This window comes from Silene latifolia, chromosome 4, assembly GCF_048544455.1.
Source record: "Silene latifolia isolate original U9 population chromosome 4, ASM4854445v1, whole genome shotgun sequence".
NCBI lineage: Eukaryota > Viridiplantae > Streptophyta > Magnoliopsida > Caryophyllales > Caryophyllaceae > Silene > Silene latifolia.
Genome location: NC_133529.1, coordinates 110,196,365 through 110,268,453, shown reverse-complemented (window position 1 = coordinate 110,268,453; position 72,089 = coordinate 110,196,365). Strand labels below are relative to the sequence as shown.

At 37.5% G+C, this 72,089-nt stretch overlaps 4 protein-coding genes and 1 non-coding gene across 6 annotated transcripts in view; 2 read left to right on the top strand and 3 right to left on the bottom strand.

Moving 5' to 3' along the window:
- Nucleotides 1–18,109: 18,109 nt before the first annotated feature.
- LOC141651917 (uncharacterized) lies at nt 18,110–18,637 on the bottom strand. Its single transcript, XM_074459608.1, has one exon. The coding sequence runs from the start codon at nt 18,635–18,637 to the stop codon at nt 18,110–18,112; it is 528 nt and encodes a 175-aa protein (XP_074315709.1).
- A 7,297-nt stretch (nt 18,638–25,934) lies between these two features.
- LOC141653810 (SNARE-interacting protein KEULE) lies at nt 25,935–43,073 on the top strand. Of its 2 annotated transcripts, none has more exons than XM_074461670.1 (21): nt 25,935–26,280; nt 28,715–28,773; nt 30,363–30,444; nt 32,163–32,241; nt 35,847–35,897; nt 36,010–36,106; nt 36,193–36,225; nt 36,387–36,512; nt 36,586–36,777; nt 36,850–36,933; nt 37,041–37,139; nt 37,215–37,291; nt 38,373–38,469; nt 39,133–39,258; nt 39,344–39,436; nt 40,374–40,484; nt 40,564–40,641; nt 41,708–41,895; nt 42,415–42,505; nt 42,648–42,737; nt 42,822–43,073. In XM_074461670.1, exons 1-21 carry the CDS (start codon nt 26,208–26,210, stop codon nt 42,873–42,875), a joined length of 1,980 nt encoding a protein of 659 aa, XP_074317771.1. In that variant the 5' UTR covers nt 25,935–26,207; the 3' UTR covers nt 42,876–43,073. The 2 variants fall into 2 exon arrangements, with proteins under 2 accessions (XP_074317771.1, XP_074317770.1); XM_074461669.1 differs by having other exon boundaries at nt 39,341–39,436.
- A 552-nt stretch (nt 43,074–43,625) lies between these two features.
- On the bottom strand, nt 43,626–48,097 carry LOC141653812 (deoxyribodipyrimidine photo-lyase). The gene is made up of 9 exons (XM_074461671.1): nt 47,707–48,097; nt 46,097–46,437; nt 45,429–45,669; nt 44,970–45,127; nt 44,843–44,879; nt 44,665–44,723; nt 44,448–44,529; nt 44,289–44,360; nt 43,626–44,131 (listed from the first exon to the last, which is right to left on the bottom strand). Exons 1-9 carry the CDS (start codon nt 48,019–48,021, stop codon nt 43,937–43,939), a joined length of 1,500 nt encoding a protein of 499 aa, XP_074317772.1. The 5' UTR covers nt 48,022–48,097; the 3' UTR covers nt 43,626–43,936.
- A 14,823-nt stretch (nt 48,098–62,920) lies between these two features.
- Nucleotides 62,921–63,027, top strand: LOC141654514 (small nucleolar RNA R71). Its single transcript, XR_012548072.1, has one exon. It is a non-coding gene; the product is annotated as a small nucleolar RNA R71 (small nucleolar RNA).
- Nucleotides 63,028–71,843: 8,816 nt separating this feature from the next.
- LOC141653809 (uncharacterized protein At4g22758) overlaps nt 71,844–72,089 on the bottom strand; it is a 1,753-nt gene continuing 1,507 nt past the window's right edge. The window contains exon 3 of the mRNA XM_074461668.1: nt 71,844–72,089. This exon is cut by the window's right edge and continues 357 nt beyond it. The gene's annotated coding sequence lies outside the window, so the exon portion shown is untranslated.

Sequence of the window (72,089 nt, the reverse complement as noted above, 5' to 3'; positions counted from 1 at the left end):
GGTCAAATTAGGTCAAGTTCGCTAATTAATTTAACTCATCGAGTGTTAATAAGAAGGTGCTAATCACGCACTCTTATACTAGCGAGAAATTAGGCGAAAAGAAAGATGTATTCAATTAGGTTATAGAATTGTTAATCGATTTTTAAAGCTATGTCGATGCCACCTAACATGTCTAATTAGGTTGTTAAATTAATCTAATGTCGTCTAAATATGTCATATGTTAACAATCAGAGGTTAAACTAACATACAACGGATCCTAAGGTGGGTCGAATTGGCCGAAATAACAAAGGGGTCAAAAGCGACGAGCGAAGTTAGAAACTCGTTTTATTTATGCCCTACCTTGAACACGAGGATATGTAAATGAGACGCGGGTGTACGACCGACTGAAGTAGCGGTTTATTTTCCCATCTCAAGTCAACGCGGGTGTTCATGGTGGTACTTTAACTCATACTCGGACTAAACTAGTTTCATAGTTAATTAAACGATAAACAAAGCGATAAACGAAATAAAACGAGACAATAAAAAACAAACATAAAACAAACGAAATAAAAGGGAAAAGAGGAGGATTTGATGCACCCTCAACCTACATGTATCGTTGACACCGTTTTGGGTCGTAATCGATGGTAGATTTTATCTCGAGAGGCCGTCGTCGACGAAGAAATAAAGCAACACGCGTTTTTTGACAAATCTGGACAGCAACTTTCAAACGATGATATCTCCCTCGTTTCACGACGAAAATTCGATTTAAAAGATGTTTTGAAAACTAGAAAGAGAGGAGAACAGGGATCTTAAAGCAACCCCTGCTCGTTTTGAGTTATTGGGCACGAAAAACGAGCACAAACAGAATCGACAGACAAGAATAAATCACAAAACAGAGTGTATAACACTCTTTTTCGAGGGATTTCGTGTACTCTCAAGGGCAATTTGGCTCGTAAATCTTTGTCTAATGTGTAGATGGATGTTATGTAGTTAATTAGGAACAAGAAAATCGAGTTTTGATGGAGGTTTGATGGAGGAACGAGTTGCTTTTCGAGGAGGACACACAAACAGTTCAGTTTGTGTGTCGGTTTTGTTTAGGGTTTTGGGAGGCAATTAGGGTTTGTTTCTGAGGTTTAAAGCTTGTGGGTGATGGTAGGATGTATGGAGAACTTAGAGGAATGAATGTATGGTGAAGGGGTGGTATTTATAAGGAGTTAAAGTAGGTTAAAAGAGAGGGAGAGGCAATCGGGCTTCATCCCGTATGGCTGCTGTCCAGCAGCTTTTGTGAGGGTTTGAGGGGGGTTTTCTTGGTGATTAAGCTAGGATAATATGGGTAGGATACTAGGGTATGGGTTAGGGTTAATGGGTACGGGTCTTGGTAGTGTTTGGAGCGGGTTTTGGGCTTGGGAATTGGCACGCAAAACAGGGGGCTGCATTGGTTATGCGCGGGCATTTGGGGGTGTTTGGGGATGGAATTTGGGCCGTGGATAGGGGGTTCGAACAAGGGTGGATGGGTAGAGGCTTAGGTTGGTTAGTGTACTCGAGATTCGTGCCAATTCGTAAAGAAAACGGGCTCAAAAACCGAGCTAAAATCGAGCTCAAAAACATGTTTAAAAACGAGTTTTCTTCGCTTTTAAAATCGATTTTTCAAATCAAATAACCCATTAAAATAAATGACTTTTCAAATCAAATATACTCATAAAATGATTTTTCAAATCAATTATTTATTTTATTTTCAATAAAATAAACTTGGGAAAATAAATTCAAAATAAAATAAAATAAATTGAATTTACCTAAAAAACCATAATTTAAATATCATTTAAATTAACAAAATGAACTCACTTAAAAAAACATTAATTTAAAAAATCATTTAAATTAATAAAATGAACTCACTAAAAAAACATTAATTTAAATTAATAAAATACTTCATCGACGACGCCCATTCTACATCGTAAAACGAACCCAAATAAATGACAGTGACAACTAAAGAATACATGTGTCCTATCATCATCGGGTGTTTGTCGGGTTCTCTATAAATTCCAATATCGACGGATACGGGTATCTACAGAGCCCCTACTTTGACTGAGGCTTGGACAAGGCAAAAGTCAAAGTATACCCCAGGTCCCTCTCGACCTGAGGATTCTTCGGGTCGTTTATAGTCCATTAGACTTGCGTATATAAGCTCGCCAGCCATAAGAAGAGATCATACCTGAAACTTCGTTGGGGATTGACTCTTGCTTCTGTTGCGTCGAATTATCATCGTTAGTCATCGACCCATAAATTGCATATATGGTGGATTGAGCCTTATCCTTAGGCGCCTACGTATCCGTTTCTGACGGAATCAAACCCGCGTCGTAGTTCGGCAAGAATCCGACACATGCCCAAAGTTTATCATCTGCTGGCATTTGTCCGAAATTCATCATCTGTTGACACTTGCCCAAAGCTTATCATCTGCTGGCAGGTGCCCAAATGGGACGGGACTTTCCGAGGAGGTTGCCGCCGCTTTCATCATTTGCTTTCAGCCACGGAATTCTTCCATTTTATACTCTTGTATCGAATTGGATACTTGGTGGATGTCATCCTTTACATCTTGATAATGGTCTCTGAAGCCAACGGCTTCAGAGCCCCCAGTTTGCGATGGCTCTAAAGTCGAAGACTTTAGAGCCCCCAGTTGAAGCATATCCTGCTATATTTGAAACATAGAAAATGTACTAGCAATAATCATCACATAAGCACATTTGGATCATCGATCCTAAAATTAGATCATTTGAAAGATTGGGTCATCGACCCGAAAATTGAATTTGAAAATTTTGAATAATTGGGCCATCGACCCGAAGTTTAAATTTGACATCACTTGGTATGTTAGGCCATCGACCCTTCAAAAATTGAATTTGAAATTTTTGAATGATTGGGCCATCGACCCGCAAAGATTCTATTACTTGGATCATCTATCCGCAATTCGCAAAAGGTTTTTGAAATTTTGAAATTTTTGAAATTTTTGAAATCGAACCTTGACGGGTGAGCATGAAATACGACATAGACACTCTGTATGACTCGTGAACAACGTGGGCGTAGCCCGCTACCGTAAAATAAAAAAGTAAAATAAAACCGTAAGTGTGCACGGGTTTTAAATTCAATTATTGACTTGTTGGTGGTTAGAAATGTAAATTGGCCGTTCCGGCGCCAAAGATGGCAAATGGGAATCACAAGGTCGTCGAACTTGGGACAGAGATATCGTATGGCATGGTCGTGCTCCCGAGGGCACATGGGAATCAAGATCACTTGGCATTGACAGGGTGGATTAAACTCACGGAGCAACAACGTTAGCTTCGCCTAGACACTAAACACAGACTGATTTTATGAGAACAGTTGGACATCACACATCACTTTTGTTGGGAACATTCTGCCACTCTTCTCCTCGCCTCCTTTCTTTTCAGCGAGTATTCATTATTTCTTGCCACCGCCTTCTTTCTTTTCAGCGGGCTTTTACTATTTTTCTTCCGCGCCTTATTTCTTTTCAGCGAGTTTTTCATATTTTGTGTTCCCAACACAAACCTACATCTATATGACTCGGCATCTTTGCCTAAACTGTTCGATAAAGCTCATTCTGAGACTTGATACTATTCATCCGAACCTAAATCCTTATCCTAGCCTACATCGAGTGCTAAGACCGACTCAAACAAAGGTGGCTTCATTTGGACTTGGTTAAGACCCGTAAGAAACCGACAAGATGACAACTTGGTTGATGAGTGGATTGAATCCCTTATTCTGAAGGACTGCCTACGTATTCGCGTGGAGCGAAATCAAATCCGACGTAGTTCGATCAAAGTGCATAAACATGGCATTTTGATTGTGTGTACACACTCGAAGGTTTCACCTAAGGTATCATGTCGTATCCCATTCTAGCCTGTAAGGTACCGTTAAATCCCATGTTTGGGGTTAGGTGTAAAAGGCTTGGATCTTTTGGGATGTGGAGCTTGGTAATAACAAGTTGGAATGGTTAACCATCATTCTGAAGGTTTGTTTTGTGGTGCTAAGGCCAAGGGCTATGGCTGCTGATGTGGTTGGAATGGGTGTCTCGGGTTTGATGAACCACGAGTGCAAATGGGTTGAAAAATGATGTGGGTTCAAATTTCCATGTCTGGACCCTAAAGGCTGGGTGTACCAACACAAGCGGAATAATTCTCAAAATTCCCGACTATCCCTTTGTAACTGTCTCAGGAAGGACTTAGGGGTAAAGAGGTTACTACTTAAGCTTTTGGGCTTCGCCCATTGAACCTCAACTATGGGTACTTGACTTGACTTCTGGCTTCCGTAACTTCGACACTCAACCAAAAAGCATTCCGCAATAACTTCAACATCTTTTTTTCTTTTTTTCTTTTTTTTTCATTTTTTTTTTCTTTTTTCTTTCATTTTTCTTTTTTTTTTTCATTTTTTTTTCATTTTTCTAATTTTTTTCATCTTTTTTCTCTCTTTGAAAATGATCTTCTATTCATTCTCTTAGTCATAAATGGATACACCTGAAAACTGGGCTTCGCCAACTAATTTGGGTAGGAACTAACAATTCCTTGTTAGAACGGGTTGATATCTTCTCTCTTCGAGATGGGATGATTTTGTTGGGGAAAAGGCTTGCCTTCCATCATCGATAGGGGAAACAAGGAGCTAGTCCGGGTTTGTCATAGAATCATCTAAAAGCTTGTCACAAACATTGGTTCAGATGGGGGTTTTCTACCACCAGACATGGAATAGGTAAAGGAATCAAACACGGGATCCTAGTGTACCTTACATTTTGAAACGGGACATATTTCTACCCCAGGATGCCTTTGAGTGTGTTGTGCATTTTATCATGTTTCGGAATGATTGAGGATTGGAAACAAGACATATTTAGAAACAAAACTGCAACTTTTTTATTGGAATGACAAATGCTTAACAGACTCGAAGGAACGATTCCTAGGGCACATCCTAGGTCATCGCAGAACAAACGAATCAAATTCAAGAAAAGAAAGTCTTAGACTCGACTCGACTAAGATAAGAAAACAGATCCCGACTCATAATTTTCAAATCTGGTCTTGAGCTTTCTCTTGTTCAGCTGTCAGCTTAGATGCCCGGCTCTGGTCCTTGATCCCTTTGATGGTCGGCCTCCATCCCGAGGTAGTCCTCTGAGGATCTACGACAGTGATGAAGGTTGGTGAATCGAATTGTCTCTTATTAACTTCGTTAACGAGAGGAGTACATTCTAGAGCAAGACTCCCGACTTGAATTTCATTCTTCGGATTTGGCAAGAATTCAGAGCAATCCAAAAATATCTTCCCGATAAACACCCCTTTCAAGTGACATGGGCGGATAAGATGGGAATAATCGACATTGTCTTCGACAGAAACAAAGTTGGCGTGATCGCCAAATGGATTGGTGATGTTATTGGGTTTAACAGTTGGGATTGGGAGTGTTCCATTCTCAATCATGTCTTGGATTTCGTGCTTCAGTCGATAGCACCTTTCAGTATCATGGCCTTTCCCTTGATGAAAGGCACAATAGGCATTTGGTTTATACCATTTACCTTGTTGCTCAGCGGGTGGGTCCGGAGTTGGACCAATAGGCTTCAGCTTCCCTTGGGCTATGAGCCTTTGGAGAGCGTATGTATAAGTGCATCCGATATCGGTGAATGCCCTAGGTGTTTGGCGCTGCGGCTTCTTCGATTGCCCTTCTAAGAGATTGATGCCTTCATCTAAATGGGTCGTTGCTGGGGCCTTGCCCTTAGACGATGACGCCCCTTGGTACCCTTTCGGCCTTTTTCACCTCGCCCTTATGACATCATCTTCTACCTTTATCCCGATTCTTATCAATTCTTTGAAAGAGCCAAAATTCTGGTATTTCAGAGCATTGCGGTAAATAGGTCGTAAATTCTTCACGAACTTATCTACCATTTCAACTTCATCAGGCTTCTTGGCTAACTTCACGCTTTCAGCGCGCCATCTTGCAAGGAATTCAGTAAAGCCTTCTTTGTCTTTCTGTGTCATCACCTCCAATGTTCTTATGTTGGTTTGAATCTCGACATTATCAGCATAGTGCTTGCAGAACTCCACCGTAATATCTTCGAAAGTGGGCAAGTTCTTGAGGTCAAGATTATAGAACCACGCCTTCGGGTGTTCATCCAGAGATTGGGCAAAAATTTCAGAGAGCAAGTCAGCAGGTACTCCCTTTAGTGCTAAGTACCCCTTATAGGCCTTAACATGGTGGACTGGATCTTCTGTGCCCTTAAACTTTGGGATATCAGTGAGTACCATGTTTGTGGGCAACTTATCCTGAACTGGGGCATAGGCCCTAGCATTCTCATAGTGAATGTTCTTCCCCTGGGAGAGTTTCAAGCGGTCTTCGATGAACTTGAACCGTTTCTCCAGATCAGTCAGAGGTGGAGGGGAATCTTCACCCAGCTTAGATTCGATTGCATCCATTCGGGTCATCATGAGGTTCACGGCCTCATTAAGCTTGTTAACAGCATCTTCCATTGCTTGACGTCGGGTTTTTGGCGGCCTTTCTACAAGAAAACCCCGTACTGCGTCAATATTTAAAGTAAGAGCCCCTGCACACTTAAGGACACGACCCCAACTTGACTCAAACAAAGACTCGACTTGAGACTGACTAACCAAAGGTTCGACTCACGGTTGGATTTAGACCTCGATTCATTTTAGACTCGACAAGACGACATGACTCAAGTTGTCATAGCTCGATTCTAAACTGGACTCGGTGTGACTAAACCCGTGATTGGACTAACATAGCCCATAGGTTTAACGTGAAACGCCCTAAAGGGCCTAGCTTGGACGTTTCTGTGGACTAATCCTAGACCAAATGGTCGACCAACATGACTCAAAGCCCAAGAGGTGAGCTTGGGTGACCCAACAAGGTCGTGTTCTAGACTCTTAGAACGAAACACACCCGGCCTAATACGGCCATGACCCGGACACGACTTGACGCATTTCATGCTTGGTTAAGGTTCGAGAAATATTTTGGATTGAATTTGAAAAAAACGAAGGATCGATTTGAAAATGAGATTTGAAATGGGCAGCATGCCGGCTATAAAAGCTTATTTTGGCCGAAAATTCTAGTCCTATTTGGGCAGCATTCCGCGTTTTTAAAACCATGCTATTTTGAAAGTAAGTTGTTCAAAAGTTCGGTTTTGAAATTGACATGGAAAACTTTGAAAAGACTCGGGAAAACACCTTGCACATTGTCATTCTCATGTTATAAGGATATATGCTCCTAGACATCTCTAAGTCTCAGCAAGTCTTCTACAAGAAGGTCTATGCCCTCCATCCTTTTGCGGCCTTATAGAGCAAGGTGTCTTAAGGTAGAGTACCTAGAAGATCGTCCCCACCATCAAGAACCACGCGAGGCGAAGTGGAAGCGAGCAATGTGCAGCTTCCTAGCATAGTGGGACGTCGCCCCCCACGCATCACGAAGAAACGCTGGGACGGCCCGGGCAAGTCCTTAAGGGTTTATGCATGAATCGTAGCACTATGAGTAATGTTTTACTTTCCAACACTTTCTTTTCAAGTTTCACCTCGGAGGAAAAGACCCTAGAAACAAAGTGTAACTAGTCCTCTTTTCCCCCAGTGGAGTCGCCAAATCGTGGACAAGGCCCTCGGAATCTGCGTCCCGCGGGATCCACACCAGGCATAATCGACTCGAGGTTCTTTCGAATCGAATTAAGACATATTAGAGTCGCCACCAAGTTTTTTGGGAACTTGGAACCGTTCAAGTCAACTTTACACCTTTCATCGAAAAGCATAAAGCCAATCGACTACGAGTGATTAAAGATAAAGACTTGTACCCTATATCACTCGATTTGAATGACTCTCGTAATCCAATGGTATTTAGACGGATCCACAAACCATAGATCTTGAGTAAGGGGTGAGGGTACGTGTTGGGAAGCCCATAAGGACACCCAACCCCGCCCGTCGATAACGGCCTCTACTAAGTCAAGTGTCGGATTTCAAACAAGGTCATAGCTACTACGATGTATGATATGCAAACGTTGTTTTAACCCTATCATGTGACAACAATTTCTATGTCGTTTTAGATGCAACTAAACTAACTTTGTCAAAGTTGTAATTTAGCATGTGGGTTGATTGATCTAACAACATACAAAACAAAGCAAACAAGGCTTAAGGGGGAATGGGGAGCCGTTGGGATCTACCTATTACAAACCAGGCATTTCATGCCGACACGACAACAAATTAAAGATACAACTCGATCTAAATACAAAGCTATACACACGACGCAATACACGGCCGTTTGGCCTAGAAAACCGTGCACAAGAGGGGTGACTCACGGCCTACATGACACACGGCCTTGGGTCACTCCTCGTGATGTGTGCTTTCGCTCAATCTCATCGAATTAGACATAGGGCCACGCGCCAAAAGCATGCATTAGCATAAACCGGGCCATGTTGCTTTAAACAACATGCGGTTTACTACGCTCCTACAAGCATTGGGGAACAACCGTCTAACCAAACAAGACTAAGGTTTTAAGAAATCATTTGACTCGATAAAAGAAAACTAATTACAAACAAATTACAAAACGCGACTCAAAGAAACATAAATTAATTACAAGTGACAAGACAAATAAAGAACGAACGATGCAAAAACAAACGCAATAGGAAAGGCCAAAGGCCACGGCCAAATCACGGCCCAAACCAAACAAAGCTACCCTAAGTCCTAGGTTAGGTTCATTAGTTAGATCGAATGATTGCGAAACGGATTAGAAAATGAATTAGAAAACAAGTTATAAACGACGTTGATCGATTGAAAAGAGGTCCTGCAATTGTGTATTCTACACGGCTCAAAAGGGGTCAAATTAGGTCAAGTTCGCTAATTAATTTAACTTATCGAGTGTTAATAAGAAGGTGCTAATCACGCACTCTTATACTAGCGAGAAATTAGGCGAAAAGAAAGATGTATTCAATTAGGTTATAGAATTGTTAATCGATTTTTAAAGCTATGTCGATGCCACCTAACATGTCTAATTAGGTTGTTAAATTAATCTAATGTCGTCTAAATATGTCATATGTTAACAATCAGAGGTTAAACTAACATACAACGGATCCTAAGGTGGGTCGAATTGGCCGAAATAACAAAGGGGTCAAAAGCGACGAGCGAAGTTAGAAACTCGTTTTATTTATGCCCTACCTTGAACACGAGGATATGTAAATGAGACGGGGGTGTACGACCGATCAAGTAGCGGTTTATTTTCCCATCTCAAGTCAACGCGGGTGTTCATGGTGGTACTTTAACTCATACTCGGACTAAACTAGTTTCATAGTTAATTAAACGATAAACAAAGCGATAAACGAAATAAAACGAGACAATAAAAAACAAACATAAAACAAACGAAATAAAAGGGAAAAGAGGAGGATTTGATGCACCCTCAACCTACATGTATCGTTGACACCGTCTTGGGTCATAATCGATGGTAGATTTTATCTCGAGAGGCCGTCGTCGACGAAGAAATAAAGCAACACGCGTTTTTTGACAAATCTGGACAGCAACTTTCAAACGATGATATCTCCCTCGTTTCACGACGAAAATTCGATTTAAAAGATGTTTTGAAAACTAGAAAGAGATGAGAACAGGGATCTTAAAGCAACCCCTGCTCGTTTTGAGTTATTGGGCACGAAAAACGAGCACAAACAGAACTGGACAGACAAGAATAAATCATAAAACAGAGTGTATAACACTCTTTTTTCGAGGGATTTCGTGTACTCTCAAGGGCAATTTGGCTCGTAAATCTTTGTCTAATGTGTAGATGGATGTTATGTGGTTAATTAAGAACAAGAAAATCGAGCTTTGATGGAGGTTTGATGGAGGAACGAGTTGCTTTTCGAGGAGGACACACAAACAGTTCAGTTTGTGTGTCGGTTTTGTTTAGGGTTTTTGGGAGGCAATTAGGGTTTGTTTCTGAGGTTTAAAGCTTGTGGGTGATGGTAGGATGTATGGAGAACTTAGAGGAATAAATGTATGGTGAAGGGGTGGTATTTATAAGGAGTTAAAGTAGGTTAAAAGAGAGGGAGAGGCAATCGGGCTTCATCCCGTATGGCTGATGTCCAGCAGCTTTTGTGAGGGTTTGAGGGGGGTTTTCTTGGTGATTAAGCTAGGATAATATGGGTAGGATACTAGGGTATGGGTTAGGGTTAATGGGTACGGGTCTTGGTAGTGTTTGGAGCGGGTTTTGGGCTTGGGAATTGGCACGCAAAAAGGGGGCTGCATTGGTTATGCGCGGGCATTGGGGGGTGTGTTTGGGGATGGAATTTGGGCCGTGGATAAGGGGTTCGAACAAGGGTGGATGGGTAGAGGCTTAGGTTGGTTAGTGTACTCGAGATTCGTGCCAATTCGTAAAGAAAACGGGCTCAAAAACCGAGCTAAAATCGAGCTCAAAAACATGTTTAAAAACGAGTTTTCTTCGCTTTTAAAATCGATTTTTCAAATCAAATAACCCATTAAAATAAATGACTTTTCAAATCAAATATACTCATAAAATGATTTTTCAAATCAATTATTTATTTTATTTTCAATAAAATAAACTTGGGAAAATAAATTCAAAATAAAATAAAATAAATTGAATTTACCTAAAAAACCATAATTTAAATATCATTTAAATTAACAAAATGAACTCACTTAAAAAAACATTAATTTAAAAAATCATTTAAATTAATAAAATGAACTCACTAAAAAAACATTAATTTAAATATCATTTAAATTAATAAAATACTTCATCGACGACGCCCATTCTACATCGTAAAACGAACCCAAATAAATGACAATGACAACTAAAGAATACATGTGTCCTATCATCATCGGGTGTTTGTCGGGTTCTCTATAAATTCCAATATCGACGGATACGGGTATCTACAGAATTAAAACATTTGGATATCCTATCTGATCCGAAACTATAGTTTTCTAGTATAATTTCGAGAAAATAAAATTTTATTTGATACAACAACTTAATTAATGTTTAAAATATTAGAGAAATATCTAGGTGTTACTTAAATTTTATGTCGAGAACATTGGAATAAGAACACTAAAAAAATAATCATGTAAGACTATGAATATAATCGTATTTCAAACTTAATTTTAAAGTAAATTCTAAAGTATGGATATCCGATGGATATCCGCATCCGATCCGATTATTTTGGATACCCGAACATTGGATATCCGAAACATTTGGTTTGGATATTGGATATCTAATTTCAGGATTTTTAATATGGATATCCGATCCGAACAAGCACTTTGGATCAAATACCCGATCCGTACTCTGCCCTAATTGTGGGTGATACTTTGGAGGTGGGGAAGGTTTTGGACTTGATTAGGTTGGAGGGCCCCCGTTTTGGTTTACACCTAAATGTCTCCAAGACGGAGGTCTTTTGGCCTGTTGAGGACCCACGGAGCCGGCTTCCGGGGTTTTTCCCCACTTCTATTTCTCGGCCATTGCGCGGTGTTACAGTTTTGGGAGGACCTGTCAGTACTTGTCCTGGTTTTAGCAGTGAGATTGTGGCAACGAGAGTAACTAAGACCATTGAGATGGACTTGGTTGCGAGGATTGAGGACCCGCAATGTGAGTTGCTTCTTCTTCGAGCTTGTACTGGTATTTCTAAGCTCTACTTCTCCCTTCGTACTTGCTCCCCTAGTGCTTTTGGGTCTGTCCATCTTCCTTTTGATGCCGCTCTGCGTTCTAGCTTGGAACGTATTATCACCGCGTCAGGGCCGGGTTTTAGGGATTGGCAGTGGCGCCTTGCTACATTCCTTTTTCATCTTGGTGGCCTTGGTGTCTATGCGGCGGGAGATGTTTTATTTTATGCTTTTATTGCGTCCCCGCTTGCGGTCTGGGTTTTGCGAGCTAAGCTCCTCGGCCCTTCCGGTGTTGTAGCTGCTGGCCTGCTTTTGATGATGTCGCACGGTGTTTCTGCGACTACGGTTCGATATATTAGGTCACCCTAGTGAAATTGCTGCCCCCAAACTTATGAAGAAATTGGCAGACATTTATTTCACGACGGTTGTTGCTGCCTCAGAGTCTGTTTTTTCTTTGACACCACGCCAGATCGCTTTATGGCAGTCTCAGCAGGGGTCTCACTCCTCTGGTTGGTTACGTGCGGTTCCTATCTCAGGGTTGGGGCAGACTATGAACGGGAGGACTTACCGTAGTGTGTTGGGGTATCGTCTGGGTGTTCCGTTATTCACGGTATCTAGGCCCTGTCCTGCTTGCTCTCGGGTTTTTGCTGAGGATGTTTTTGGGGACCATGTTGTTTCTTGTACTGGTACTGTGGGCGTTAAACATCAGCATAACCTTGTCCGGGACACTCTTTACGACATCTGCTATAGATCGGGTATTACTGTGGAGAAGGAGGTTGATATCGGTTTGGTTGATGGGCATGGTGGCTCTCTTCGTCCTGCGGATTTATTGCTTTATTCTTGGGACAGGGGGCGTGATGTGTGTGTCGACCTGACAGGTTCTTCACCTTTGACTCAGACTGGTTTGGCAGATTTTGTGCCGGGTCGGGTTGTCGTTGATGCTGCTCAGCGAAAGTGTGCTAAGTATGGGGATTTGTGCGCGGTAGCAGGTTATGGTTTCCTACCTTTCTCTTTCTCTTCGCTTGGGAAGCTGGGTTCAGATGTTGTTGCCTTGCTCAAGCGGATCCAGAAATTCTCGGTATCTCAGGATGCGGGGGCTCGGGTAGCCGCTTACATTTTTACTAGACTTAGCTTTGCTATTGCTAAGGGTGTGGGAGCCCAGATTGTCTCTCGGCTCCCCACCAATTTCATGTAGACCTTTTATTTTTATTTTAATGAAAGCTGCGCGCATCTTCATAAAAAAAAAAAAAAAAAAAAAAAAAATAATAATAATAATAATAATAATAACAATAATAATAATAATAGTAATAAGGTAGTTACATAGTTTCCTAATTGCTCTCGTATAGATATAAACCTAACCTATAAATAGAGATAAAATACCTTGCCCGTTTATGATGTGTAAACTGAAAATTTGAGAGAAGAGGAGGTGACGTAGAAGGAATAAAGACGGAGTTCCAAGGTCGCTAATTAACTCGAGGTGACGGAATTGTTGAGACGGTTTGAAACGGAATATTTCTAAATATCTTATTGGATTGATATTTGGGAGTATTTTGCTGAAAAGGTAGGATAACGATTCTACTGGACCTATTAATTGCGTATCTTCTTATTTAATTGGATGTTGTGTTAATTGAATTGAACTGTTTGGATAATTGGATTATGCATATCTTGTATATTGTGATTGGAAGGGGTTGTATTGGATATTCTTGAGACAATGTGGTAGGTAGCCATTGTTGTTGCTACAGTTGGTTTGATAATGAGTTGGATATCAGGTTTAGCCTGGCTGAGGTAGACATCATGGTAAGAGCCTTCGGGTGATGTTATATAAACTTACTTTGGTGAGGTAGACATCATGGTAAGAGCCTTCGGGTGATGTATTATAAACTTACTGGCAGACACCATTTAATACCTTCGTGGTGGTGTATTGGGAGAATAGTTGATTTGGCATTTGTATTTGAATCTTTGTACTATTTATATTATCTGTCTTGAGATTGTTATCCTACTCAACCTCGTGGTTGAAAGTGTATTCGTGAACACCTGTGATGAACCATAATGGAGAGCAGATTTGATAGGTACTAAAGATTAGCTGACTTGGGAGCATTGGGACGTGAGCTCGACTTGGACCATAGTTGCTGTCTAGATCACTTAGTTGACTTATACAACTTTATTTATGTAATTACCGTTGCGTAGTATATTGTAATGTTACGGTTTAAATTTAATCGGTTGGCAATGTAATAAAACCATTATTTCAGCTAAAGTTATTAAAGTAATTTGGTTTGTTTTAATTTGTATCATTTACCTCGGGAAACCGAGATGGTAAGAGTCCTATTTATTGGGAATGTCTTGCTAAAGGCTCCTAAATAGATGGGGGTGTTACATAATTAATACTTGATTAAGGAATGATTAAGGATTTAATTAAGGGTTTGCATAAGATTAGGTAAGTAATTTCAGATCTAGGGTTATGTGTACAAATGATTAAGGGAGGGGGTATTTATAGGTTACACAACAATTAGGGTGGAAATTACAAATAGGGTATAAATGCGGAAGAGGGGCTCCCAGCCGGCCGGCCGGCTGCTGGTACCTTGCCCGGCTGGGAGTTCCTTATAAAACTCAAGCTGGAAATAAGTCATCAGGTGCCTCTGGCCGGTGGACCGGCTGCCGTGGTCCACCGGCTGGGATCTCGCTGGAACTTCTTCACTTCCTTCCTTCTTCTTATTCTCCCAGTCGGGTGGCCGGCTGCCGGTGGCCTGACCTGCTGGGAGTTCTCTGTAACTCCTTCCCAAGAATTGATAATGCCAAGTGTTGGGGGAGTCCCAGCCGACTGACCGGCTGCCGGCCTACCGGCTGGGAGCTCCTCTCAGCACTTCTTCCTCCTATCTTCATGCTAAGTCTACCAAACCGTCTCACTTGCTCCGATTCCTCCGTTTCCCCTCCAAAACCTGCAAGACGGACATAATATCATAGACTAGGGAATCGGGGTACAAAATGCAATGCAAGACATAGAAAACCGGCTCGAATTGAGTCGGAATGCATGAAAATAGGGAGGAAGTTGGTGTAAATGAATCCTATATTAGTATCGGGACACGCCCAGACATACCAACAACCACAAATAGGTACCGCGACACGCCCAAACGTACTGGATCCGGAAGCCAACCGGATCCCCTGCCAGACACCGTGTCTCAATCACACGATTCCCTCCGTAAATCAAGCCATTAATGTGCACATCTTTCTTGGTGTGGAAAGCTCCAAGAGGCGACTTAAGCGTAAGACGGTCTCCACAATAACCAAGTAACACCACCAATGATCTCCAACACAACATAACACAGACCATACATGGGAAATGCAATAAAACACCAATTATATGACTCATCATGAACTCATTCCCAAAATATCATGGATAAAACTTCCTCAAATACGAATATGATATCCAATCGACTCATACTCGAAATGATGATGAAAGACACATGACATGGTTGTTGCAACCCTATCAAAAATAAATCAACCGGCTCTAACTAATATAGCAAAGAGAAGTCGGGTATAGTACTCCACAGGGAGGCGGTCACTATCTACTTGTTGTTCAGTCTGTCTATGGTCACAAAATTTGGGGGGGGGGGGGGGGGGGGGGGGGGGGGGGGGGGGGGCCGAGTTGTTTCGACTAAACTAATGAACTGAATGAAAACAATAAAGGAAACATCAAGCAAAATTAATAAGAATGAAATAAGATGTGATCAAATAAAGAGAAAGATGCCAGGATGTCGGTTCACCATGATATTACACAAATCAGCGTAAGGTAAGGTCAGTCGGTCTGATGTGAGAATGGTAGTGGAAAGGTCCTTCTGGTCCGCTATCCGCCCTAAATTCTTCCTAAATAGCTTCCGCTCTAATTAGGGTAGTCTATTGTTCATAACAGGTCTATTCATTCCAATCTTCCGATCTAGGTCTGAATTTAACCGGGTTAATTAATCGGTTGCGTGCACTCAACCTAATAATTACAATTATATTGCTATAAAATAATTCTCACAACAAAAATCTCCTAAACTAATTAAAGCATCATTGTTTTACTATCATGGCTCCCCTAATCCTAACATTAAGGAATTTAGCTACGCATGACGATAAATAAAAAAATAACGATTAATAAAGCAATAGTAAACATGATATAGACATGAATAAAGTGAAATAGCATAAACTAAATAACAATACTAATAATTAACAGCAATTAAAGGACAAGAATTAAAGTGTACAAAAGAGAATTAAATTAAATGAGAAAGTGTAAAAAGATTACACAAGTTGAGATCCGGAAAATGAAAGGCAGCGTCGAACAAGAATGATTAAAGAGTTCAGGAATTAATGACAGATTAAAGATTAAAAGATTTGATAACCTAAACCTAATTAAGTCTTTCCTTTATATAGGAAAGATATTTATTCCCTAAACACGTAACTTAAGATATTAAATAAACAAGTTCACACAAGAGAAATCCCGCGTCAGGTAGCAAAGTGTTCGATCGAGCACTTTCAGGCCCCTCGATCGAACAACTCTCAGCCAAAACCTCTCGATCGAGGAACACCAATATGACACATCTCGATCGAATACAACAAGGATTCGATCGAGGACTTCTCAACTCCACAAAGTACTCGATCGAGGAACTAAGCCAGCAAAACCCCTCGATCGAGTCAACTGCCACTGAACCACAGCCATATGATGTATGATCTAGCTTCCGAGATGACTTCACGCATTCCAAGGCAGTAGTATTTCCGCTCCAATTCTTCTATCTCCTAAATGCAAGCTAAAGGGACATTAAAAGGCTCAATTATGCTTCTTTCAGGTCCATTCCTGCAATTAAAGTCAAACGAACCAAAGTAGACTATTTGGGACATTTCGTAGCCTAAAACTACGGGAATTGCATGGAAATGCGTGCAAATAAGACTTAAAAAGATTATATAAAATGCACGCATCAACACACCAATATGCACATAAAAATATTGAAACCGAGTAGGATAAACCTACCTTTTAGCATTCTTCACGAGCTACTTGAATCCCCTACAATTCCATCTCGCAAGACCGTCATAATCCTATATAAATCATGTAATACCATCACAAATACATCCTACACTATTATAAACTATAAAACCCCTTATTAATACCCACTAATTACCCATATTACATATACTAACTACTAATTAATTACCCAACACACAATCCCCAAAAGTTAGGGTTTAAACTAATTAAACAAGGATAGATCTTAACTTACAAATGTTGAGGGAGAAAGGAAAGAGGATGAACAATCCATGAAAGTAAGCTTGAGTCCCATGTAAGAGTGTTTGTGAGGGTTTTAGAGAGAGGGGAAAGCATATGGAGTGAGAAGGAAGGAGATAGAATGAATGAGGATAAGGGGATAAAATTTCCTTATCCCGTGTTCTGATTCAGCCGAGTGGCGAGTCTACTTGGTCGAGTGTCACTCACTCGATCGATTTCCGATTCCACTCGGTCGAGCGATTTCCGAGTCCACTCGGTCGAGTGAACCTCACTCGGTCGAGTGCGACACAGTTCTCAACAATGACCAGTTTTCATAAAACAGTCATATCTCTCTCGTTTCTTGGTCATTTTGGGTGTGTGACCTACCGTTGGAATCTTAAGAGAACAAGCTATCACCTCCAATTAGAATCACATCAATATCATGTCTAGATCTCAAGTAATGACAGTTTTAATACGACTCTTCTATAAGCGGACATTATAACAAGTCCACTAAGTCTAGTATAGGTTATACTCGGTCCCCTTTATAGTCATACCTCACTCCCGAGTCACCTCTACTCTAGTATAAGGTCCCCTCACGCATCCCAGGGTTCCTTTCTGGGTCCCATAATATCTGGGTATTATAGTGACACCCGAAAAGTGGATCCATATGGTTTAGCTTCGTAATTGCCATGTGTTAAATACTCCCTCCTATTCTAGATAAGTGTCCCATTATGGGGGATGACACGAGAATTAAGGAAAGGAATTAAATAATGTAAATTATTGTGGTGGGGTGAGGTAATTAGAGAGAGAAAAGGTATTGTGGGGTATTATTGTGAGTGAAGTGATTAAGATAAGTATTTTTTTGGGTTGAGGTGGGGTATTGTTGTGGGGTTGAAGTGACTAAAATAAGTATAAAAGTTTACCAAAAATAGACAATGGGACATTATTGTGAATAGACGGAAATGGACAATGGGACACTTATGTAGAATATGAGGGAGTATATTAGGAATATTTCTGTAAATTCGCATTCGTAAATATTGCCAATTTTCGTTTTATTATATATATATATATATATATATATATATATATATATATATATATATATATATATATATATATATATATATATATATATATATATATATATATATATATATATTTTTTTGGTCGAATGTTAGTAATATTATAAGCACCGTTCAAATGGACAACCATTACATCAATTGCTGATTAGCAAGTTTGTGACTTCAAGAAATTCAAGGCTAAAAAGAGGATACAAACATTAACCATTTAGGCCTAAAGCATTACACCAATGACAATCTACAGACTTCATGATCCCTTGATAAACACCCAGCAATCTACGTTTGCAGTCCATCTGGACCTGTTGCAGCAACTTTTCAGGGAGCTGTACATAACCATCAATCCTGCAATGATTTCTGTTCCGCCAAATTCCATATATTACCCCTGCCTCTGCAGCTTGAATAACTTTCTTGCTCAGGAGAGAAATGCTTCGCACTTTCAGTAACAAAGTCAGATCACTGAGGTTTCCAACTGGAAGATGCAACCAGTCTACAAGGAGTTGGAAACATCTAGTTGCATAAGCACATTCAACAAACAGATGAATGTGAGTCTCAGGTTCCAAACCACACATAAAACAAATATTCTGATTAGTGATACCTATTTTCTGTAGCCTATCAAGAGTGAGTAACCTCTGATGATGCTTGAGCCACAAAATAAAGCACCATTTGGGAAGATTATACCTATTCCAAACCAGAGGATACCAGTTAACTTTCTGATCAGTCCCCTGCATCAACTAATGGTAGCCATCTGAGATAGTATAAGATTCATCTAGGCCTCTCCATTTCCCATTCACATACCCCACTTTGAACGTGTCTATAGTCAGTAGGTTTTATTATATTTTCCATATAATTGTACGTACCTTATTTCTTTGGTTCGTTTTACGGTAAATATTAGTTGATAGTTTTCTTGTTCTCCAATGCATTGTAATCCTATATAAGGTCCTCTTGTATTCATTGTAATTATGCAATAAAAATTCAACCTTTCATAATCCTTACATGGTATCAATAGTCCATCGATCCTAAACCTCACAAAACCCTTAATAATGTTGAGCAACACCATCAAAAACCCTCATGAACCGAGCGTTCCGCTCTACCTTGTCAACCTATCCATGGTTGATAAACTACAACCCTTAACCTTTATGCAGTGGCAAGACCAAGTAGCATCGTTTCTCATTGGTTACGACCTTCTCAAGTACCTCGATGGTACTTATCCCCTCGCCCGCCGCCACCCTAGACGCCTCCACCGACACTAACAAAACCAAGACCACACCCAACCCGGCTTTCCAAACTCGGACCCGACAAGACCAACTCATTAAAGGTGCTCTTTTGGGCACCTTAACCCCTGAAATCCAAGCTCTAGTCATGCGTGCTCCCACCTCACACGCCGTTTGGACCATCCTTTCAAACACATATGCCAAATCAACCCGCGGTCACATACTCCAAGTCAAGGACCGCCTTGAATCTCTTTTCAAAGACTCTACCCAAACCGTCACTGACTACATGAATACTATTAAATCTTTCACCGACAAACTCACCATCCTTGGCAAACCTATGGATTCTGACGACATAATCGCCAAGGTCATTCGTGGCCTTGACTATGAATCCTACAAACCAATCATCGATGCTATCAATGCTCGCGATGATCCCATATCCTTTAATGCCTTACACGAAAAACTTATCAATTTCGACCTCACTCAAAAACAACACACCAAACCCGCACCTTTCCCTTCCTCGGCCCACCTTGCTCAAGCCAATCGAGCCACCACCCGGCCCTACACTCCAAACACCAACCGTGCCTCCACCTCCACTGCCCCCACCACCCTCGGCCGAAGCTTATACACCTGCCCCCTTCAAAGGTAAGTGTCAATGCTGTCGAGCGATAGGTCATGTTATCTCGAATTGTTTCAAATTCAAAAGAGACTATCCGGATGTAGTGTTTTCACCCTCGCATGCTTTCACACCCGCTCGTCAGCCTCGCTCACAACCCCAAGCTCACACCGCTACCACCAATACTCCTTCCCCCACAGCCTCGGCTCATCGATCGTGGCTTTTGACAGTGGTGCCACCCACCACATCACCAACGATCTCGATACCCTTGCCTTACACGCTCCCTATGATGGTAGTGATGAACTCGTGATAGGTGACGGCTCCTCCTTACCCATCTCGCAAATAGGTTCGTTCCATGTCTCAATTACCTCTAATTCTACTCTTGCTTTTAAAAACGTTTTATTCGTTCCCGCAATTTCTTGCAACATATTGTCTGTTTCTCGTTTTTGCCAAAATAATAATGCCTATTTTGAATTTTCACAAAACTCTTTTCATTTAAAGGAACTTCAAACGCATTAGATTCTCTTAAGCGGAATGTCTAATGGTGGAGTCTATGAATGACACCCTCCTCAACCAACCGCGTACACTAGCCGAATTTCCAAGGAGTGTGGATGGCATCATCGCCTTGGACACCCTTCAGCTAAAATATTACGTTTTTTAATATCTAAACTATCTATTACTATTCCTAGCTCGTTAATTGATTTTTGTAACTCTTGTCATGTTCACAAGAGCAGTAAACTAGATTTTTCTACTTCTACTTTAGTATCTAAGGCCCCTTTAGATTTGCTTTTCACCGATGTATGGTCATCTCCTATTATTTCTTATGATAATTTCAAGTATTACATTATCTTTGTTGATCACTTTACCAAGTATATTTGGTTATATCCTCTTAAAAAGAAATCTGATGCTACCACAATTTTTATTCGGTTTCAAAAACTCGTTGAAAAATATTTCAAACGACCTATTTTGCAAATTTTCATAGACAATGGCGGTGAGTATATCAAAATGGCACATACTCTTAATGACCAAGGAATTGGTCATCTCACCACCCCACCTCATACCCCCGAATTAAACGGGTTTCTCGAACACCGTCACCGTCACATTGTAGAAACCGGTATGTCCCTCCTCACACACTCTCGGCTTCCACCCACCTTTTGGCCTCATGCGTTCTCCACTGCCACTTATCTCATCAACCGCCTACCCACGGCTACGTTAAACAATTCGACTCCATAATTCAATTTATTCGGTCATCACCCTAAGTATGCCAATCTACGTAGCTTCGGATGCTTATGTTATTCGTGGCTTCGTCCTTACACATCTCATAAATTAGAAATCGCTCAAAACCACGTGTGTTTGTCGGATATTCACCCACACAAAGTGCCTTTTATTGTCTCGATCCCACAACCAACAAGATTTTTGTGTCTCGTCACGTCAAATTTATCGAAAACTGCTTCCCTTACCATGACCTTGCACAACAAATCGACCCCATCTCCACCGTGTCCCTCACCACCTCCTCCTGGTTCCATGAACAACTCCACGAGGCCTCCGCTGCCAACCAACCCCCATAACCTGAATCCACACCTCCATCCAACCCCACCTCTCCTCGACACCAGACACCATCACCACCCGCATCTCCTCCCTCTATTTCATCTCCTCCCGCTACCTCCCCTACCACGCCCTCGACAGCCTCGACCCCTGTCCATACCACCCCTGCCACACCTCAAACGACCCTACCCCTCCACCACCACTACCACCACCACCACCACCACCACCTCCTCCTCCTCCGCGAGTTGTCAATCGCCTAGCTGACAATATCCGGAAACCCAATCCAAAGTATGCAAAACTCGCCACCATGCTTCCCCCATCCCGTTTACCTAATACCACCAAGCAAGCCTTGGCCGATCCTTTGTGGCGCGATGCTATGATTGCGGAATACAATGCCTTGCAAACCAACAAAACATGGACACTTGTCCCAACTCACCCATCCTACAATACTATTGGTTGTAAATGGATTTATCGTATCAAGTACAAACCCGATAACTCCATTGATAAATACAAAGCTCGCTTAGTTGCGAAAGGTTTTTTGCAGCGTCCCGGCGTTGATTACTCAGAAACATTTAGTCCCGTTATAAAACCCGCCATGGTACGCACTTTACTGGCCATTGCTCTTACAAAGGGTTGGTGTTTACGCCAACTCGACATTAATAATGCTTTTCTACAAGGTGCTCTTTCTGATAATGTTTACATGTCACAACCACCGGGTTTTATAAATCCGAACACCCCACCTACGTATGTAAGCTCACTAAAGCTATATACGGTCTTAAACAGGCCCTACGAGCCTAGTACGCGACACTTAGACAACACTTGCTGGGTCTCGGGTTCACGGCGTCTCTCGCTGACCAATCTTTATTTATATACACGACACAGTTGCACACCATTTACCTTCTTGTGTATGTCGATGACATTATTGTCACTGGTTCCAACCTGACACATGTGTTGTCCTTCATTGAGTCTCTCGCTACACGGTTTTCACTCAAAGATTTGGGCACCTTGTCGTATTTTTTAGGCGTCAAAGTCACCCCCAACCCCGCTGGTCTCCTTCTGATACAATCAAAATATATACACGACTTATTGCACGCTCACAATATGCTTGAGTTAAAGCCGACTTCTACACCACTAGCCGTACACCCTCCCCTTCACCACGATGGGAGTCCCGCACTTTTTGATGTTACTAAATACCAAGCTCTATTAGGTAGTCTTCAAAGATATCTCTCATTCACTCGTCCCGATATTGCTTTCTCTGTTAATAAGCTCGCACAATTTATGCAACGACCAACCGAGCACCATTGGGGTTCTTTGAAACGCTTACTTTGCTACTTGAATGGCATGTCTCATGTTGGCCTTCAACTATACCGCTCCTCTCCTCCTCGTCTTCATGCTTACTGTGATGCCGATTGGGCTGGGGACCGTGACTCGTTTGTCTCTACTACCAGCTATGTTACTTATCTAGGCCGCAATGTCATTTCGTGGGCCTCGAAGAAGCAACGTGCCTTGGCTTGCTCCTCCACTGAAGCGGAATTTCGAGCTGTTACTATCACCTCCGCTGAATTTATGTGGCTTCGCTCTCTTCTCACTGAACTTCGGGTTTCACTTACTACTCCACCGGTTATCTACTGTGACAACCTTAGTACTACTCATTATTCTGCTAATCCTGTATTTCATTCTCGGATGAAACACTTGGCTCTTGCGTTTCACTTTGTTCGTGAACAGGTCCAACAAGGTCAGCTTCGCGTCCAACATATCTCCGGTGATGATCAACTCGTTAATGCTTTCACTAAACCTCTTCCAAAACCGCGCTTTGCTTCTTTGCTGTCCAAGATCGGTCTCGCCTTTGGGTCGTCCGTCTTGCGGGAGCCAATTAGGAATATTTCCTTAAATTCGCATTCGTAAATATTGCCAATTTTCGTTTTATTATATTTTCCATATAATTGTACTTACCTTATTTCTTTGGTTAGTTTTAGGGTAAATATTAGTTGATAGTTTTCTTGTTCTCCAATGCATTGTAATCCTATATAAGGTCCTCTTGTATTCATTGTAATTATGCAATAAAAATTCAACCTTTCATAATCCTTACAGAGTATATGTTATAGACTTAGCTTAATTATATTTAGGGATATTTTACGGTGTACCCTCGAGTTTTTCAATTTTCTATGTTGTACCCCTATATTTTTGAAATTCTATGGTATACCCCTTATATTTATTTTACCAAAACAAATGTAAATCTATGAAATAGTTGCAATTTATTAAATCGTATAAACATGGTTAGTAAAGCACACACTAGTATAAGAAACTCAGTGGACAACATAATTTTACTTAAATTCACCATCATTGTGTATGTTTTTGTTGTGTCCCTTGTTGAAGTCGAAATTGCTCGTTCCTAAAAGAAAACACAATATTTATGAGTCATTTTAAACAAACAATTTTTAAATTGTTAAAAATTCTTCATTACTCGATGTCATACCTTGCGTGCATTTTTTATAGCATCTCACTTGGATATTGGTCTAGGATCATCACATAAATTGATCACACCATATGAATTTGATTTTTGCTCAATGTTAAACACCTGATTAACCCTTATTTTTGCCACAAATGTCCTTTCTAGTAAAGGCCTAAAATCTGGTGGAGGAACGACGTTGTAAATCTGAAATGAGACGTAAACTTTAGTTATCAACATTATCATTTGATTTTATATTGGTGCATTTTTTTTTTCATTAAGTTCATATTTACCTCACTTCATCAAGGATTGGTTGTGTTGTTTTCCCGAACAATTCATTCATGACATCATCCCAAATTATAAATTCAAGCAAATCGAGATCTTCATATTAGAACTTAACTTGAAACCTGCCACACATAAACAACTTGTTTAATTTGTATCCAATTTTGTATTCATTTCAAGAAATATTGAACCAAGTATTATTTATTATATTACCTTGGAATTGGTGATGACATTCTTATACTTTTCATTGTGCAAGGGTTGTTAACTTTTTCTTTTTCACAATACCACAACCATCTTCACCTTGCTTAACTTTTGATCTACATTCTTTGCATCAGGGGCGGACCTAGGGGTGCGCACAACACCCCACGTGCGCACCCCTTGGTTGGTGAAATATTTTATTCGTAAAAAGCAACGAAAGTGATATATATAATTCGTGCGTTTTAATGATCATTAGAGATAAAGTAACTCAGCGGATAGAACTACTCTTTTGAAGTAAGAGGTCGCGAGTTCGACGCTCCTTAAACATATTTGTTGTTTTTATTTTATTTTATATCTAGCTTCCATAATACTGCAATTATGCATCTAGTTTCTTCCATTTCTTTCTTTTTTATTTTTTTCAAAATCATGTTGTTAATTTGAAATTCTATTTGATATATTACTTATATGAATTAGGTTGTTAATTTGAAATTCTCTTTGTTGAATTATTTATATGAATGTTTTGTACTTTTATTTTGAATGTTTGTTGTCTATTTATAACTTTTTTGTTGTGAATTTTGATTACCTGCTTTTTACTAGTTGCTAATTCAACAATTAGTCTTGCTGAAGACGGGTCGGAGCAAGTGACGGGTAATGCCACTCACAAAATGGATAGGGGGGACAAGGTGGGGGCACCCCCATGTGCTTCCCTCTCTCCTCTATTTAGGTCATTTGTGAGATGAAATGATATCCGTCACTCCAAAGTGACGGATACGTGCCGTCTTCAATGAGATTTTGTGCTAATTCAATTGATATCCGTAATTGTTGATTTATAGAACCTACTATGCTTAATTTGAATATTTCAATTAAAATTCTAAACTACTAATTTGAGACTTATTTGGAATGATTTATTAGAAAATATTTATATTTTATCGTCAAATGGTGACACTTATTAGTCCGTCTTAATTTCGACGAAAATAGTTAAATCTAAAACAAGGATTAGCCTTTTATTGACAGAACGAAGCGTTTTCAAAATATGAGATCTCGTCGGGTTAGTATATGAAATTTCTTTTAGTATTTGTACATTTTTTTGGACGTGTTCTTTAATATTGAATCATTTGTTATATTATTCGATTTTTTTTTTTCAGTTGTGCACTCCCATTCTTAAAGCTCTAGGTCCGCCACTGCTTTGCATGAGTAGTAAAACCAACTACTACCAGTTGTATCTAACTCAAGAAACTTTGCCATTATGACATATGCCCCTCCTTTGGTTAGATTTGTTATCTCACTTAACGTTTTGATATTTTCACTTGCGAGGATGAGAGGATGGTATGTAGCGTTCCTGAGCCCCAAAGACGTTCTCATCACCTTCAAAAAATTGGTAAGGGAAATATCGCAATTAAGTGAAGGTAAAATTTAACGGGAAAGTCACAGAAAATCGGAAAGGACTATGTATTTGTAATGTGGACCGTTATTTTCTGGACTGTTATTTTTTACTTTGTTTTTTGTTTCCGTGATTACGTCAATTTGCATTTAGTTTTGCTAATGAGTTACCATGAAATTTAAAAGTGAGCTAAAAAGAGTTGTTTTTTACGAACTTGACATTAAACAAAAAAAAGCAACATAAAATGTCGTTATTAACGGAGTAAATTGACGAATTTATCATTAATGGTTATGTTCGAGATTAATGACCGGAGCGGTATAAATGTCAATTTCAAAATACCGAGGGTACAAATAAAAAAAATCGAATACTTGAGGGGTACTAATGAGAAAAATCCTTTAATAAAACACAAATAAGAATGAAGAGGAGGATGGCGAATTTGTGTGTAAAAATGGAAGAAAGAGCCTTTCCTCCGCGTTTGAAAAGTAGGCGGAAGAAATAGTATCAAGTCATCAACGTCGTCTTACTACAAATCTCTCGCTGGGTCTCTTCATTTGATTACCGGAATATTGAGTCTGCCCTCTTCGATTGGAAATCGCAAACCCTAAATTGATCCCGAATCATGTCTTTCTCAGATTCCGACTCATCCTCTCACTCCGTCGATTACAAGTATTTCCGCCATATCACTCGTGATCGTATGTCTTTCTTCTTCAATCTTCTTTACTAGCTAATAATAATAATAATGCTGTGAGCTTAGCCTAGTATACTTCGTAACTATTTCTTTATTTATTTACTTATTTGGAACATTCATGTTATTTGTCCTTAATTTAGTAGTTTGGAACATTCATGGTATTTCTAAGAAGGGTATGTTAGACATATAGTATGAGGGTATCGCTTATGATTCAGTTGCTTCCAGTCTGTCCCCCTTTTTTTCAGTAGCCTAAGCTTTTGGGGAAGAAATGGGTGAAAGTAGAATAACAGATTTTAAGTATGCTCATCCGGTGATATACAATCCTAATTTAGAATTTGGCAAAACCATCATACTGTCAGTCGCTTCCGACGATGTTGTATATCTTTCTGTATCCTTGTAGATCTAGATTTTAATGTCATGTTTGGAGGGAAGTTGGTTAAACGAGGGTGATACAGAGGATGGAAGGACCTTTTCTGGCCACAAAAGCTTGTTGTGGTGGGAAGAGAGGTTGCCAGCAAAGGAGCTTCGTTCGTCTTTTGGGAATGCCGGATGTGATGGGCTGTGTTAAGAGGGAGAACAAGCAGGCGGTCAAGGGGTAATCGGTCATGGGAAGTTGATCATATGGTGGTGAATGGAGGGAGCGAGGAGGGCGGTTAATGAGACTCAGAGGGGAGGTGGGGAAGGAGGGAGGTTATTAGGCATCTTGGGTTACTTGTGTTAGGTTAACGTAAGTATGGTTTGTCAGGATAAAACTAGAAATTAGAACAAGAAATTAACTACCCATATGTGAGATGTTTTGTATGTGTGTAGGTATTTGGATAAATTTGTGTAGGGAATTAGGATTATAAAGTCATTTTTATTAGAAAGTTTGCCATTTTATGAAAGACTCCATATCATAGATTAAAATCTCGATTTCGGTCGCGATCGCGGTAACGGTGTCGCGGAATCGTCATCAACTTAGTTGTCGATCTCCGAGCTGCGGTTATCGCAACGATATTTTTTTACAAGCTTTTGCTACATCATTGACTGTTACATATAAATTTAAGATTAATTCTATTTAGAATAATTAATTTGACCAATGCTATAAAATTTTTAAGAACTTTTCATTACAAAATTTGGTCGGTGCAAGCTATAACTCGTTCATTTTGGTTTCAGCGCCAGTCATATCGGGCCGAGTTGGTCGATACAAGTTATAAATCGATTGTCTTGAATGATAATTTTCCTATTTTTAATTTACCCGATACATCTCGGGATATCTCGTATGATCTTGCCTTCAATATTGATACATCTCGTCTTGGCCAAGATTTTAAACCATGCTGCAAATAGAAGAAACAAACACATATGTCCAAAAAAAAAAAACAATATGGGAGGAACATTGTTGATTGGAGGGACTAGTAAAGAGAAAAGACGCAACAATGAATTTTTGACTTAACCTTTTCTGAGGCAGCACGTATTTGGCCGAAATATGTCACATGTATTCACTAGACTTGTACTTCCTCCCTGCTCCATCTTTAGACGTTTATAGGTCAACTCCATGCTTTTAAAGTCTAATTATATCATTGTTTAGTATTTGTAATGGTATTTGTTTATAAGAAAATCATAGTAGTTACCCGATACATCTCGGGAGTCGGGATATCTCGTTTGAGCTGCTTGCAACATCGATACATCTCGTCTTGGCCGAGATTTTAGACCATGCTGCAAATAGATGAAACAAACAGATATGTCAAAGGAAAAAACAATATGGGAGGAACATTATTGATTCGAGGGACTAGTGAAGAGAAAAAGGCGCAACAATGAATTTTTGACTTAACCTTTTTGAGGCAGCGCGTATTTGGCCGAAATATGTAACATGTATTGACTAGACTTGTATTTCCTCCCGTCTCAAGCTTTAGACGGTTCATAGGTCTACTCCATGCTTTTAAAATCTAATTAAGTCCTTGTTTAGTATTTGTAATGGTATTTGTTTTTAAGAGAATCATAGTAGGTTTACGTTTAGAATGAGAACAACATATCTTAAAGATGGAGAAATTATTCAATACATAGTACACGATTTAATTTCGGAAATTGAAGGTGAAAAAATCAAAACAAAGAAGTAATTAAAATAAAATAAAATTTGATTAAAACAATTAAGCTCAAACACTTGTTAAACTTTCAGAAGTGTTGTATAATTTGACCAAACTCTCACCAATTTCTTAGAATAACTGTTTTTTAAAGAAAATTATTTTGTAAACCAAAAACCATTAAAAAAAAAAAACTAGGCTAAACAAGTTTTTACTATATAATTCTCCGTAATGAAAAGGTGACCAATGAACAGTTCACTTTCCAAGTCATTAGGGGATCTTATCCATGTCAAATTCATTGTTTTGTAACTTTGTTGCATGTGCACCTTCATTGTAATGATGATTTCTATCCACTGTCTGGTTTCTACTTAAATATAGGGTTGCTCCAAGAGATGCTTGGATGTGCGAGGCAGGGGGACTCTCGTTCGACGTGGAAGGTATTTATTATATTTATGTTTGGTGCGCATATGTGTCATTTTGCAGTTTGCAGGAAGTCTTGACTATGATAGGAATAGAACAGATTATAGGTCTTTCTTAAAGGAAAGTTTGTACGGAGTACCTTAAAGGAAGTCGTGACCATTTGCCAAATAAATAGCGGTATCGGTCGCGATCGCGATCGCGAACGGAGTCGCGAATCGTCCCGACTCGGCCGTCGCACTCCGAATCGCTATTATCGCGGTGATATTTATTTTACAAGCTTTTGTAGATATTTCATCATCTATTGACTATTTCATATAAAGTTAAGATTAATTCTACTTAGGATAATTAATTTGACCAATGCTATACAATTTCTAAGAGCTTTTCATTAAAAAACTTGGCTGCTACAAGTTATAACTCGTTCATATCGGGTTCATCGCGGGCCGAGTTGGCCGATACACGTTATAAATCGGTCGTCTCGGGCCGATACTTTCTTCTTTTCAATTTGCCCGATACATCTCGGGATATCTCGTATCGGCGGCCTCCGATACCGATACATCTCGGGCGATACGATACGTCTCGGCCGAGATTTAAAACCATGCCATTTGGTGCGTAGTGAAGCACTTTTTCATTTTATTTAGTCTGAATTGCATGAAAATTGCTATAAAGGTTGTTTCCAATGAAGTCAAAGACCTTCTCTGGTTTTGACTATAAGTTATGATGGAAGAAAACAAAATTATTCACTATAAATGCTTCTTTTGTTAACGACATGTTTCTTTTTTCCGTCCTATACTCCTATACATCCAATTTGTGTTATCAAGACACGATAGGTAAGATTGTGTATATCTGGAACACCCCAACCACCGAAGGCTGTAAGTGGATACTCATGGTAGACCTTATAAACTATGTTTAAGTTTCAAACCAACACGAGTCCTTTTCGGCGTATTTTGTCCTCACTCATGAACATCATGAAATCTTCCAAGAGTCACCCATCTTGAGTACTTCCGGCAAGCACACTTAAACGTGGAGTTCTTTGCACATGGATAATCTGAAAAGAAAATGCACTATGTTGGTATGATTAGTACTATCAAATTCTCTAAGCACTAGTTTGAGCTCCTAAAACCTTATCCAAGGTCCTCATAAACCTAGGGTATTGAAACATGTAGCCCCCTTTACCTTGCTTTAGGGGGGAGGGGTAATGTTTTGTTCTTATTCTAGCAAAAAGATAGTTTGGGTCATTTATGGTGATTGGTGATAGCTTCCGACAAAAGTAGTACTCCATATATGAGGTGGTTTTGTACTCGAGTTTTTTTTATTGCCATTTCTTGTCCAAACTACGTAATATATAGGTGATTTTTTTTTTTTTGGAAATGTACCTTTCTAGATTGCTTTTGATATTTCACTTTTCTCTTTCTGTATTATAATCGGGACCATAAACAACATAATGTAAAATCAAGATTTTTTGGGTTGTCTATTTCACTATATAAGCGTGTACTACTCAATCAACATCTTTTTGTAAGGTCATCTCCTGTTTTTTGGATGAATTACGATCAATGTTTTATGTCATGTTAATTTGTATTTGTCTGACTTTTTTAACTTTTAACTTTAGGTTCTCATCATGGACAGATTTACAGTTAAGATAATGTCACATGCATGCAAGATGGCAGACATCACTGATGCAGGAGTATCATGTGAGAAATAAATTTAACTCTCGTTCTTGAAGTTTGGATGTTCCCATTATTAGTGATATATATCTTAACGTGTTTACCTTGCTGCATTGAATCTTGCTGGTTTACATTACTGTAGAATGTGGATATGTTAAAAAGGTTCTATATGAAGCTCTAATGCCAATGTCTTGTTACCTTCTTGTTCCCACATGCTCTCAATGTGATTTTTTTGGAAGAATTTTTTTTATTCCGTTCAAAAATAGCTATTACAAGAGGAGGTTACATGAGAAATTAAGCTAGGATGCTGTCAAGATCTCTTCCTCACTCACTTTTATACAATCAAACAGTCCCTCTGAAACCGCATATACCTATGTTTGTTTGCTTCGTTGAAATGATTCTTACTTTTGCTTGAGAATTTTCAATTGGCTGGAATTTGTGGTCATCCTCTCTAGTTAAAAAGTGAAAGGAATTTGTCAGATTCTGCTGTTATCATCTCATTTGATGGTGTCCATGGTTCACAAGAATGATAAAAAATGGGTTTTCATGAAAACATCTTTCTGTGGAAAGTTAACAGTAATGTCAAGGGAAGATATAACTTGATTCTCTGTGACGTTAGGATTTACAAAATAGATAAGAGTATAACATAATTAATCGGTTGACATACATTTATTTCTAGAATAAGAAGGTAAGATTTAACTTTAACTTATTACATTTTTTTATTATATATGAAGGCCAAAGCTGCGTAGGCCTTAGGTGAGTCGTGTATTTACTATTTAGCAATGCTTCCACTTCTAATGGGTGACTCACCAATGATGGTTTAAATTATATTCCCACCTTTCCATTCAATTCTATACTTTTTCCTTAATTGGATATTTCATTCAATTCTGTACATTTCTGTATTTAGGTATTTGTCTTGATAAAGGACCCAAATACCCTAATTAATTTGAATAAGCGTGTCGACTGTTTGGTGGGACAAGTGTAAGTGTTTACAGTAATGTTGATGCTTAGAAGAGACTTCAGCCCCCACTTACTTTACTCTAAAATCCTAAACTTTGTGCAAGAGCAAATGTATAGCATTGAACGGGAAGGAGGGAGTATACTGGTATTTGTATTTCCATATCTTTAGGTATAAAACACTTGGTGCTTTCATTGTAATTATCTGATGGAGAGTTGTAGGTTTGATGAATCCTTTGTGTTTGGATGTCATCTATATTGATTTTTGAAGGAGAACTCAAAAGCACTCCCTCCTTCTCTTTGATTTCTTGGCACATTACTTGAGAAATATAATAAACGATATAAAAGTAGAGATGAAAAGAATGTGGTCAATATGCATGAGAGAATTAAAAGATCAAAAAGAGAAAGTGGAAGAAATCAAAGAAATTAACCGAAAAGGAAAAAATGGAAGAAATCAATGAGGAGGGAGTAGAATAGTAGATACCTTTCCTTGAAACTGTAGAAGTGTAAAGCTGTTCATGTTTACTCTTACTAAAGTGATCTTCTATAAAAGCCATCCCTGGTATTTCCTTGGGTCTGAGAGCTCCAAGAACGTATGTCCCTCTAGACTCAAAGGAGCTGAAGAATTGGATCTTATTTTACATACTGATTGCTGTGTCTATGTTCTAGTACTACACCTATTTGTCCATTGAAAGACTACTGCTTCTTTGTGATGCTGCACGTTATTTTCTATTACAGCATTTCCATCTTCTCTGAACTAATTTTTTTGATCTTGTTGGTCAAAACAGTGGTAGAGGACATTTATAAGAGAAGACAACCATTGCCTACGATGGATGCCGTCTACTTTATCCAGCCAACCAAAGAGAAGTAATGCTTTGTTGTAAATAGAATTCATATGTTTTGTTTTCAGTTTTTACACTACGCGGACACGTGTTGATGTTGGACACGTAATTCCTGAAATTTTAGGATATGTGGACACTGTCAACGGAGAGTCCACTGTCAACGGAGTGTCTTAAACAACAAAGCGGACACGACACAGCACGGTCAATGGAGTGTCTTGACCAAATTTTTGTTTTTATGAAAGTAATACACAAATTAATTGCAATTGAATTAAAATTTAAAGGGCAATAATTACAACCACATGCATCATTGATACTCTCTTATATATCAATATCAAAGTCATATCCTGCGTGTTTCTACGTCAATGATTTCATGGTGTCAAAGTTGTGTCAGTATCGTATCCACCCTAGCCGTGTCAGACATGTGTCACATGTCATGTCAACCACTGTGTCGTGTCAGACACGCGACACGGCCTTAACCTGCCGTGTCGGCGTAAGGGTTTATCACGAAGTTCTCTTCAATGATATTAATTAAGTCATCTTTGCAGTAGCTACTCCATAAAATCTGTTTGCTTACTCTTTCATATTTTCAGCCCTCTGTCCATCTCTCTGTAGTACTAAACCTACTATAAATATTTCAAAAAAAGCTACCCTTAATAATCTGAAGTTTGGCTGGTCCGCCATAAATGATACCGAATCAAAATCTTCCCAAAACAATCCCCCAAGTTGCCAACGTTGTTCCAGTTTTGTGCCAATGCACCCACTTTTGACGCCGTTACTTTTGTCAAATAAATTGAACAAAAATCTGGAAAATGGAAGTTAATTGGTTTTGGTCAAATATTACAAATTTTATAATTAGATTAAAATCTAAAACTATTTTTTCAAAATCCAATTTCAGAAAACGAAAGATTATTTATCATTTTTTTCTTTAGAATTTTAAAGAAATTTGTTTTCTTTATTTTTAAAAGAATTTATAAAATATTTCGTATGTTGATTTTTTTCCCCAGATTTTTGTTGTAGTTACTTAAAAAAAACAGTTCTTCAACGGAAAATTAACGGCGTAAGAGATGGGTGTAAACTTGAATAATGTTGATCACTTGATATTATTTTGGGAAGATTGAAACTTGGATTTAAAGGGTAGATAGTGAAAACTTGAGATTATTGTGGGCAATTTTCCTAACTATTTTAACCATCAGTCCGAATATGTTTGCTAAAATGTTATAATTTTAGTTAGTTGAGAAGTGAAACTAGTATCTTTTAGTTTACGTTATTAACTTAGAACAATTCAGTCCTTTAATGGAGAATCATAATTAGAGTACATCAGGCTTTCCAATTACGGTATTGTCACATTTGTGCTCGGATTGGTATCTTAGAATCAATCATATTTGATGCAATTGCCGCGGACTTTGTCACAGACCGCGAATACAGTTGCAGTTTGTTAAAAGAAAGCTTTTATAGTTTTTTTTTTCTCCGTCTATTATCGGTTTTGTGTCATGTAAATGACTAAATGAATCTACAATAACTATTTTGTCTATTATTATCATTTTCCCAATCTACTCCATGGTTCAAATATTGGTCAATACTTACCGTGTCACCCGGTCTGTATCTGTCCTTGAAGAAGCTGCTAGATATCGCAATGAGACCTAGTTATATCATAAATCGGCCAAATAGGCTACTGGTTTGTGTTTTGCATCGTCGCACACATCTAGGGGTAGAGTAGGTGTCTTCTAACGCTTTTCCACCGCACCTTGTGCAGATAACCATTTGGGCTATTATTTTTTTAAGTGGATTTTTAAGTGTTCTAATATTAGTTATTGTTGACTGCGTTTTATACGATTTGAAATATCTAGTTGAGTCAGTTGGCGCCTTTTAGAATTATGGGTATGCGAGAAATGTTTTTTTGTTAATTATTACTTTGGAATTGGTTATCTACCTACTTAGGTTTAGTCTCTGTTCTTTTTTTTTTTGGAAATCCTATTTTTCTTTCTTTATTTATTTTAATCGTTTTTTTATTAAAATTTGGTTATCTACTTTATTGCACTTTGGAATTGGTTATCTACCTTTATCTTGGATATCAATCTGACTTTCTACTGCATTTTGCTATTTTTTTATTGCAAACGTTTCTAATTTATTTGCTGCCATGATGGTTTTAGGAACCCGTTAACCTGTATCTGCAACATTAAATATTTTTTAGGGTTTTCAGGATACCCTCCAGGTTTTTCAAATTTTACGTGGTACACCTCATTTTCTCTAATTCCACGTAGTACCCCTAAACTCCACGGTCAAATACAATCCTGATCTGAGTTATGCAAACCGTTAAGTTATCGGTTAGTTCTGTAAATTGGGCAGATAAATGACTCCTATACTCCTATTTAGTGCTTAATGTCATCTTCTTCCTCAATCACTCTAGCCAATCCTTCCCTTTCTACTAACCCTCACCATTTCCACCATTAACACCACTCAGCAACAAGAACAAACCACCCCCACGTTATTGGTTATTCCTTCCTCAACCAAATCAGGTATTCTTTTTATAATTGTTTGACTTTAAGGAGAGATTAAAGAAAGAGAGGTGCATATGAGGTGGAGAGAACGATGAGATGTCGATGTTGAGGTGGTGATGAAGATGGTGGGTTAGAGTTAGAGGGGTGTTAATTGGATTAGTGACTATGTTTAATTGATGAAGATGATGTTAATTACGTTTTAATATAAGGAGTTGACGGAAAAAGAAGCAATTTATGGAAAAGTTAACAGAATTGTTATCGAAGGGCACCATGTAGAATTTCAAACAATACAAGGTACTCTATAGATTTTTGGAAAAAAGTGGGGTGCCACGAAGAACTTGAAAAAACACAAAGGTATCCCATAGAAAACCCCAATTTTAACATAGATTAGTGGTAACTCTACACAATTTATCTCTCTTCAACTATGAGGTTTTGTTGGGTCTTGCAGTTAGACCTAGCAAAAGTAAACCGAATCCGAAAAATTGTTCGAAATTAACTGAATCGACACATGACCGTACATCCAAAAGGTATAACTGAATTTCATCCCGAAAACCTGAATTGATTCGAAATCGAACTGAATTTGTAATATCTGAAATAGACCCAAGATCGAATGAACTTGAACTGTTTCAACCTGAATTGTTTTAATCCGAACCGAAATATATCTGAACAGATTTCAACCCGTATATTGATGGCTTAAGCCCAACATTGAAATCCGAAATAATCGGATTCTACGTGGGCGATACATTTAGGGTGTGTCTCTTTTTGTACATGAGTGTCACCCATTTGGCGTCTCTGAATTAATATTATATGTTAGTTAAAAAACCATTATATATTACTTATTTACAAAATTATTTGTATTATATCCGATATTTTGAATAAAGACCTAATCCACTGACATTCAATACGAATGTGACCTGACTCGAACCTCATCTGCTCTAATTTTGACCCGACTCGAACCTTATTTTTACGATATTGACCCGACTCGAACCTGCACTGACTCGAAATACCTACAACCGATTAAAAGTGAAAACTGAATCCAACATGAATTGAACCGAACTGAAATCGAAAATAAAGGTTGAAAGAACCCGAACCAAACCTCATCTGATTGACTCGTTTGCCACTCTACTTGCAGTGTTATCATGTTTTTGTCTGATATGGCTGGAAAAAAGGCTTTATACAAGAAGTAAGTTGGTTTCCTAAACTTGTTCACATTTATCTTCTCTTCTTTTGTTATTATTTTAATCATGAATGTATGAGTTGTGTTTTCCATTAATTTGATTGGCTTTTCCTTGCAGTGCGTTTGTTTTTTTCAGTTCTGCTCTTTCTAAAGATCTTCTCAGTGATATCAAAAGTGATTTGACCCTAAAGGGGCGAGTACGGATATTGGTTGAGGTTTGGTCTTTCTTTTTGTGGGAATTGATCGAATATTTGACTATCATATTCATGAACCATGAATGGTTTTTATTATTCACATGCAGATGAATTTAGAGTATTTTGCCCTCGACAGACAGGTGCTTTATGCCGATTCCATATTTTATTTATATGCTATACTGTTACTGAATTAATGCTATCCAAGGAAATAAAATTCTTTTGATATCCTCTGTCATCGTAGAGTGGATGTATTTTGGGGTTTTCTGTTGTCTTTAAGATCCGTCTGTTTGAATGTGACCAGGGCTTTGTGACTGATAATGAGAGGGCTATGGAGGAGCTCTTTGGAGAAGATGAGAACTCTCGTAAAGCTGATGCATGTTTAAATTTAATGGCTTCTCGAATAGCAACAGTTTTAGCGTCCATGAGAGTACGTATACATCCTGCTATTGGCTTAAGAATACATTTTATTGTTTGTTGAGCTTATCCTTCATCTCTTTTAGGAGTTCCCTTTTGTTCGTTGTCGAACTGCCCAGTCTCTTAATCCCAATACAATGACAACCTATCGTGATCTAGTTCCTACGAAGCTGGCTTCTTTAATTTGGAACTATGTGACAAAATACAAGACTACTATCAAGAACTTCCCACAGACAGAGACTTGTGATCTACTTATTGTAGACCGATCAATTGATCAGGTATAAATATCATCTGCTTAGTAATATAACTAGTATTGTTTTATCTGTTGCTGAAGGTTCCAAACTTTTCAGATTGCTCCTGTCATACATGATTGGACTTATGGTGCCATGTGCTATGATTTGCTAAACTTGGAAGGAAATAAATATGTGCATGAGGTATAAGTTAATCTGTTGCGCTAGTGATCCTTCATTTTACTTATTTTACGGAGATTTGTTCTGCTCAAGTACATATTTATACATCTGTCTATTGGTAATCCACTTAGGTTCCTAGTAAGACGGGAGGACCTCCTGAGAAAAAGGAGGTTCTACTGGAGGAACATGATCCTGTCTGGGTTGAACTTCGTCATTTGCATATTGCTGATGTAAGTCCTGTTTTTCTCTTATTCCGCTTTTAGGGATGTATGTCAATGGCTTCTGATGACAATTTGTCTTGATAGGCTAGTGAACGTTTGCATGAGAAGATGACCAATTTTATATCAAAGAATAAAGCAGCTCAGATCCATAATAGTTCAAGGTTTGTAAATTGTTAAAAGTTTCTTTGTTGTGGTTGCTTATCAAGTGTTTTAATTTTGTAATGTCACCCTCAGTATGTGTCATGGTCTCATAATCGTCATCGTCATCATCATCATCATCATACCCTACTGCCTCAAAAAAGGTTTTGTTCCCTATGATCCTTGAGCTGAACGGAATGATCAACTGCCATTACATTGAAAAAGAAGTTAAAGAAGAGTTGAAGACTTGTTTGACTAACTTTAATCATGCTTACATATGATTGTGCTGACTAAGATACAAAATTAAAAAACATTTGGAAGATGCTCGTTTTTTGTTCATCTGTTCCATATCTGATTGTGATAGCTGACCAATTGTTATTTTCTGGAAAAGAACACCTTTTCAATTTCTTTTCTAGGCTGTAGAAGTCTCTGCATATAATTTAACCCCCTGCAAAAAGTATCTTGCTTTAAAGTTTAAATTAATTGGCAATTGCCTCTCTTCGATTTCCTATGCATTTTCTACTTAATTTGTAAGAGTCAGCTTGTTTTGATGTTTGACTTATCTGACCTTTTTTCAACACAGTAATAGTACGATGCTTATATTGTTATTGGTCACTATCCTGTAGAGCTTGGGGACAGCATTGTCAAATTAAAAGTTATATCTTAGTTTATGATACTATCGTATTAACTTACAAATTTAACAATTATGGGTTCGTTATACGAAGACAAATCAATAATATTTTATTAGTTGGTTTGAAATCAGATCTTGCTAGAAGTGCACTATGTGTTTTGGTGAAGCTAAGGGAGAATGAATTTGAGTGTAGTGTATCCATGAAAATTTGATTGACATGGGATTGAAAGTGTAAACAGCATTTTGGCATGTGAATGCAATGCGACAGGGATACGTTCATGGTTAGTTTCATCAAGAACAAAGCCTTGCTATGCTTGTTTATATTTATATGGAAGTCCTGCGAGCAACAGTAGAGTATACTACGGAGTACCAGAGCCTGGGCAGTTTTGTGCTGTCTGTATCAACTGGTGGCTTACTGGCTTGGTTGTAATCACCATTGCATGTTTCTGAATTTAACCACAACTGTTGACCAGGGAAAGCGGTGAGCTTTCAACACGTGAGTTGCAAAGGATGGTCCAAGCCTTGCCGCAATACAGCGAACAAATTGAGAAGCTTTCTCTGCATGTTGAGGTAAGTTTGCTGTTGTGGAAGCTCCAAGTCTTATCACTTGTTCAGGATCAGAGAATATTCTACAAATTTGCATACTTGAACAGCCTTTATGATGCGTTTAAGTATCGAGTCCCATCGATGCAGTTAGTTCATCCTTTGAGAATCCTCCAGGCTCCACTCAATCCAAAACACATCATGATTTTGTTTTATTCCTGTAAGCTGTAATTTTTTGAGATTCAAGGTACAGTTGGGTACAAAAATTTGTTGATTGGTAAAGATTCAATTGAGAGCTGGAGCTGAGAGAAGATTATATATCTTATTTTCCTTAGAATATTAGAACTGGAACTATACAAAAACTTGTCATGCTGTACACCACATAGATTTACCGTTTTTCTTGTGCACTCTTTTTACAATTTTTTTTGACTGGATCATTTTAACTTAGCAAGTTAGAAGCATATTTTAAAAAGACCTTGTATATTTGAAACAAAAACAAATATCAGACTATTGACGTATTCCAATTAGCTATTTCAAGTAAATATATATTTATTTCAGATTCAGACTTTTTTGGGATAATTTAAAATTTGCAGCAACATTTATTTGTTTTGGGATAGGCTATACCTCTGTGTTTCTAGTGTTCATTTTTATCTAGTAAATGTTTCCTGTCGCTTGAATTTGGTGCGACAGATTGCTGGTAAAATAAACGGAATTATAAGGGAGCAACGCCTTAAGGAAATCGGTCAACTGGAACAAGAACTTGTATTTGGTGATGCAGGAACTAAGGAACTTGACAACTTTTTAAGGATGCATGAGGTATAATTTTCTTACGAAGCTTTTTATGGTGCTTCAACATCATGTCAAATACATGGTAACTTACATTGTTAAATCTCTTCAGCAGGATGTTAGCCGTGAAAATAAGTTGCGCTTGTTGATGGTATATGCTGCCGTTTATCCTGAGAAATTTGAGTCTAAAGGCTCAACATTAATGAAGGTGATGGATTTACTTTTGTGCTTGATCTCAGTTGTTATTTGTGTGATCCTTTTTTTTTTTTGGTGTCCGCAAAGATAAGCCCCCGCTTCTCTCGTTTCGTATAACATATTGGTTGCTATGCGCCAGCTGTCATGTAAAGGATTTTTGGCTAGCCGCGTCGGTATTGTCTAATTATGTGAATGGTTTCTAGAGATAACTGATACTAGTATTTGACTTATACAAGGTTAATGGTGATGGTGTCAATGCTAGACCAATATGCTTTATATGATGATATTAGTTGTTTTAGACTTTGGAGTTTTGGCCAGAAACGGTATTAAAATGTCAGATGTTATGCAACGTATAGGTGGTCACATAAAGGATTCTCAGCTCACCGCACCAATACTATTAAGGGTTTCCAAAATAGTTGATATTTGACTTATCCAATGCTAATGGAGCCAACACTAGACCAATATGGCTTATATGATGGATATAAAAGCAAATTAACCCACGGCATTAAATGTGCAAGTGAATCATTGTTCGTTACAGCGATTCACTACCATCAGTGATTGATTATTGTTGGTTCCAAGCAAATATAGGATAATTCAAATTATTTCTGTATGTTTTGGTGTATTTTCTATGTTCATTATTACCTTTTTCTTCGCATTTAGTTACTATATTCTAGAGTTTTACTGAATAACTAGCAGATAGACTATTTAGAGGCTAACAAGGAACATATTTGCAAACTATGTTACTCCGACTCTTCTAATTTCCTCGCGTATCCGTGTTCGACACTCGACATTGGACACTAGTATGACACTTGGACACTCACCAGTGTCGGATACTTCTAAATGAGTCTGAGTAACATAGTTTGCAAAGCCTTTTAGTCGCAGTCCCTACTTGTTTCAGATCTGAATTTCCGCTGCTTGTTATAACTCCCGCAGTGTTTTGATTCTTTCAGCTTGCAAATTTATCACCGGATGACATGAATGCAGTTAATAACATGAGTTTCCTTGGCACCCCACCTGAACCAAAAAAAAGTTCTATGGCAATATTGAAGTTTGATAACAAGGTGTGATGTCCTTATTGAAATGCTCTTTTCGTTTTGCTATAAACCTGCATCCCCTTGATGTTTATTGTTATCCGTCTAGAAAAAACATGCAGTCAGAATGGAACGAACAGGGGAAGAAACAGCATGGCAATTGTCACGTTTCTACCCATTGATTGAGGTATGTAATACCTTATATGGAGTATGTAGTATCGCGGAAGTGAATTTTGAATGTTCTACTATTCTAGTGTCTAAGACAGAAATTATTCTCACTTTGGGATCCTTCTGAATGTACTTGTCAATTAGTGTCCACATCATCATAAAATTCTTAAAAATTGCACTGTAGTCCTTTATTTCACTTACACACATTTTTTGTTTATTTCATGTTTTGTGAGATAATTATGTTAATACAAATTTTAACATCCCTAATTTAAATATTCTAACCAATCCAAATGACAATTAAACTATCCTAGTCCTTATTAGTCCTAACTACTCCCTCATCATATCACCTCACCCATCACTCTCTCCTTTAACCTCCTCCCATCAACCACCACAGTCCACACCTCAGCCATCCATCACCTTCGTCTACTCACCACTATGTACCACCACTCTGTCGCACCCAACCCACGACGACCCACCTCCACCACCATCACAAGCAGCCCCACTTCCGCCATGCACACCACCCATTCCCTTTTCTCAATGCGAGTCAGATCTGATGTGGAACACAGCTATGGTGTGACTAGGGTCATCGGAGTTATTTTGCTTTTGGGTGGTGTTTATTTTGGCCATGGATGGTTGCATCTCCGGCCAGCAGTGGTGGTATGGTGACAGAGTAGTTAGGACTAATTAGGTCGAGGGTATCTTATTTATTATTTGGTTGGGTTTGGATATATTAAAATTTTAATTAACTTAATTATCACAAAACATTCAAGATAAATAAAAATGGGTGTAAGTGAAATAAAATACTAAAATGCATTTTTTGAGAGTTTTATGATGAGGTGGGCATTAGATTGACAAATACTATTAGAAGGACCCCAAAGTGGGAATATTTTCTCTCGTAAACACTAGAATAGTGAAACATTCTTGAGTTTTCTTGTTTTGGGAAATAATCTGAGAAATTTTATATAAACGAATACTGATTTGAGCTACGCGGTGATCATGTATTATTATTGCTATCACATCTTTGCTGTAGTTGATGTACCCATGCTAATATAGTTGGAATCATCGTTAAAACACTCATCTTTCAGGACCTTGTTGAAAAACTCGTTAAAGGTTCACTTCCCAAGGATGAATACCCATGTTTGAATGACCCAAGTCCAACATTTCATGGGACTGGACGTGCCACTGCAATACAGTACACTGATTCCTCATCTGCTCACTCTAAACGGACCCCAACTTGGGCTCGAGCTCGAAAGTCAGATGATGGTTATTCAAGGTCAGGCGATGTTTCTATTGTTTACAAATTACAATACTTGATTATTTCCTTTGATCTTTCCGTTACTTTTGACCAAGTCCGAATAATATCGATTTATTTGAACCTGCTTGACACGACCCAAGAACGACATTAAACCCAAATAATCCAAACGTGACCAAACCTGAAATTACCCGACCCTCTATCAAACCGATCCAAAATGACTGAATGAAGAGCTAAGTCGAAAAAGGCCGAATCAGAAAAATATCGGATGTGATTGAAATTGTGACTTGAAATGGCTCATTAGTTACCCGGAGCTCTAACTTTTGACTTGAAAATGATCCGATTCGAAAACTTGTACACAAAATGATCTGATCCAAACTGACTAATTCATATCCAAATGGCCCAATAGAAGGATATCCAGTACAAACAAAACCTGAAATGGTTCGATCTGACCTGAAATGGTCTAGATCTATTCCATGATTTTATTGTTAGGTATTGACTTACTGTTATTTCTTGCTAAGTTTACCTTGTTGTGTTTAGCGACTCGGTTCTAAGACATGCTTCGAGTGATTTCAAGAAAATGGGTAGGCGCATCTTTGTTTTTATAGTGGGTGGTGCTACTAGATCTGAGGTACGTTGCTTTCAGTGCTATGCTTTCTACTGAGACCAATTCCACACCATGTCTGATTTTTCTTTCCACTAGGCATAATAGTTGCAACGTAACGCAATGTGTATCAATTCCTTCGTTAAGTAAGCTCACAATTTTGTTGCAGCTACGAGCTTGTCATAAGCTTTCGACCAAGCTGAACAGAGAGATCATTCTGGGCTCCACTAGTATTGACGATCCTGCACAATTCATCACCGTAAACCAATTAATCTTCTTTATTACTGTCCTTGTGGTCCTGCAACAGTTATGTATTTTAAATTAACCATGGACTATTGTGCAGAAATTGAAGCTCCTTTCAATGAATGAGCTCTCGTTGGATGACCTGGAAATATAGATTAGTGCGAGGTGTACCCGTACTGCTTGTCCACTCCCGAACTCTCCGAAGAGCGTGAAATGTACAATATTGCTATTGTTGAATTCATCAGACCAAGTTCCTCAGCAAAGCTGTGTAAATATGTAATACAAAGTACAAATCTCACTCTCATTGTTATTGAAGCTTTATATTTTGGTGTAATTCCATTTAAAGCTGTTATGTGCCTTCTACAAAGTTGAAACTGAAAAATAAATGATCAGAAAAAACATACAGGAAGGGAAAAAAAAAAAAAAAGCAAACTACTAGTATCTTACAGGAATACATTATTTATTTTTGACAGCAAGAAAGCTCAGAATCTCAAAGGCGTAGAACTGGAAACCTCGAGGTTTCAGAACAGAACACCTTTTACTATGTCAGCCATCCTGATGCCTACAATGATAATAATTCTTACCAAGTTCAGAACCAAGGTACAATAATAAAGTAGCAAGTATAGTAAATTATACGGAGTACAATCACATTATACAATTATGCGAAAACATGATGCCAGATTATCCAACAAAAACGCGGTCTATTGTGATCAAAGATGATTCAACCTTGCAGAACATTTCATGCAACAATCAATCACCTACGAGCCAAGCTCAAGGAGATTAATCTCACAAAAGGCATTTACTACTGTCCTTAAAAAGAAAATCTGAGGACTGAGGTTGTGTTGCTACACTCGTTGACTCTACGATGAGGTGATCAGTAAGAATCAAATACCGGACCAACATAGAACTGAGAAGGCTAAAACTTTGATTAACAGCTTCCAATAACATGCTGGTTTACTATGACCTCATAAGAGCAGCAAATTCATAATGGTTCCTAAACTGAGCAAAACTCAGTGAATGCTATCGCCACAAGAATTATCGTTTAATGATAATACTCCAATACGATGATACGAGAACTTTTAAAAGAGGAAATGACCCAGAAAAATGAAGAGAATCGACTACAAAAGCTCCCGCAAAAATGCTGGGTCATATTGGCCATGTCGCTCTAAAACTTGGAACCAAAAGGAAGCAAAAACTCGTCTGAAGGTCGGTCGGTCATGGTTTCGGCTGACAAAGCAGTTGACGAATATCCTTCTCATTCCTACTTAATTGAGTAGTGGCCTTCCTTTTCTTGGTTTCACCAACTAACTTCTTGACGTATGTAATGTACCCATCAACATCAAATTTTCTTTTACACCCAGCATAATTCATGTACCGAATTTTGCCAAAAACTGGCCTTTCCTTCCAACCCTGCATAAAGTTTCAAGCTTAATCACTTTCTGTGAAAATGGCAGCTGAAAAATATCTACATGAATAGGGACTAGTTGTGGTGATAGTGGCGGTGGCAGCGACAATCCTCACATTATCAAATATTCAAAGATGCAAGAGTTAAGAGGTTCAAGCAAACCTGATCATGAACTCCACAGATAGACCACATGCAACCAACGTACCCACTTGGATCCCTCCCATCGATTTCATACTGCATTAAATGAGCAAACATGAATAGTTGTGTAGGAATTATAGTGACGATATATTGAAAGAAAAAGTAAAACCCCACTTAAACTACCTTGTCATTTAAGTAAATTGCGATTTCAAGAGCTTTTTCAGGTCCACTCGTCCACTCGAGAATCTTTTTAGCCCAGTACATCCTGCATAATTACACATAATCAGAGAATGCATCCGGATATCATCAACCGGATGTCATCAACACGAGTAAAATCAAAATTGATCAAGCATATTTGTTTGATCAGTTAAGAAAATGTTCAGTTATTAGAGTTACTTGCCGCATAAAACCATGCATCTTCCCAAAAGTAACCATCTCCATTTGAGAAGCATTCCACAGCTGAAAATTACAAGTTATAACAGCCACCCAAAAAAACTCACTTAGAAGTTGGAAATGACTCAAAATCTTATGAGCGCAAAATTGAGATGACTTCTTTAAACTATCAAGGTTTTTCTTACATGATCTGCAGTCTGTGCCTTCTCCAACTGCTCCCTCCTACAAAAGATTATCAGTCAGTTAAGGCTTAAAACATATTACCAAGCAACCGAGTAGCATCGATTTTTAGTCCAAAGTTGTGTAACTAACGTGTACAAATGTTCTCTTTTGTCGGTAGCATGATCCATCAAAGTCTTGCGCGCCCACTCCCATGCTCCCATTAGTGAGTCATAATGAGGTTGATAATAGCAGAAGTTGTCAGCAAGTTCTCTACGCACGATTAGTTCCTCCAAGAAACTATCAACTGCCTTCATTAAGACATTACATAGTTAACATTGTATGCTAAAAATTAAACCAATTAGTCTCTTCAAAGACGGTCTCACAATAGTATAACATGGGACTAACCCATTTAACTATAGACTTCACCGACCAATCAACTTCGCAACTCAACGAATAGCTATTCCATTTAATTCTCATATGGATAGATTTATTCTTTTGATAAAAATATCATGAGACTCTCATCGCTAACTTATGAACACCAAATACAAAATAATATACTAGAACTAAGATTTATTGAAACGAATTCAACTAACAAATAGCAGGGCAAACCTCTGGAGAAAGTTGCCGCACTTGCCGGGCCTCAAAGGCACATCTTTGCGCGGATATTTGGCCAAAGTGCAAGTATGGAGAGAGGCCAGACAATGCTCTTGGTTTCATCGGATTGTTCCTCCCAAGAGCATAAGTCTTTAATCTCTTTGTCAAGAACCCATCTTTACTGCCCTTCAAGACTTCTAGGGCGGCAGTTTCACCAGGTTCACACCAATCAATTTCTGGCACTTCTACCCCCTTTCTAACAAAAACAGTCGCAATGTTAACATATAGCCATGTCAAACACAGATTTGTTAATAAAACAATCACATTCTAAAGATCATCTGATGAGTAGCTCTTTGTGGCAGCACCTACCAGTGCCTAACTTCAATTATTAAAATCAAAGTCTCTTGTGTAAAACACTTGCACAATTTGAGAACACCCAACTCCTTGTGTATTCCTTGTTTAGTTTAAAAGGGCTAATTGGTTGGTTTCATAAGATAGTCTCATATAAATGTTTGTCTTTCGAGGTAACCTAGTTATTATTGTACATTTGGCCAAGTTAAGATTGTGATAAATAGACAATGCACCATGCTAAAATGATGTAAACACCGATATCTCATCTTTCTTCAGATTAAATGCTGTTTAATGAAAGGAATACTTTGAAACTAATTTGAACGAAATCTTACTTAACACGATCTTCAATCAATCCGTCCCAATCAATGGTCGGTGGCAAAGAAGGCCATCTTCTATTTGGAGGAAGCAGCGTTGGGAAATCAACCAGATAAGTAGGAAGTAACTTATTTATTTTAGTTCTAATAGTCCTTGCTCCATACTCGAGCTTGTTTGATGCTTCCCAAACAGGCACCACATTGTGTGCATCAACTTCATGTATCGACACTGAATCACCAACTATCCTACAAAGCTCCTCTTTATATTTACGAACTTCCCTTAACGGTGAGAAGTCGGTTACCAAAAGAGAAGCTCCACATTCTATCAGAAATTCCGGAATTGTCTCAACCACCTCTCCCTGCAAATTTGATATGACAAAAGCTTACTTGTTTACATTTTTATTCTCCAATATGAGAGGGTCATTACATTTTAATTTGAAATAGACAATTTTCATTAGTTAGGGATAAACGCCCCTGCTAACCCCTCGTTCTGCCATTGACACGAATAAAAAATTCCAGAATAGCATTATTTAAATTAATCATTTTGGTTTTGAAACCATCAGAATAATAAACACATACTCCCTTTGTCCCGGTCAATTGTTGTCCTTTGTTTTTGGCACAAAGACCAAGGAAAGGGGAGGGGGTCAATTACTAAATGACAATAGAACAAATTGGGTATGAATGATCAAATTGCTCATTAAGTTCATTCTTAAAATAGAAAGAACAACAATTGACTGAGACCCCAAAAATGAAAAAGGACAACAAATGACCGGAGAGGGAGAATATATTAGTACCACTATGGTATCTAAGACATACTTCCTCCATTCAACTCCACTCTACCTATTTGTGTTTTGCACAAATATTAAGAAGGGTGGGGTTGGGTGGAATATATTGTAAATAAGTAATGAGGTATGGTGTAAATAAGTGGGGTATGAGTGGGAAAGGGTGGAGTTTTATGTAAAAGTAGTGGGGTATGAGTGGCAAATATTGTAAATAAGTAGTGAGGTAGGAGGACAAAATGGTCATTTATCATTCTTTTTTAGGAAATAGGTAGAGTGGAGTTGAATGGATGAAAAAGGAAATATGGTAGAGTGGAGTTGAATGGAGGAAGTAGTAAATTAGTAATAGTAAAGCACAAGTCAGTGTCAGAAGCAGAATTTAGGGTTCTGCGCCGAAAAATTGAAAATGGACGATTAAGTAATGCATTAGAGTAATTCATGTGTTTTAGAAGGGTTAACCAAACAACTCCTAAGTAATGCATTAGAGTAAACTAGAATAAGAATTGAAAAAAATTGATTACTTTGGGACAAGCGCCCCATACTAACCCGTAGTTCCGGCATGGGGAGGAATAAAAAACACAAATTCTCATTTGTGACGGCCCATATCCATCAAAAAGTACCAGAATTATTAATAAACACAAATTCTCATTGAAGACATGACATATCCGTCACAAGCTGAAGACGGATACCATTTTACCTCACAATGTACCCACTTTTTCTCTCTCTGCAACACTATTCATGCATGGGAGGAATCCACTAACCCATTTTGTTACCATTTTATCTCACAAAATATCCGTCACAAATGGTCACAAGGGAGACCAATTGATTAATAAATGGAAAGGGTGTTACCTGAAAAAGAAAAAAAGGGATATGAAGGGAATGTTGCAAAGTGGAATGCAGAAGTTTCAAGCCTCTCAACATGAAACCTAAGTGTCTAGCTTTTGCGCCTTTAAACCCATCAAACAAGTTAAACGCAACCGCAATCGGAACATCCATCTTATTAGCCTGATCAACGGCGTGGATTAATGCCCAGTTGTCCTTTACCCTTTGATCCCTGAACATCCAGTACACCACCGCGCCTTTCTGGTTCGGGTTTATGCCTTGTTTTATGATCCGGATTCGACCCGGTTGGACTGCCGTCATTGGGCTTGGTTGGGTCGTCATGGTGGGCCCTGCTTGCTTGCGACGGTGACGGAGATTTTGATTAATATAAGAGGGAATGAGTTTTGTGAAATGTTTGTGTTTATTACAGTTGGGAGAGCAAAATGGAGGGAAATTTGAGGGATGCTTCACTGGATTTGGAGCCTTTTACGTGTATGGCTCTTTGTCTTACACGTCATCATTCTTTAATTGCTACTACTTGATTCGGATCAATTTACTTGGGCTCAAACGGCCAAACAACCAGATTGGTAAAAAAAACTAGTTGTTTGACGATAAATTGGTAAATAAACTCTTCAAAGCGATAAATAGGTAAAAATACTTGAGGCTTGCGACATATACACCAAAAAACCTTGCGCATGGTTACAATACTCAAGTATACGTGTACCTCATATTTTGCCACTCCCCTTTCACTTTCCTTCTCTCCTAAAACATCAAAACCCAATAAAACTCTTCAATTTATTTTTCCCCATCATAAGTCATATTCAATATCTCTCCTTCTCTACTAGGAGTGAGTATTTGATAAATACTGAAACTTTGATTGTGTTGGATTTTGTGGTGTTATGATTAAAATACGTATTTGATTTTATGATTAATTGGTAAATTATTATTAGGTTTTATGATTTATGGGTCAAATACAATTAGGATTTTTGATTAAAATATGTGAAGCATGATCATAGTGATTGGCATGGAAATCTCAATGCCTTCATTGACTTTTCACGTACTAATAAGCTCGTCATAAGCCTTTATTACGTAATGAAACCGGGATGATTTTTGTTTGATTATTTTTTGTAGGTGATTCGTTATACAGATGAGCTTGTTAGATTATTGTGGAGATGAAGATTTTGTTTTGGGTTACAAAACTCACTTCCAGTCCAACCAAATTTCAATACTCCAACCGGAACGCAAAAAAAATGTTCCTTCTATTACCCAAACAATTAGAGAAGGTGATGAAGGAGTGAGTGGAGACTGGAGACACAAGTTGTACCGAGTCTGATGACGATTTTGATGTGGACTTACCCGTACAAAAAAGAAGAAAAAGATCGGTGTATAAAATGTTCAATTAGAAAATTGACATGAGAAATGTGGAACTACCTATTGGATTGAGATTTACATCAAACAAAAGTTTTCAAGGAAAATTGATCAAAATCACATTTTGTACTGATAATTTTGTTGGCTGACATTTTTTTCATTATATAAACAAAGCGTCTTTAACTTTGTGATGACGCTAATCCGTCATTAGTGAAGACTTTCTCACAAAAAGGAGAGAGACAAGGTGGACTTCATATCTTCCCACTCACCTCTCCATGGGTATTTTGTGAGAGGAAACGGTATCCGTCACAAGCTTGTGACGGATATCGCCGTCTTCAATGAGATTTTGTGTTATATAAAATGGAGGAGGAAGGTTGTTGAAAATGGAATTTGGCATCTTATTGGATAATTTGTAGGCAAATAAAGTTGTTAAGAGGATGTTATGCACGCGCTTGCTATAATGTTTTATGGTGAGGAATTTTGGTGGATATGTCGCAAGCCTCAACTATTTTTACCTATTTGTCGCTTTGAAGAGTTTATTTACCAATTTGTCATTAAACACCTAGTTTTTTTACCAATCTGGTTGTTTGGCCGGGCTGAACTAGGGAAAATTATACAATGCATGATGCACCTAAACCTGGCAAACGGCCAGTTGGGTTGGGCTTGGGTCGGGCCAATTCTAATCGGGTTAGTTCAAGTTTCTCTTTTTTTTTTTCGAGTTAATTCGGGTTATTTCGGGTTTTGCGTCTTTTTCGATATTTTTTTTGGTCAATGATTAAGATAAAAAAAGTCACTGCAAGTCTTTTTGGGCAGTTTATGGACTATACAAGTGGATGTACAATACTGGTTATTTTAGTCTTCCTCAACTACTTTTATATGTTAAACCCTAAAACCAAGACTACGTAATTCAATTCAACTCCTTTCTCTCTCTAACTGCTTCTATATTTTGATCTCCATCTTCCTCCATTATGTAGTTAACTAATCTTCTCCTTTTAAATTATTTTAACAACTATTATATCTCCCATTCTTCAATCAGAATCAATATGAATTTAATTGATTTTTACCATCACGGTGAGAGAAGCTTCAACGGCAGATGAAACATCAAAAGGTATCATCATCAATGGAAAAAAAAACTTTGAAGGAGCATGAAATAATCAATAGAGTTTTTATCGGGATTTAGATTATATAAATAATGGAATCTCATCTTACAAATCTGTTTGAATTAGGTCTTGTTTTTTTAAACTATATTTCCTATAAATTTAAGCTCGAATTCTTTTCATAATAACTCATATTCTTTTCTTAATAACTCGTATTCTTTTCATACATTACAATTTAGTTCAAGCTCGTGTTCTTTGTATAATAGCTCACTTTCTTCTCATAATAGCTCGTATTCTTATTACCTCATTTTTTTTTAAAAAAAATAGCTCGTATTCTTTATGTGCGTACAATTTATGAGTTCATAGACATTTAGTTATGAAATACGATAACATCGAAACATTATTTGGTCGTGTTTTTTTGAAAGCACAATATATAAAATTTAACTCGAATTCTTTTTATAATAAATCATACTCTTTTCTTAATAACTCGTATATTTTCCATACATTACAATTTAGTTCAAGCTCGTGTTCTTTTCAAAGTAGCTCGTATTCTTCTCATAATAGCTCGTATTCTTTTTAACTTGAATTTTTAAGCTCATATTTTTTTTTGTATATAATAATAACTCGTATTATTCATGTGCGTACTATTTACGAGTTTATAGACATTGAAATATTATATAAGATCAAATTTGGGGGAAAGGGGAACTTTTGCTAAAGAGAGAACTACAGTACGTTAAGTTTTACGTTGTTGAAGTAAAATTTTTAATTTTTTTTAATGGGCTATAGATTGTTAATTATATGTTATATGTGCCTGATGTACAATGCTTCTGTACAACATGATGTATAATCCTATTTGTGCTTTTTGGGTCAATTAAAGTTATGTTTTGTCAGGTCCTTTTTGGGTTGGTTGTGTTCAGTCGGGTCATTTTGGGTCGGGCCCATTACGGGTCAAGAAAGCCCGGGTCATTTTCGGACCAGTTTGGGTCACATTCTGGTGTTGTAGTTCGGTCAATTTCAGGTCTCGGGTCAGGCTTTACAGATCAGGTCAATCGGATCAAGTTGATTTTGTCGGGTCTACATTAACCCACGAGTATGGTGCATTATGATGCACGGTACTCTCTCACCATTATTTTTTTTAAAAAAAAATTATACATTAGAAAATAATAAAATAAATACAATATTATTCATAATTTTATTCTTCTACAAGTAGAGATCATATTTGATTTATTTTGATATTTATTTTAACTTTACTCACAAATTCAATATCACGTAATTGACATAATCATAATAATGAGATATTAATATCATATCATATAATATAATTATTTTTATTCTTCTAAATTATTTTGTATTATGCGGTTTTGATATGAAATAATATATTCATGATCATTGTTCAATTTATTTGAACAAATAAATATAATAATGTTACATGGTGGATATAATAGTGTCATGTGGTGAATATCACACTAGATAATAATACACATTATTAATAAAACTACAATAATGCCATATTTACTAAACTGAAAGTAAATATAATGGAGTCATGTGGTGAATATAGGACTACATAAAACATAGTCATCAAACGACACTGTCATATTCACTAAACTGAAAGTGAATATTATAGTGTCACATCGTGAATATTGCACTATATAGCACATATTCATTAAACAATATTGTCATATTCACTAAACTTAACACTATATATATAACACTTAAAGTGAATATGATTGTGGTAACTGCTACCTAAAAGTGGGACTTCATTTTATGTTTTTTTTATTTTAAAAATGAAGTTAGTTGGGGAGATTGAGGGAGTATGGAGTATCAACTATGGCGTAACCGCGACTAATGAGTTCAAATAATAAGAGCGACCACAATGTTTTAATGGTTTTTGGGTTTGTTCTTTGCCACCTCATTGCCAAGTCATTAGTAGACAATCTCAAATCTTGAAAAACTCATCTTTGCTAAAATAATAATATTACACAATTTAAGTAAGTACATAGATTAAGGCACTATTACTTAAAAACATACTCTCTCCTATTCTTCTTTTTCTTCCCCGTTAGTTTGAGGGGAGGAATTAAGAAAATCCAAAAATTACCTAACTACCCCCATATAATCCAACCCCTATTTATGATTATCAGAAAAACTCACCCTCACTTCTATCACCACCTCCACTACGAACCTCTCACCCCACCTTACGACATTAACAACCACGCCCAACAACCGCAGTAGAGGAGGAAGGCGGCGGATAGAGGTAGACGGCAGATCTGAAGGGGAAAAAAGAAAAGAAAAGAAAGGAGGATAATCTGTGGTGAGTGAGGGCGGTTGAGGTTATGGCGGCCGTGGCAGAGGAGAGGAGGGAGGCGGTAGTGCAGATCTGAAGAAAAAATAAAAAGAAAGAAAGGACGACGGCAGAGGAGAGGAGGGCGGTGGTCGGGTGGTGGAGAGGAAAAAGGTGGCGGGTAGACGGTGATGGCAGTGGTGTTGGTGGTAGGCGGCGGTGGTTATTATTGTGGTGGTAGGCGATGGTGTTGTCGTGGTGGTGCGTAGGCATTGGTGGCGGTGTGGTTGTCATGGCGACGTGAGGGTTGGTTGGCGTTAGTGGTGGGTAGGCGATGGTGTTGCGGTGGTGGTATTGTTGTGGCGGTGGTGGTTGGTGAGGAAGAGAGTCGAGTTTTTTTTTCTTTTGGGAGTGTAAGTGAGGAGGGGTAGTTTTGTCAAGTTATGAACATTATATGTCCAAATAAGGAAATAGGGAAGAAAACCTGAATAATTCGTTTAAGGAAATAGGGAAGAAAATGGTGAATAGGAGGGAGTAAAACATTATAAAACATGTCATAATTACGTTTGTTTAACATATGACAATCGTTAAACATTGTTAAACACGATTAATTAATTATTTAAGAAAGACTTAAGCTCTTTATAGAAATGCTAGATGATCTCTACGAAATAAATTTGGAGTTTGAAAGTATTAAAGAACAACTTCTTGATACTGCTGAGCAGTACCTTTTGAAAGCCAAGTATAAAAAACTTAGTTTTAAAGTTGTAAAAAGTACTACTACAACTCTAGAACAAGAAACTCTTGCAAAAAATACTTTGGGATCAAATGGCAAAACACATGATGCTATCGAATTAAAAGTAATGAAGTTGCTACTTTAACTCATAAGTTGAAAGAAATAGATAATTAATAGGCTATCTACACCTAATAAAAATACCCCACACTTGGCTAACAAATGAATGTAGTAAAGTAGGGGTCGAACACAAGGAGACGGGAGTTGCGTAGTGAAATGCTATGAATAGAATTCTATCAAGGTCGGTTACGATTTGTGTTTGGTTTGATTCGTGAAACTTGAGATAAAATAATGTAAAATCAATAAAAATAAAAGAGTCTAGGGGAATCGGGTCACACTTGCAAATATGTAAATGCTCATGTCAAACTAGGAATTGATAATAACGATAATTGTTTAGGTCTAATGACAACCACCTCTCGGCTTTATTGTCAACCACAGAACGGGTTCTAGCGAGCTATCGCTATTACTAGATCGGTCTACTAAAACATGCTTAGTCTAATTCAATTTCGTGCCTCTCGACTTTTAAAGTGAATTAACAAATTTAATCTAAGATTGTGATCAATAACCAAAGATTAGCAAAACAATACAAGCATGTGATAGAAACTTTTAATCGATATTATAGCATCGTTCTAATTCAATATTTACATACAAGTACTATTTATGTATGACTCCCCTAATCCCTAGACAAATGAACTACTCACATATATTGAAAACTAAACTAATAGCATATGATATGATAGACATTACGATAATAAAATTATAACTAATTGAGTATTTGAGAATAAAGATGATCCTAAATAATAATAACATAAATATTAGAAATAATGCTTAATAGAATAATTAAAGAATGGTAATAACATGTGATTAGCAAAATGACTATGATGGAGTATATATATGAAAATGCTAGAGAAAAACTATTATGACGATAACTTAATAATGAAAATGTAACGTAATAAACCAATACAATATGAAAATGCTAATGACGATAATGAAAAACAATGTAACAATGAAAATGATGAATAAGTTAACGAAATAATACTAGAAATGAGATCACCATAACAAATGGAAATGGAACTTGAATAAAGAGAACACAAATTAAACCCAAATAACTTGCAAGGAAAACTTGAATTATAACTTGAAATTGCTAAAAGAAATTGTTTAGAACAATAAGGAAATGCTTAAAGGAATTGTTTAGAACAATAAGGAAATGCTTAAAGGAAATCTAAACTATTCTGAAAACTGAAATAGATGTGTGCTTAAGCGTAAGAAAGTATATCCTAAATAACGGGTTCGACACCCTTTATATAGGACTTAGAGGATAAAACGTAAATGACATAAATGAGGGTCACCCCGATCGGGGACACCCAACCCCGATCAGGGACGTGGTAATCCGATTTTCCTCTTTAATTCATGATTAATTGGCATAAGGAATCCAAAGACCCGTCTCAATGCCTCTTAATTTCCTCGACTTATTGCACATAATGGGATTTGAAGCTTTGCTTCTTTAACTTCATGGGCTTCATTTCTTTATTTGTCCAAAGTTGGTTTCTTCATGCTCGGGATTTTCCAAAATGCCCCTCTATGGTCAAATCTTGTTTCCTTTAGTCTGTGAACTTTGGTGATTGCTAACTTGACGGGAAAAAGCTACCGAATGCTTCATTTTCTACTGTGGACATGGGCCCACCTACACGCCAAGCCAATCTGTGGACATGCATCCGTCGGAAAGTCACGCTCGGTGGCGTAAAAATGCATTCGACCGGAGTGTTTTAGATCGGTTGGTTTCGTCTGGGCAAGGGTCTCGAAACGATGTTAGAGATGTTCGGAGTCGCCACCAAGCAAGTATGGGATGCTTGGAAACCGTTCGAATCCACTTCATACCTAGGTCAATCAAGGTAAAAAGCGGTGTTTGACATAGGTACTAAAGATAAGGAATCGTCCCTCTTTAGCATCCTATCTCTAGAATGACTCTCGTTCACCCTGGATAAGGTCGTCAACTATCGAAAGTTTCTGAGTAAGAGGTGAAAGTACCTATTGGGAAGCCCTTTAGTCGGACACCCAATCCCGCCCGTGGTAGCGTCCTCTACTGACGATCGATCTTGGTTGGTTGAATGCAAAAATTGATAAAACGGGTAAATGCATGAATACGCATCCACAAGTTTAAACCTAACATGTGAAGTTTACTATGTCGGTTGTTTATCCAAATATCAAGTAATTGATGTCATGTTTGATTTAGTATTGATTTGCATGCAAGACGAAAATTAAACATCCATTTACCGAGTTAGGTTTATGGTGATAACGTGATCCATTTGTCTTAGAAAAACATTTTGTAAGTAAAATGTGGACTTGTCAATCTTATCCGTCGTATATTCGGGTTAACCGAAGTCGGGATCGTCCTAGACGAGTGCTGGAAAGGAAACAGGACCTGCATCAGGCAGCCAATTGAGGCGCGAGCCTTAGGACGATGTAAAAGAGCCTGCCAGGTTTGAAAACTGGAAATCAGATGGCCTGTTTAGGCGCGAGGCAGCAGACGACCTAAAGAGGTGTCTTCTGGTTGTTAAAAATGTTTATGAAATTGTTTGTAAAAGGGTATTTGAACCCGTCTTTGTTGAAAAGGTCGTTTAGACCGCTTTTGTGCTAATATGAAGAACGGGACTTGAATAATCATCATTGTGTTGATAATATTCGATGTCGGGTTTGGTTTTGCAAGCTTGACATGAATAGTTTTGTGAAAATAGATGTAAAAATGTTTATTATGAACTAATTGTGTTAAGTTCATTGTTTTCTAATTAGTCAATGTTTACCATCGTACTCGAGTTAAACCGACATGGTATGTAGAACCAAGGATGATTATGCATGTATGACTAATATGGTTGTTTTTGAAAATGTAAACAAATGAATAAAAGGTTTTAAAATACTTTTTAAAATGTAATTAACCAAATATCATCACCGAAACACGGATTAAACCATCATGGTATAAAGAACCAAGGGTGGACATAATTTATGGTCAAAAAGATTTATCATAAAAAATGATTTGAAACGGTAAAAACCGATTGTAAAATGAAATGAAAATGTAAAGAATGAACTCAAACACGTTTGAGTTCTGACATGGACACAACTAGTATAGGCGCGAGCCACCTATTTGTGACTAGGGGCTCCTGTTTCAGGTCAAAACTCGGTTTTGGCTCATTCAATCCATATTTTGGACCATGTTATGCATGTTTTAGCATGTTAAGGTCATAAAACAAATAAAAGGACATGAAAGAAGAGGATTAATTACACCCCATACTTACATGCTAGGCTGTTGGCGAGAAATCGACGGAAGTGTAAAAACTTGTTAGGTCGGAAAACTCGGTTGAAAACCGTTTTAGCAAAGTAAAGAGTGTTATTTTGTTTAGTAATTGTGTAGTTGGTCGATCAGGTGATTTAATGCACGATGACGGTACCAAACAATGTGTATCGCTCGTATTTTCGATCGGTAGGTCGACCATAAGTTAAATAAGAAAGAGACCATCATTAGCATATGTGATGGTGTCACTACTTACCGTGTCCAAATCTGTTAATTTAGAGACGTAATGCGTAATATTTATAAGTCATTAATAAATTTAATAAAAAAGAAACAAAATATGAATTACGAGAAAATAATAACACTAGTTCTTGCTAAGATATTAATAATAAAATTAACAATAGTCATCATAAAATATTAATAAATCGTGGGAAAATTGTGGTAAATTGTCGAAATTGTAAATATATTGTGGTAATATATAATAATAAACTGTGAAAAAAATTGCGATAAATTTATATACACATCATCATATACTTTTTCACCCCATCGACCTCAATGCCCCTCTTGGAAATGATATGACCGAGCACAATCCCTTCTTCCACCATGAAAGGGTATTTCTCCGAATTTAAAACCAAATTGTGCTCTTCACATCTCTTTAAAACATTAGATAAATTCACTAGGCCGTGGTCAAAAGAGTCTCTATGAACACTAAAGTCATCCATGAAAACTTCCATACTCTTCTCAAGGAAGTCCGAGAAAATAGTCATCATACACTTTTGAAAGGTGTCGGGTGCATTACACAACTCAAAGGCATTCTACGGTACGCATACACTCCTATGGGGCACGTAAATGTCGTTTTATCTTGGTCTTTCGGATGGATTGAGATTTGAAAAAATCTGGAGTACCCATCGAGGAAACAATAGTAGGCGTGCCCCGCTAGCCTTTCAAGCATTTGACCGATGAAAGGGATGGGGAAGTAGTCCTTGAGGGTGGCGGCACTTAGTTTTCTATAATCAATGTACATCTGTCACCCGGTCACCAGACGAGTACGCATGTGAGTCCCATCCTCTTGCTCTACCATAATTACCCCACCTTTCTTGGACACTACATGGATGGGACTCACCCACTTACTATCCGTGATTTGGTAAATAATCCCCGCTTCTAGCAACTTTAAAACCACATTTTTCACAACTTCGGCCATTTTGGGGTTTATTCTCCTTAAACCTTCAACCTTAGTTTGACTTCCTTCATCTAAAACGATCCGGTGCATGCACAAGTTTGGACTCAATCCCTTGACATCATCAAGGTTATACCCTAGCGAGCTTTTGTGAGTTTTCAAGACTTTTAAAAGTTTTTGTTCTTGAGGCTCACTAAGGTTGACATTGATTATCACGGGATAAGTCTCTCCCTCACCTAGAAAGGCATACTTAAGTGAGAGAGGTAAGGGTTTTAGTTGTACCTTAGGAGGGAGCAATCCCTCGACCTTCTCAAATAGCTCATCATCGACCTTATGGTCTTCTTCCATTTCTTCGTCATGAAGGGAGATTTGGAAGGCTTCCTCCATCTCTGACTCTTCCCGAGCCACCTCTTCAACCACTTCATCAATCACCTCAATTGTACATGCTCGGTCAACTTTGGGTCCTTTCTTAAGATTTGGAAGATTAAATTCAACTTTGTCTCCTTCTACCTGGAAGGTTAGCCGCCCATCTCTCACATCAATTAGCACTCCTCCGCTAGCCAAGAATGGTCTACCTAGGATGATGGGGGTATGGCTATCCTCAGGGATGTCAAGGACTACAAAGTCGGTCGAGATTAAATAATTTCCAACTTTGACGGGTATGTCCTCAAGTACCCCCAAAGGGCGCATGACGGACCTATCCGCCAATTGGAGAGTCATAGTAGTAGGGTCAAGATTGCGAATACCAATTTTCTTTGCATCTTTTAGAGAAAGAACACTCACACTTGCTCCCAAATCACATAGAGCCCATGATATTGGGACACCACCAACCACACAAGGAATTGAAAAGCTCCCCGGGTCACCAAGTTTAAGTGGCATCTTGTTGAGAAGAAGAGCACTACACTCTTCTTCCATTGCCATAATTTGTTGGTCATCCAAGGTTATTTTCTTTGTCAAGATGTCCTTTAAAAACTTGGTGTATGTTGGCATGTTCAATATTATTTCGGTGAAGGGTAGAGTTACTTCAAGTTTTTCTAACATTTCGCAAATTTGGTGTACTTGAAGTTTTCTCTAGACCTCAAAGCTCTAGTTGGATAAAGGATGTTAGTGACAAGTTGAGAATTAGGGGAAACCTTGGATGAAGTGGCTTTGCTTGTTACCTTAGTTGAAGGTTATACGAGGGCTTCCTCTCTAGCTTCATCACCAACCTTCCTTTCGTAAGGGAGTTCTTCAACCAATATATCCTCATGAACTTCTTGAGGAGCTTTTCCCTTAGATCCTTCACTTGTAGTCTTCCTTTTTTTGGCTTCACTTACCCTTGCTGATGGAGTCATTGGTGGACTTTCCCCACCACCATTCATTTCCAACCGCTTTCTTTTGGGATCCGCATCCACTTCAATTTCAAGGTCCTTTTATGGGTCTTCAAGCTCAACCTCACTCCATAAGACTGCCGCATGTGCTTGATGATTTGCGGAAGCGTCTTTTGAGCTTTGGCCTTAGGCTAGGAAGCCACCCGACGGCCTTTGAGGGTTGGCAAGAGCATGAGACGCCAACCAAGCTTCCATGTCTTTCTTGAAGTTTATAATGTCTTGGTGTTGAGATATTTGCATACTCTTCACCACTTTCATTAACTCACCAAATTGGGATTCCATGGAAGGCTCTTGATGTGGTTGATTAGTTAAGGGTAAAGGGAATCCATAATCATTTCTATTGTTGGGACCTTGATTGTGTGGATGCGGGCCCACGGGGCGAAAAGCGAGCAAGCTTTTCTTGTGCATTTGTGGAGTCGCCGCCAATTTATTGTGAAAAATTGGAAACCGTTCGAATACCTCGTGCCATGTCAAGACACAAAGTAGTGACATGAACACCAAGAACTCGTTACCCTTAGCATTCTATGTCTAGAATGACTCTCGTGGATGCCAATGAACACAGATGTTCACAGAGATCTGGAGTAAGGGATGAGGATACGTATTAGGAAGCTCTTTTGATCGAACACCTAATCCCGCCCGCCTCGATAGCGGCCTCTACTAATGATTAGAGAAATTATCTATACTCGATATGTTGTCGATTATATGCATGCAATGCAACATTCATTAGATTAATCCTAGCATGTGAGAATTAATACTAAGTCGGTTATCACGTAATTTAACATGCAATTGAGTCGAAGTAGAAATTTAAGATCGATTACATATTTACATGTGAGAGCATACAAGCATTACGATAAAAGAAATACAATAAAAATACAATAAAGAAAATTACAATAATTACATTGGATTAATTGATTTACGTCGAAAATACATTTAAAACGAATAATTTTAGAAAAGAAAGAATAAATAAATAAACAAACAGATTAGGTGATAATACGATTAATAGTAAATTAAATACGTAAACTAATAAACTAGGTCAAAGCCGAAACGGGAGTTCAGAGATAGAACTCAACCAGGAACAGGCGCAGTAGAGCTGCGTCCTTTGGAAGAGGCGCAGCAGACGCTGCGTCTGTTCCTGAGCTCAGTTCTGGCTGTGAAGCCGGAATTGCAAATCGTTAATATTCATTGGTGATTTTAATGCTTGATTATATTATTTGACTCGGATGGAAGTGGTTTAACAGATTATTTACATGTGATTGAGGTCATAAAAACGATAAAACATGGATAAAAACTAATTAGGATGAATTATTTACAAGATTAATTAGGTTAATTATGAGAATTAAACAAACTAAACAAATTAATTATTAAACAGGTTATTAATGACGAACTAATGATAGCAACGATAAATAACGAATGAAAATATATCAAAGATGAATTCCAGAGACTCAATATGGATGAATCGAACCTCTAAAAATCCGAATTGATTTGAATGACGAAAACCCGCAAATATGAATTATAAGGGATTTAAGTCGGGAATTTAATGATGAATTAAATATTAATGAGTTACATGTTAAAATTATCATACTCAAATTATCGTGTTAAAAGAAATATGAACAATTGATAACAAAACAAAAACAATAAGACGAACAAAAGACGAAGGAAGAAGAAAGGAAGCAGGAACTGCGGCAGCCTCAGGAAGAGGCGCAGCAGGTGCTGCGTCCATTCGAAGAGGCGCAGCAGTTGCTGCTTCCTTTCTCGACGTTGGTCTCCTGTTAATCCGAAAAAAGGGTTTGAAATAAGGTTTTATAAATCGGTTTTAAGCCTATTTTCGACATAAATCTTACAATAGTGATTACAAAAATAAAGAACAATAATTAAAAGAAGGATTTACACCCTCTGACTTACATGTTTGACGAAACGAGATGAACTAAGTTAACGTTTAGTGATGCTCGACTCGAATGTACGACGAAAGTGCCCTCTTAGAGGAATTAAACAGATTGATTAAGTTGATTGATGTGGAGTTGGTCAAATTGGTCGGTCATGCAAAACGAGGCTGGTACTCAGAAAGATCCGAGCTTACGTGGTCGAAAGTTCAAGCACGTAGACGCCAAAAAGTAAGAACGTGGTCTAGAATGCAAAGGGAGAAGAGAAGGGCGGACACTCGCGTGAGAAATATGTGAGACCGAAGGTCTCTATTTATACTAATCACACGACGGAAATTAGGGTTTTCGGAGAAACTTTGGAAGTGAATCTCGAAAAGATACAAAAAAATACGCAGAAAAAGACTGAGGAAGAGGCGCAGCAAGCACTGCTTCTCTTGGAAGAGGCGCAACACCTGCTGCGTCTTTTCCTCAGTGGTTTCCTCCTGCGGAAGAAAGATTTCCGTGTTTCTATTATGGAATAGCGGATTAATCTTATTTCCTTAATATTTTATATGATAATTTCGGGATATATTTTACCAAAGATTAAAGGATTGGAAAATATGGAATAGAAATATCCGGAACATTCCAGAACATTCTGACTCGGCATTTTAAACGGTTATTAGAAAATGAAGACGGTTTTTGACCCGGTCTCCAAATGTACTCTAATTACTATCAAAACGACCGTATCGGCGCGTACATGACTACTATGAGGTAGACACAAGTGTTTGAGCGATCACTTGACGATAAACTTATGAACTGTCACAAATCGTTCCGTGTACCAAACATGCGGCCCAATCATCACCGGGTGGTTTGCGGGAGGTGCATAAATGAGGTATCTACAGATTATTGTTGTTGTTGTTGTTGTTGTTGTTGTTGTTGTTGTTGTTGTTGTTGTTGTTGTTGTTGTTGTTGTTGTTGTTGTTGTTGTTGTTGTTGTTGTTGTTGTTGTTGTTGTTGTTGTTGTTGTTGTTGTTGTTGTTGTTGTTGTTGTTGTTGTTGTTGTTGTTGTTGTTGTTGTTGTTGTTGTTGTTGTTGTTGTTGTTGTTGTTGTTGTTGTGTCCCCCTTGGTAGTTCCCCCTAGGACCTTGATTGTTGAAGTTGGATCCTTGCCCTTGCTCTTGAAAGCCTTGAACAAACCCTTGGCCAAACTCTTGGTTAGCTTGGTTGCTTTGATTGCCTTGATAGAAACCTTGGTTGTTTTGGTTACCACCAAAATCTTGGTACCCATGAGGTTGGTTCCTAAAAAATTTGGTTTTGGTTGTCGTTTGGCCATTGATTTTGGTTGCCGGCATTGTTCCTTTGGTTTGGATATCCACCCCTAGGTTGAGAAAACTCGGGTGGATTGGTGTTTGGCATTTGTGTTTGGAGGTATTGTGGGTTTTGAATGTTTGTGCTCTTGTAGCTAAAGTTTGGGTGATTTTTTTAAATCCGGATGATAGAAATTTGTGTTTGGGTTGTATGTGTTTGGGTTGTTGTAGAGTGGTCGTGGTGGCCTCATATTGTTGTTGTAGCTTTGAAAAGCATTAACATCTTGAATGTTGTCTTCATACCCCCACATTATAGGTGTTGTTGCCACACACATCAAAAGTGTGACCATTACCCCCACATAGCTCACAAGAAGCATTTTGGATTACCTCCTCCATGAGTGTACCATGGGATGCACTAGCTTGATGCACTTGATTTCTTTGCATTTGCTCGAATTTCATGGTGAGAAGGTCAAGCTTGGCATTGGTCTCAGCATTTGCATTGGAAAAGTTTTCCTTGGGATATTGGCTATGCCTCCTTAGCATATTGCCCCTTGAAGCATAATTGGACTCCGAGTCCACCATTTACTTGATTAGAGTCGTGCCCTCTTCATCACCCAAATGATCGAACCCCCCTCTCGCGGAGGCATTCGCCATTTCCTTGGTTCTTGGGAGTAAAGTTTGGAAGAAATTTTGTGTAACATACCACGCCGGTATCCCGTGGTGTGGGCAACTAGCAATCAAGTCTTGATATCTATCCCATGCTTCCCCTAGAGATTCCCCATCTTCTTGTTGGAATGTAGTTATCTCATTCCGGAGCATAGCGGTCTTTGATGACGGATAATACTTGGCTAGGAACGCCATGGCTAAGGCATCCCATGTAGTAAATGTGTTTGGAGGGTGCACATTCAACCAACGATCCGCTTTGTCCGTTAGAGAAAATGGGAACGACATCAATCTTTTCTTCGGATACTTCATTCCACTTCATCATGGCAGCTTTGTTCTTGAACTTCCTTAGATGGGCATGAGCATCTTCATCAATATGCACACCGAAACTATCCTTCTAAATCAAGCCAACTTGAGCCGGATGCATTTCGAAGTTGTTTGGGGCCAAGGTGCCAAAGTTAATGGGATTGCAAGCATCATTGTGGTTGGGGTGGTTGTGGTCACGTAAAGCCGCCATTTGTGGTTGTGGTATTGGTATATATGGAGGTGGTGTTTGAGGTGGTGTGTTAGGGAATTGAATATTGTAAAATGGGTTTTCTAGTGGAGAATCAATGATGTTGTTGAGTTGAGGTTTCAATGATAGGTTGGGTGGGTGAGTTTGCTTGGTCCAAAGTTACTTGAGGAGAGTTCCTAAACCTTGAAATAGTCCTATTCCTTTAGGCACGAAAAAGCCTCTCGGGGTCGGAGTTAAAGAGCAAAGCTTGATGATTCCTCCTAGGCATGCAACTCGACAAATCGTAAGACTCCTAGTGCTTTTACACACTAGAGTAAGGCAAAAATCACACACTCTACAAGAAACACACAACTACTAAAACAAGCAAACAAGTAAACTAAGACTAAAGCTAAGACCTTTTACACACTAGGTATAACCTAACGCCATACCTGGCAATGACGCCATTTTTATGAACGGATTTTAGTCGTCGATTTCCGCACCAAAAATTAACCCAACTATGGTAGTATAATTGGGGCCGAATCACAAGGATGAGGTAGATTTATACCTAAATTGTCTAAATCTAAGTTTAGTCAAACAATAAAGAGGTTGGTGAAATTGATTAAGTTAAGACTAAAGCAATTAAAAGCAAACAAAGTAAGATGGTAAGATGTAAACTATTGATTAAAAATTAGAGTTGTTGGGTTCCTCTAAGCAAGATAAGGTAAGAATCGGTATTGAAGGGTAATGGGCAATTATCGGTCAAGAAAGTTAATTTCTTACACTTTCCTAAACATGAACACAAGGCTCTCACAAAGCATCCAAATTTGATGTAAACACACTATCAAGCATCTATGTAAACTTCGTTCTATAAGACACTAAGCATATGATGAAGAAAAACACGAACTTTCATTCACACATTTCTACAAACACCTTCTATGCATATTAACAAAAGCCAAATAATTTACCCAATTACCAACATTAACACACCAAATTCATCCCTTAATCTTTATTTAGGTTCCCACTAAACCCTAGGGGGTCACTACTCACACATATTCAAAGAGCAAATGTAAACACTTGAAAATAAGCAAGTAAACATTGTGGTAAACATGATAATAAATTGAAACAACAACAAAGATGTAATAACAAATGTAAACTATTGAGACAATTGATAAATAAACTTAACAAGAGAAGAAATTATACCAACAATGAAGAAAGATTGAGTCTTGTATTAATAATGGAAGAAATCTTTCAATCTTCTTCAATTACAACCCAAATACTCAAGAGTAAACTAATGAAACTAAGTAGATCTATACTAATTAAGTAGATAATTAAGGTTTGATTAAGGAAAGATTAATACTTTGCTTAGGAGTCTTGCATAAAATTAGAGAGAATTCTAGGTCTAGGGTAATGTGTTAAATGAAATTAGGAGAGGGGTATTTATAGTTTTCAATAATTTAGGTAAAAAATTACAAGAAATTGGAAGTGCGGAAAGAGGAGTCTTGGCCGGCTGACCGGCCGCCGGTCCAGGACCGGCTGGGAAGTTCCTGTATTTTCTCGCCCAAATTTAAATAGCATCAATGATGGGCCGGTTGACAGGCCGCCGACCATGGACCGACTCTTGGGAGGACTCTCAGCCGGTGGACCGGCTGCCGGCCGACCGGCTGCCGGCCGACCGGCCGGAGTCCTTCTTCGCTTTCCTTCAACCTTCTTCCCCATGCTTTCTTTGTGAGGTTCTTTGCTAGCTCCTTTAGTCCTCTCGAGTTCAAAACCTGCAAGGAGAGACATAATACTCGTAGAGCGGGACTAAGGGTATAAAATGCAAGCTAAAGAGGTCAAAACCGTCTAGATTAGGGGCAAAACGCATAAGGAAGAAGGGGGAAAATGATACAAAATAGACACACATCACCAATTCAATCTGCCATCCAACTGTCATTGCTGCTTTTTTGAATTCAGAATCATCATTGTTAAAATCTGGACGAGCATTATCTTGTTGAATGATTATATGTTTACTCTCATTAGAAGTTCATTTAGCCTTTATTGCTGGCAACACACAATTTATAACCATCTCTTTAGTTACTTGCTTGTTTATAGACTCTATGCATTTGGTTTCTAATGTTCCTGCAACTCTATTTTTTGAGCTTCTTTGTGCTGGTACTTGGCTAACAAATGGCCAAATACCTATATTTCCATCAAAAATAATATCACCATTTGACCCATACTTTGGTCTTGCTACAACACACATGAACATTACCTTTTCAATGAAACTCTTAGACTGCACACATCTATGAGGTTCAGTTTTATTTTTACCCAAGTAAAACCTTGTAGAAGGTTTAGTTTTAGAAAACCATTTCTCGTCCATGTGAATGATATTGCTTTGATCTTTGAAAACTACTTGTTTAGTTAATTTGAGATATTGTAAATGTGCTAGACTGAAAGTTAATCTAGCAAGTTTGTTTTTATCAGTCAAACCTGGTTTGATTGCATTTGTGTGTGATCTGATTTGGTTTAATGCCACTAATCTTGAAATTGTTGTCTGGCTTACCCTTAAGTTTTCAGCAAGTGAGTGTTGTGTGGTCCTAATGAGTAGATCAATTGACATGAGCTTCTCAGTATCTAACACCACCCTCTCCAGTTTCCTGCTACCTTTTTTTTTTTGCTGCTGACATTCACCGGTATGCATGCCCTTCTCTGTGACACTGCTAGATTCCACAACCAAGTTATTGTTCTCCTGCCAATTGAGTACCTTGCTGCCAGTCATAACATAATACCATAGTCTGGTTTTCCATAAGTGTTGGTTTCTAATAGTGTTTCAAGAATTTTAAATCTTTCTAAGTTTGTGAGATTCTTCATTGAATGTTTCTGCTTTTTTTGTTTGAAAGGTGTTTGTGTGAAAGATGTTTTTTTTTTTCCTGTGAAAGGTGTTTTTTTGGACTGAAGCTTATCAATGAACCCTAATAAATACCCCTTCTATTTATAGCACAAAGAACTTTGCACTCTTTTGAACTTTTGGTTTAGGCGCAAAAATGAAACATGTTTGTATTTTGGCTCCATATTTGAATTTTGGTGAAAATTTCAGACTTGGTGAGATGGATATGTAACATTTGACTGACAATTTGGGTTAACTTAGCTTATGGGACAACTCAAATGGGCCAATCAAGATAAGATGAAAGAAATTAATGGTTAATCTGAAGTCCATCTTTCTGTTTTGTTCTTCATTTTCAATGTACAGTTTCTATAAATTTATCTGAAGTCCATCTTTCTGTGTAATTTAATTTCGATTTAGAGTTTAATGTAATTTTATTTTAAGTTCATGTAATTTTATTATGTAATTTAATTAGAATTTAGAATGTGTAATAATTTTACTTCATGTAATTTTAATTTTACGCCAAACCGTCTGTGTATCGAAACTGTTATTGGAAAAACATAGCATCAGCTATGTGTTTATGAAAAAGGAGGGAAACGTAAATGGTGTTTAAAAAAGAAGGGAGTAATTAACCTCTTAATTTTCCAAAACAATCTAAATCATAGCACTCTCTCTCCAATCTCCTCACCCTACCACAATACTTTACCTTATTTAGTGTGCACAAATTCTCATTATAGACGGACACTATCCGTCTATACGTATAGACGGATACCATTTTCCCTCACAAAATACCCTTTTGCCATAAAGTGGGAAGCACATGGGGGGTGCCCCATCTTGTCCCCCCTACCCATTTTATTAGAGGTCATTACCCGTCTGTTCGCCCCACCCGTCTATACCAAGACCTATTGTTTAGTGTGTGTGTGTTTGGATTTAAAAAACACTTTTTTGCCAAACACATCATTATTTAGAAGCTGAAAAAAAAAATTCTCAAAAGCCAAACAACCATCTTTTTGCCTATAAAAATAGAAGCAGCAATTTGATGTTTTTGTTTTTGAAAAACCCTTTTAGAAAATTAAGCTTGAAAAACAAAAAACTCATTTTCAACAAGTTAGGCCAAACATGCTCTTAATTTCAAACCTTAATTCTTGTGCCATCTCGCAAGTGACACTTAGGTGTTGTTTGGCCAAGATTTACAAATGCTTTCACAACTGAAAAAATAGAAACTAAGCCAAACACTATAAATTAGATAGGTGTAAAACTACTTTTGAAAAGTTAAAACTTAAAAAAAAAGCCACTAAAAGCAGAAGTAGCAAAAAGCTACTTCTACTTCTACTTCTACTTCTCACAATCTCTACTAGATGGACAATTGTTTTGGTTTTTTTTATTGTTTGTACTCCATAGTTATAATATTTTTCACTCTATTATTGCCTTTTTTTTGGTTAATCGGGTGCTTCTAATTGTAAGTTCTTTAAGCCATGTGGGCATTGATTATTGCTATGTACTCTGTATATTGCTTATGATTTGTCTTATGTTATTTTTTAAATATAAGCTCAATATTAATTATATAAAAAGCAAAAATAATTTACGGTTTGAGATTAAAAGAGTATGAGACGATCCTTTCAATAATGTATAAGACCGTTCAGTGTGAGACGATCTTTTATATGTAAAAATTGAATGTTTGACTTATAAAAGTAATATCTCATAGTATAAGACTATAAGACGGTCTTATTTTATAATTATTTTTTCTTTGACTAAGTACATAGTAATTGTTTTGTAGTTCAAGTACCCACCAATATAAATGCTTAATGTTTTTGTTTATAGTTTGACTAATTGATTATATTTGTAGGTGAGTTTCATCATCTTGCAACATAATAAGTTGATATTGCAACTTTCTAATCGAGGAGATAACATCGACTATGAATGTCATGATTAGGAGTATTACAAAATATAAAATTGCGGTTGTAACTATGACATTACATAATTTTTATTAGAAAAAAATATGCTTAAAGGTGAAAAGTTTGACAAATGTGACGCAGACCCAAATTATATAGTAAACAAAAAAAAATCAAAAAAGTCGAATAAAAATAATTAGGCCAAACACATCAAATTTGGAAAAACTATTTTTACAAAAGTTAGGCCAAACAATCACAACTTTTAAAGAGTAAAAAATAATTACAAGTTTTTTAAAGTGTGTGTTTGGGCTAGCTTGTAAAAGTGTTTTTGGACTTAAAAACACTTTTTAGCCACACACATTATTTTTTAAAAGTTTTAAAAAAAATCTAATAAAAACTAAAAATCCATTTTTTTGCCCATAAAAATAGAAGCATCAATTTGGTGCTTCTATTTCTTAAAAACACTTTTAAAAAATTAAGCTCGAAAACCAAAAACTCATTTTTGAGAATCCAAGCCAAACATGCTCTAAAAGTAATTTTTAACTTGTAAAAATTGTGTGTTTGAAAAGTGTTTTTCAAAAGCAGAAACAACAAATAGTTGCTTCTATTTCTATGGGCAAAAATATGGATTTTTAGCTTTTGAGAATTTTTGTTCAACTTTTAGAAAACGATGTGTTTGGCCAAAAAGTGTTTTTGAGTCCAAAAACACTTTTACAAATTAGGCCAAACACACACAATAAATAGAAACACTTTTAAAAATCTAAAAATTAGGCCAAACACATTAGTGAAAATTAAATGGAGTCTATATCGTTCTGCTTAAAGAATATGAAACTTTATACACCTTAAAGTTCATAGGACGAAAAGAGATTTTTTGAGACCCTGATACTCATTAAGCCTAGCATTCAATAGGCTAGGTGAATATATTAAAAAAATGGGTTCTATTTGCAATTCTTATACCATACACCCAGGTGTATGGTACTTCCTACTCCCAATATTAAAAAAAAAAAAAAAAAAAAAAAAAAAAACGTCCCCACTACTTAACGGTTATCACTTTCCATAAACTCTTTCTTTCTCCCGTTTCAAACTATGTCTTCTGTTTCTATAAAAAAAATCGTCCATAAAATTTAATTTTCCATCCAACACAGTGGTTTTGTAATCTTGGTTCGAGTTTTGATTAATTAAATTCTAACTTATCAGGTATGTGTTAAAATTACTTCGTGTTTTGATTAATTAAATTCTAATTTATTGGGTTTGTGTTAAAATTACATTAAACCCTAAAAGTTGTATAATACCGTAAATTAAATTGAGTTTTTATGTTTTATCTCTCAATATTTATGATTAAATTTGTGGTTTCGGGTGTGATATTCATCATATGGCACTATCATATTCACTCAGAATTTAGTGAATCTGATAATTTAATTTGATGAATATGTCTTATCAAGTGTGATATTCATCATAAGTCACTATTTCATTCATTTTGATTTTAGTGAATATGATAATATAATTTGATGAATATGTAGTATTTAGTGTGATATTCACCTTATGATACTATTATATTCACGTTGAGTTAAATGAATATGATAGTGTAATTTGATGAACTTGTGTTACGTAATGTGATATTCATTTTATGACACTGTTATATTCACTTTGAGTTTAGCGAATATCGGTCTAATTTGATGATTATGAACTGTAAATTTGATAAAACTCGAATACAAATAGATGAAAGAAAACTACGAATTTAATAAATTCAATAGGGTTTTAAATTTGATAAATTGAGTAATTTAGAAAAGAGAAAAAAAGGTACTGGAAAGATGTAGTGGGTAGTTTATTTTTTTTTTCTTATTTTTTTGCCCATAACTACCATGGGTGTATCTTAGTCCCTACTCTTGGGAGTAGGATATAATTTGCCTTCTACTTGAGGACACCTGAATCATACCAAATTAGAACTAATTATCAGGCTATTGTTTTCTTGTTTTGTTTCCTCAAAATCATAGAGTAAGACATCGATTTATAAAAAAAAATTAGGGATATTTTACGGTGTACTCTCGTATTTTTCAGTTTTCTATGTTGTACCCCTACTGTTTTGAAATTCTATGGTGTACCCCTAAACTTCTTACTTATTCTCTATCATGACCTCCTTCAAATCTCCATTAACTTTATCACTATAAAACAACCATAATTTGACCTATATTTTGACTCATTAATATTGTATCACTATCCTATATGATAAGCATTATAAATCACTTTTAATATGCACAAACTATTAATAAAAACCTCCGTTATGAAGCATGAAATGATAATGACGATTTGATAAATTTGAGTTAAATTCGTATCCTATTTGGTGGGTTAATGGTAATTCGGCGAACTATAAGTAAATGAGTATGTTGCGGAGTAATTGAAATGGTAAATAGACGATTTAATAGATCAATTAAGAAATTAAGCTAGCAAAGACAATGAATGAGGTCATTGTATAGACTAATGTATAGAGTTTAGGGGTATACCGTACAATTTTAAAAATGTAGGGGTACAACATAGAAACCGAAAACCTCAGGGGTACACCGTAGAATATCCCAAAAAATAATTAATTGAATTTTTTTGATTGCATGATTTGAAAAACATTTGAAGAAAGAAGATCAAAAAACTTTCCTTTATATTCAAAGTATTTCTAATCCGTCTATAGACTATAAAAATTAGTTTTTTTTGGAGAAACGACTATAAAAATTAGTTACCAAAGCTCTAATGATACAAAAAAATTAGTTTATTCTAAAATAAGTTCGGAATTTGGAATTATTAACCCGTTGTACACAAAAATTTTGGAATATTTTACCGTCCAAAAATATATATAAAAAGTCGATATGTTTTCAAAAAAAACCTCAAGTAAAGTTTTTAAATTAAGATTAAGTAATACTCCGTAACTCCGTAAGTATCTAAAAATTAGGTCAAACACATTAGTGAGTACTGGATACTGAATAGTAGTGACTAGTGACTTTAGTGTTACCATTACTTGGTTAACCAGTCATGGTGTAATATTCAGTCATTTCGTGGTGGAGAAAAATGAATGGTCGCAGTATTAACGAAAATGACATCCATTTGATACTATTTTCCGCCATCTTTTTCATATCCAATCAAAGTAAAACTAATGCTATTTTTTTGTTGACAGACAAGTTTTGGACGGTCATCTTTTCGGGGGTAATTCTCTTTGGCTTCTTGTCGTGACACACTTTGCAAACAAAAACTCGAAACGCATAAGCAATCAGTTTTTAACCCATTGGGTTGTATTTAAACATTTAATATTTTCTATATTTAGTATTAAGTTAGGAATTAAAGACTAAATTATACACAACACAATGCAATTAATGCATATCTTAAGAACTTCTTTCCATATTACGGAATACAGAGTATTAAACACAAATTTTGGTGGAAAAAACCGGAGTATGCATTAAACAAGGGCATTTTTGAGCCGTTGCCGAAATTGTAAGCTTGATGTCCTCAGTCCAAGGTTACATGCACTCATAATTCAACAATTTACACAAAGCAAATAAATCTTGACAAAAAATACACACACAATAAATACGTTTCAGACTTCAGTTTGTCAGAGTAATATTTACACCATCTAAATATATTACCTATCTTCATAAGCTATACACTTGTTACAGAAAATCAATGGATCCTCCATTTACACTATACATGTGTCACAGAAAATCAACGGAAATATCAACATATGCAGATTATAACTTTTATTTTTATTTTTTTTCTGCAAAGGATACATTATTAGACAAATTCAAACTATTAACATCATCTCTCTTTTATAAAAATATGCAAAATAAATTTGTTGGGACTCTTAATGCTTTGTCCCAACAATGAACCAAGGGACGGATACAATGTCAATGCTTGCTTGTTGCATAATATATGTAATATCAACATCTTAACCTTTGTCAGCATTAACATCATCTCTTGCCTAAAATATGTC

Excerpts from the sequence above, each read along its gene's own strand:
- LOC141651917 (XM_074459608.1), bottom strand. The coding sequence starts at position 18,637 with ATGCAGGGGACTGATCAGAAAGTTAACTGGTATCCTCTGGTTTGGAAT.
- LOC141653810 (XM_074461669.1), top strand. The coding sequence starts at position 26,208 with ATGTCTTTCTCAGATTCCGACTCATCCTCTCACTCCGTCGATTACAAG. Across the intron at positions 41,896-42,414 it reads TCAGATGATGGTTATTCAAG|CGACTCGGTTCTAAGACATG; the intron begins GTCAGGCGATGT and ends TGTTGTGTTTAG. Across the intron at positions 42,506-42,647 it reads GTGGTGCTACTAGATCTGAG|CTACGAGCTTGTCATAAGCT; the intron begins GTACGTTGCTTT and ends ATTTTGTTGCAG.
- LOC141653812 (XM_074461671.1), bottom strand. The coding sequence starts at position 48,021 with ATGACGACCCAACCAAGCCCAATGACGGCAGTCCAACCGGGTCGAATC. Across the intron at positions 45,128-45,428 it reads TGCGGCAACTTTCTCCAGAG|GCAGTTGATAGTTTCTTGGA; the intron begins GTTTGCCCTGCT and ends GTCTTAATGAAG. Across the intron at positions 44,724-44,842 it reads AGGCACAGACTGCAGATCAT|CTGTGGAATGCTTCTCAAAT; the intron begins GTAAGAAAAACC and ends TGTAATTTTCAG.